The sequence below is a fragment of the Camellia sinensis genome, chromosome 6 (assembly GCF_055761805.1).
Source record: "Camellia sinensis isolate YWXY chromosome 6, ASM5576180v1, whole genome shotgun sequence".
Taxonomy (NCBI): Eukaryota; Viridiplantae; Streptophyta; class Magnoliopsida; order Ericales; family Theaceae; genus Camellia; species Camellia sinensis.
Window position 1 is genome coordinate 103,184,306 of NC_138966.1, and position 72,089 is coordinate 103,256,394.

The 72,089-nt window shown below is 35.2% G+C and overlaps 2 protein-coding genes and 2 long non-coding RNA genes across 8 annotated transcripts in view; all 4 read left to right on the forward strand.

Annotated features, from left to right (window-relative positions):
- Nucleotides 1-1,214: 1,214 nt before the first annotated feature.
- Nucleotides 1,215-5,435, forward strand: LOC145793460 (polyadenylate-binding protein 3-like). Its single transcript, XM_082876292.1, has 2 exons — nucleotides 1,215-1,265; nucleotides 4,749-5,435. Exons 1-2 carry the CDS (start codon nucleotides 1,215-1,217, stop codon nucleotides 5,433-5,435), a joined length of 738 nt encoding a protein of 245 aa, XP_082732418.1.
- Nucleotides 5,436-29,119: 23,684 nt separating this feature from the next.
- On the forward strand, nucleotides 29,120-29,822 carry LOC145792805 (uncharacterized). The gene is made up of 3 exons (XR_014332721.1): nucleotides 29,120-29,140; nucleotides 29,276-29,312; nucleotides 29,679-29,822. It is a non-coding gene; the product is annotated as an uncharacterized LOC145792805 (long non-coding RNA).
- Nucleotides 29,823-35,018: 5,196 nt separating this feature from the next.
- Nucleotides 35,019-36,541, forward strand: LOC145792346 (uncharacterized). Its single transcript, XR_014331732.1, has 3 exons — nucleotides 35,019-35,097; nucleotides 35,201-35,303; nucleotides 35,705-36,541. It is a non-coding gene; the product is annotated as an uncharacterized LOC145792346 (long non-coding RNA).
- A 32,422-nt stretch (nucleotides 36,542-68,963) lies between these two features.
- The window catches only part of LOC114306530 (eukaryotic peptide chain release factor subunit 1-3), a 4,165-nt gene continuing 1,039 nt past the window's right edge, over nucleotides 68,964-72,089 (forward strand). Inside the window, exons 1-2 of one of the 5 annotated variants that reach the window (XR_014332723.1) lie at nucleotides 68,964-69,283; nucleotides 71,105-72,089. The exon at nucleotides 71,105-72,089 is cut by the window's right edge and continues 501 nt beyond it. Coding sequence is in view for 1 of the 5 variants with exons in the window: in XM_082874350.1 (XP_082730476.1) it covers nucleotides 71,147-72,089 (943 nt within the window). In the remaining 4 variants the exon portion in view is untranslated. Of the gene's footprint in view, nucleotides 69,284-69,494; nucleotides 71,006-71,104 lie in introns of those variants that run through there. The other 4 variants (XR_014332724.1, XM_082874350.1, XR_014332726.1 and 1 more) reach the window with 4 other exon arrangements.

Below are 72,089 nucleotides of genomic sequence, written 5' to 3' on the forward strand. Positions count from 1 at the left end.
AATTATTTCATTTCTTATTTTGGGCTTGCTGTTGTGTGCCTAGATTGGTATGCTGCTGTGTGTATGCTATTGTTGAGTACTTAATAGTTAAAGTTGCCAATTATTTGTAGATTAATACAAATACTGACGAGTCAATAAAGAAGTTTATTTTGGCATCTGTTGGAAAAAGTTAAAAAAAATGAGATATATGCCATTCAACAATGAGTTGATAGGTTAACTCATCGACCCGAAAGAGTACATGAGCATCTATGGTGGAGCTTGGTCTATTATTGGGGCACTCGGAAGGCATAGGTATCATTTAATGTTGCTAGTTCAATGAATTGTTTGTATTAAATTGTATATTGAACTCTATTGTAATCTCATAAGATGAGTTTGTTAATTAATAAATTATCTTGTATTTGTGTTCATATGTAATAGAAAAAAAAGTGTGAAAAATAAAGAAATTTGGAAGAAGAAGACATTAAATCACATAACCTGTAGAAAACCATTCTCAGTTGTTCGAATAGAGGTATATAGTTTCTTTATATTTCAAATTGAAATTGTATATATTGATTTTGTTACTTAATTTTAATTATAATTGTCAGAAACAAATAAGAAAGATGGAGTTCCTGCAACTCCCTTAAAGGTGTGGATGGTTGGGTACTCGAAGGATAACAAACCAAGTGCTGACAGAGTTGTTGAGGTCATGGTATGTAGCTTGGTTGCTTCTCTCTCTCTCTCTCTCTCTCTGTTTGTCTCTCTCTCTCTCAGTTATGGCTCATTATCATATACTTTGCAGCACCATCATTATATACTTTGCAGCACTACCAAAAGAGGAATGCTTGGGCTTTTACGGCTGTGGCTGCAGTTGTGTTTGTTGCTGGTGCTTCAGCTGTTGTTGTAGCTGTGATTGTTGTGTTTTCATGACACTTGGACACACTTGGATACAAAGACTTGATACTCTTATTAGTTCTATAAATATAAATTTTATTAGTGGCTAATTAACTAATTAACAATTGCAGACACAAATGAAGAAGCTTGGAGCGCAATCCAATGCTACAGATGAAGAGATTATCACTTAGATTCTAGGGCATAAGCGACCTGGTCGTGTTCGAACATATGGATTGGGTCCTTTTCCAACAGATGTCTTTGGAGGTAAATATAGGCAATCACAAGAAAAAACTGGTCTCATCTAAACGCAAGTCCAATAGCAATTTAACCAATCTAAAGCACAAATGGAGATGCAAATGAAGGAGATGATGGATGTTATGCTTAACCAACAGAAAGTACAAATGGAGATGCAAAGCACAATCCAAGCTCAACAAGCACGAATAGAGTAGTTGGAGTCTCAATAGGCCATGAGATGACCTGTTGCACCAGCTGCTACACATATGCATTCACAACAACAATTCCATGCATACACCTCATCATCAAAAGTGAGTAAATAGTTAATTATGAAATTTTCAATATGACATTTTATTCATGTTATTTGTTCTCGTCAAATGCAGATTCAAATAGATAGGACAAACTCAATTAAAGAAGGCCTCTTTTTTGTTATAAGTTTTAGTCTTAAAATTAAAGTTGTTGTGGTGGAATATTATTGTAATTCATCATCTCTACTGTGGTGGTTTCTAAGAAATGTTAATTTATTACAGATTTTTGTTTAACAGGAAAACCGTTCATCTTCTAAAGCACTAGAAAATCCAATCAAAGTGTGTAAATATCCCTATCATATTTACCAAATAGAATTACCTTACTTTATTTTGAATTCAAGTCTGATGGAATTTAATTAGGAATGCATTTCACAAAGTGCCTAATCTTAAGTAGTCCCTAAAATCATGGTAAATGGTTTGGAGGAAATTCAAGGTATCAGAATGCTGAAACATCTGAGTTGATGTCATATTTTGGACAACATATTAAAATAGATGATCTAAAGGTTTATTCTAATTGATAATAGATTATAAGATGCAACAATGGTGGACCTGGATATGTTTATCATATATGCACTCTAATTATGTTTATCATATATGTTTATCACATACATGGTGATAGGATTTGCAAAAGTGAACCAACAATTCATGGATGGGCAACGAGACATTGAAATTGCAATAGGATGTCATTATGGTATGAGCATACTAGAGGAAAAGCTGAAAAACTATTCCAAGAGCCACATACCTTGTTATTTTCTGTGATTTCTTTGATCTTTTAATTTTTGGTGATAGCAGCTTCAAGAGTGTGGTTTAAGATTAAATTTTTTGTGATTTTTTTTGCCAAACCACAGATTGTACATACTATATTCAAGCTTTCTTCTTAGTTAAATTAGTTGGTCATATGTCATGCTATATTTCAAAATCAAGAAAGAGAGAGAGAGAGAGAGAGAGAGAGAGAGAGGGAAATGACATTTTTCAAAAAAACACCACTAAATGACATTATCATGACGTCATACGTTACTTTGTGACGGAAATAGTAATGGGCATCAAATCTTTCGTGGCGTTTTTTAAAACGTTGCCTAATGTTTTTAGTGACGTTTTTAAAATGTTGTAAAACTATTACGGCGGTGGTATCAGTGACAAAAAATATTAAACATCGCCATAACTTATGACGGCGTTTTTTAGGCTAAAAAATGCTGCTAAAAATAAATTTTCTTGTAGTGAAACAGTTACTTTAATCTGATAATCATAACATTTTTATTTTATCATATTTATTTCCTGAAAAATAGACGATAAATATATTTTTGAAAAATAAACATCCCTTTTTTAGAGACAAACAAGATAAAATAAAAATATTATGATTATTGGATCAACAAAACATTTTCATAGATGATATATATTAAGGCCCTTACGGTTTGAATTATCGAAACGGGATCTATAATAGACTCCATGGGCATCTCAAATTCTCTTATATTGAAATTTAAACATAAAAAAAGTCTAACCCTAAATTTAAAGTAATGATTTAAGCAAGTCACACGAATTAGAAATACAAAGTGGGAAGAACAAAAATGACCATACAATACTTTTTTTTCTCTCTACAATTTCAAAGAAAATAATTTATTTTGAATCTCGACACAAAACTTACAAATAAATAGAATACGTGATATTATTCAAAATCATATTTAATTAATTAATATACAAAATAATTAAATTAAAAAAAAAAGCCATGAAAATGAAAGGCAGGTATCATCTTATTTCAAATCTCAAAAAGTCAACAATCATCAAATCTAAGCTCAACAACGACTAAATGAGGAGAAATAAACAACACAAAAATTCAGCCCCTTAAACTTGCAACTTACGCATACATAGGAGTGATAAATGAGCCGAACAAGTCGAACAGTTAACTGTTCAAGCTTGGTTTGATTATTTTAATGAGTTTCAAAATTTGTTCTAATTTAGTTCGTTAAACTTTCGAGAGCCAAAATGAGCTTTTATTGAGCCGAGGTTAAGTAATTTGATATTTTATATAATTTAGGCTTATTGAACCAAGTTGAATGAGCAATTGACTATTTAAGCTTGGTTTAAAAATTTTAACGAGCTCTAAAATGTTTTTAAGTTTGAATTGTTTATTTAACAGACCAAGTTTGAATGAGCTTTTAATAAGCCGAATATGAGTCAAGCTCGAGTTGTGTGGTTAGTATATCACCCCCTACTCATATCACAAAGTGGTGCTACACAATCACTAAGTTAAAAACTCCAGTTATTGATAATGTTACGATTAAAAAAGATTTTGTGTAGATTAACATAAGATAATTTTACTTATAACTATAGACTAATGGGTGGATTTATATGCGAATTGACAAATTTACACTCCATTTGGATGGAGAGGTTTGGTGAAAAAAGAAAAAAAATGGTAAAAATGGGAAAGCCCTCACTTATTTGGATAGTTAAGTTGGGTGAGAAATTGGTTTCTCACCAAACCAAAGTTTCTCATAAAAAATAGTGAGATTTGGGGAGAAAAAAATTGGGTTTAATGAAACTTTTTTAATATACCAAAATTACCCTCATGAAAAAACATAAATTCCAATCTCTATCCTAGGGTTTAACATATAAATATTGCACACTTGCTATTGAAGACCATCCACCTTCTTACAAGACACTGCCGTGCGTTGTTTTTGGTTAGAACTTCCATCTACTCAAGTTTTCACCTTGAATTTCATGGGGTGATCCCATGTTCAGAATAGTATGTTTGTGTGGTTGATGTACTGTATTTGGAATATTTGTAGGACATTGATAATTTTTTAATTTTGTTTTTTGTTTTTTTAAAATCATGTTTGATGTTGTTGATCCTATGGTGAAGCTGAAAACATAACTTATTAATATGAAAAATTATTTCAGTAAAATAAAATAAAATACTTCCCCCCTTTACTTACTCTATATCCAAACAAGATAGGTGAGAAACCCATTCTCTTCTCTTTTATCCATTCAAACATGATTGTAAAAAAACATATATAATTATTTCCTTTTTTTTCTCACCTCCCCTCATGATCCAAACTGAATGTTACTGAGTCAATTTGACAAATTTATATTCAAATGCTATAGTTATTAATATCATTAAGATTAAAAAAAAAATGGGAGATTGTAATGTCATTTGAATATAAATTTGAGTATGGTATTAATATCATCAAATGCTATAGTCAATTTGACCATTGTGGTTTAAGTGGGAGATTGTAAAAAAAAATTGTAAGTGAACATATATATATATATATATCAAATAATTATATATTTTGTAATGCTGCTGGTTTGATTTGAATGGGGCAAGGAGTGCAAAAATGGTAGATTCCTGTGGTGAAGCAAAGGCAAAGCAGAGGAGCATGGGTCAAAAATCCAACGAAAGACTGGTTTACTGTGTTTGTGGACAATCTACCACACTCATTGGATCCTAAAGGTCTGTTCAAACTCTTCACTAAGTTTGGAATAGTTAAGGATGTGTTTATCCCACAAAAGAGGAGGAAGGCAACAAACACTAGGTTTGGCTTCGTGAGATTTGATTGCTCGGTTGTAGCAAGTATAGCAGTTCAAAAAGCAAATGGATTGTGGGTGGAGGATAAGGCACTTGAAGTCAAATATGCAGAGTATGTCAGAGAACAAAACAGGATTACATCTCATTCCAATTCCATCAAAAGAGATCCTTTAGATAAAGAAAGAGTTGGAGCAGCTCACATTCAACGTAATATAGGTAAGCCCATCAGTAAATCCTTTGCTGATGCACTCAAAACAGACGCAAATTCAACACAAGGTAAACCATGCATCACCATTAAAGTGAATGAAGATGGTCATGGGTGGCTGTATGAAAGTATAATCGCAAGACTCAAAAATGAGTACACTTTATCCAGCATTAAGCAAGTACTAAGAGATAAAGGGCTGGGCCATATTGTTGTTAGAAAAGGAGAAGGAAGGGATGCTATTCTAACATTCCAATCCAAAGAGGAGATGAAAACAAATTTCAGCTCAATAAATGAATGACTGAAGGAGTGGTGTGAATTTGTTACGGAATAGAAGCCAAACATGCATTTCGATTAGGATAGATGTTTATGGTTAAGGTGCTATGGTGTCCCACTAAATATGTGGAATAAAGATACATTTAACAAATTATGAGGCATTTGGGGAAAGGTCCTCCTCATTGATGGAGATATCAGTCAACCAGTATCATTTTGCTATGGTAGAGTTAGGATTGCAACTAAATGCATGGAATGGATTAATCAAGAAATCAATCTGGAGTGCAAGGGCAAAGTTGCTTCAATCTTGGTCTGTGAAGAACAGTTTAATGATGTGAGTGATCACAATTTATCCATTGATATAGAGGAAATTTGCAACTGCAATAAGGTTGTCAGAGAAGAACAAGAAGAACCTGCACTGCTCGAGAAAGAAGAAGGTGTAGTGGCAAAGAGATTGGAAATGGCTAAAGCTGAGCTGGCATCACATGATGATGTGGCCCTTGTTCAGAGGTTGAAACATATATGCGGCAGTGATGAGTTGGACAAGGCAGCTGGAAATTCAAAAGAAGACCATCATTGTGGTAGAGATGTAGTGGATACAGTAGCCGAAGAGACCAAAGAATGCATGGGGATCAGTTTTGAGGATGATGCACGCATGGAAAACTCAATAAAAGAAAATGCGACTAAACTCAGTCATGTTGTTACTAATGACAACCAGAGGTTAGTTGGCCATCTGTACACGCCTAGCTTTATTAAAAGCCTCAGCACATCTGTTGGGCTTAGGCTTGGCATAAATCTAGAGGTTGATTTGGGTAATATTCTCCATGAGCATGGCCCATCAAATATAAGTCTCAATAGAATTGTTCCTATTAGCTCTGCCAGTGATGGTTCAATTGTTGGGCCCATAAAAAACAAGTCAAATCCAGATTCATCCCATGTTAAAGGGGATCAACTTGAGACCAGTAAGTCCAAAACTAAAGTCAAATTGAAAGGGAACAAAAAGGCAAGTCTAAAGTCCTCTCTCAGATTGAAATCATCTCGAACTATGTCAGACTTCATAGGCATAAAGGAGCCTCCTCGAGTAAGCTTTCTCCAAAAAAGGTTATCTTCAGAGCAGCTGTTGCAGCTATGACACTTTTAGCTTCATCTGAGCATGGTGATAGGAAGGGAAGATATGTTTTTGTCACGACCCAAACCCGCCCTTATAGGTTTAGCATCGTAACCGGCCAGTAATCCTTGGATTACCGAAGGCCTCTGAACAGATAAGCATATAATAAGGGGCTAGCGGAAACAAATACATAAATATAGTTGTCCAATGAGCTGTGCTGATTTATATGAAACAGAATATTTAAAACTTTATATACATAGTCAAAAGTCAATCATACATTATACCCACACACATTAAAGTATCTAAAGCACAGCCTACAGAATTACATCAAGTCATATATATACACAGAACCAATAGGCACAATGGCTGGCTGACAACAGAACACAGATCCAGACAAAAAGTCTCCAGACTTGAACTCCAGAATGCTCACCTATACATATATGTATATATATATATATATATATATATATATATGTATACAAACAGTGAGCTAAAGCCCAATGAATAACATTATGGTAAAGAGGTTAGCGAACGAAATCCGAACATATCATAAGCGGAAAACAGATCATAGCATAATCATCCCCATATCAGAACATAATAATGGTACATCCCATAGAACACATCACAGAACGTCTTCCGACTAGAGTAATCGGTTCCAGATACCGATTAAACACATATCACCATAATGAAGTGGCTAACGAGATCTCGTAATTACTTGTATGTCACGGACCCGCATTTTCATGCCGTCCCCCATTACTTGGGACTATCTATGGAAGTCATAATAGATTTCAAACTTGGAATGTTCGTTCACGTAAACAGATATCATTTTAGAAATCATAGCTTATCACATTTCATTTGGAACATAATTTCATATAAACGTATCTTTACGATAATGTTACTCACAGTGTTTCTCGCAAACGGTTAATCAATCTTCATACGTCGACCTACAATCACAAAAGTACATAACACAACATATCTCATTATTACACATTCACGTGGCCAACACAGCTTAACTTTCATTATGTTGGTTCTTGTTCATTCTTAGCACATTGATTAAAACACACACACACTTGCAGTCTCGGAACTTGGTACATTCTTTTCTTAGTGTGTTTCTAATCCATAACCTCATTATCAAAGCTTAATTAAGGCTTAGGAAAGCCTAAGATGCAATGAGGAAGCCAAAACATGCCTTGGAACACTTAAGCAAAATTTCTGAAAATAAGGTCTACGCTCGAGCGTGGGTTTCCCCGCTCGAGCGGACATGCAGAAAATGAAGCTCCGCTTGAGCGTGACTTTCTCCCGCTTGAGCGGACTGTAAACTCAAAAAAGTACTGGATGCAATGTTTTCACGCTCGACGGGCACTTGACCCGCGCTCGAGCGTGGTGCATGAATTCAGGGTTCACGCACGAGCGTGGGTCAAATTTCTGGAAAATCCAGATTGACCTCCCCAGCTCAAAGCTCGAATTCAACTATCCAAAACATATCTCTTGGGCCCCAAAACTTGAGATAACATAGTAAACTTGTAAAACATGAAGAATTTAGGATCATTTCATAAAATCATGGCCTAAGGGTTTGTTAAAAACTCACAATTTCAACTTGAAAGTCAAGAAACAAAACATGCATGTAAAATATTTTCTTCAAATTTCATGAAACTAGTAGATTGAGCTCAAAGGCTCCATGCATGAGGGAAATCCTTTTCAAAACATGGATTTAAGCTTTAAAATATGATGAATTACACATGCATGTGCCAAATAACTCATGATAACAACATAGATGCCCAAAATCAAACTTAACATGTCAAAACTCCATGTATTCATGCATGCATGTGGATTTCTCTTCCAAATTCTCTTTCAAGACTTCAAAAACATGGGATTGACTTACAAGACTTGATGAAATATGCATGCATGTACCATTCAACCTCCATTTCCAACACAATTGATGTAATTCAAAGCTAACTTGGTAATTTAACACCTACACGAGCATGCATGTATGAATTGTAACTCAAATCTTCATCATAGGCTCAATATACACATTTAAACTCACAATCTACATGTTAATAACTTAGATTCATAAATTTAGGAGTTGAATTCATACCTATAGTCTTGAATTAGTCTAGCTCTTGCACAAAATTGATGAACTCAAGTAAAATCTTCAACTTCTTCTTTTAATCTCTCATTTCCTCTCTCTAGAATTGCACTCTCTCTCTCTCTAAGAAGAAATCTCAGATTTTTCCACTCAAGGGAAATGAAATGAAATGAGCTCAAAAGAGCTAAATGTGATGCATATATAGTTATGATGATATAATGCATTAATTGGGACATTAGGCTAACCAAACACGACCTAATTAATCGTTCTGAATCAATTTTTAATAAAATTTGCCAAAAGGTTCTAAAAATTCCAAATAACATATTGATGTAATCAATTTTTGTTTCGGATGTCGATAAGGCTTTCAATTTACATGTTAAAGCGGAAAATCCAAACAGATATTTCTACAGGCAACAGATAGAAAATCAAATATCATGCAAAATACAGAATAAACACATAATTTATTTTAATCCTCTCATTAGCATCATTAATTACGGATTAGTGGCTAATTACGGATCGGGGTTATTACAGTTCTAAACGAAGCTCAAGCTACAATGCAGATGGCGAAAATACTAGGGCTCACTTTCAATGGCAAGAAATCTGATACAATTAACAAAATTGTTGAACTAAAGCTCAAAGACAAGGAAAGAAATGGAGAGGGGAACGAAGAAGGCAGTAAACATATTCAATCAAGGTGAATTTTGGTGTTCAAACTCTATTGTCAATGAAACAACTGTCATGGAATATTAGAGGCTTAAGGAAAGCTAGGAAAAAAGGAAGGGTGAGGAAACTAATTAGGGAGAGGCAAGTAGAAATAGCATTTTTTCAAGAAACAAAAAAAACTTCAATCTCAGAGAATGAAGTTAGAGCCCTATGGTCAAGAAGAAGCATGGAGTATATGTAAGTTGATTCAGAAGGATCTGTTGGAGGCCTGCCGTGCATATGGGACCCAGAGATCTTCAAGCTTCATGGTTGCTGTAGTAATAGAAGATTCATTCTCCTATCAGGTACATTTCTAAATTCGTTTGATTGTGTATTGCTGAATGTATATGCTCCCAATGATGCTAATAGCAAGAACATATTATGGGGAAGCCTTGTTAAGTTAAAGAGTATTTTTTCTAATCCATGGTGTATATGAGGAGATTTTAATGAGATAAGAAATATTGTGGAAATAATTGGCTGCTCTAGAAGGGATAAAGGGATAAAAGAGTTTAATGAATTCATAGATAAATGTGAGTTAACTGATTCACCACTGCTTGGAAGAAAATACACTGGTGTAATGCACAAGAAAATGAGAAGTGGAGTAGGATTGATAGAATTATGCTCAGTCCTGAATGGTTATGTTCAAACTGAAGTTTTGGGGCTTGCCTAGAGTGCTTTCTGATCACTGCCCTCTCTTGGTAAGGGAGGATGAGAGGGATTGGGGTCCAAAGCCATTCAAGGTTATCAATGCTTGGACTCTTCACCCTAATTTTCCCTCCTTTGTGGAAAACACGTGGAAGGAAACTACTGTCAGGTGGTCCTGGGCAAGCTCTTTTGCAGAAACTAAAGCTGCTGAAATTACCTCTCAAGAAGTGGAATAGTGAAGTTTTTGGCAACATCTCAACTAATCTAAAAATAGCCGAGGCAGAATTACATGATCTTGACATATCTGTTGAAGAAAGGCCATTGCTTGCATCAGAAAGAGATAGAAGAAGGCTATGAAAAATGAAATCTAGAAGCTAAGCAAAATGATGGAATGGATGTGGCAGCAGAAATCTAGAGTTAATTGGACTCTGAATAGGGACAAAAACACTAGATTTTTCCATGTTATAGCCAGTTGTAGGCAAAATAGAAATGCCATTAACACTATCTCTGTCAATGGAGTAAACCATGAAGAACCTGATAAAATCAAGTAAGAGGCTTTTCTACACTTCAAGAAATAGTTCACAGAAGCCTGGACCAATAGGCCATCCTTGGGTGGTGTGTTCAAATCAGTGCAAGTGAGCAATTATTTCCAAGAACTAGAAGCAGAATTCTCTAAAGCTGAAATTAAGGCAACCATCAAGGAGTGCAATGGTAATAAAGCCCCAAGTCCAGATGGCTTCAACTTGCTTTATTTTCAGAAATATTGGAAGGATATGAAAAATGAGATTCTTATGTTCATGAAAGATTTTCACACTCATGGCAAGCTTGCATATGGGATTAATAGCTCCTTCATCACTCTTATCCCCAAAAATGAGAATCCTATGGGATTGGGGGACTACAGACCAATTAGTTTGGTGGGCTCCATTTATAAGATCCTTTCAAAAGTCCTAGCTCACAGGCTGAAAAAAGTTATACCCGAAGTAATTGGTGCTACTCAATCTACCTATCTTGGAGATAGGTATATTCTAGATGGTGTGCTCATTGCCAATGAAGTTGTGGATGGCTGGAAAAAATTTAAGAAGAAAGGTATCATCATCAAACTTGATTTCGAAAAAGCATTTGATTCAGTTAATTGGAATTTCCTTTTTTCATTACTCTCCAACTTTGGGTTTGGTTCAAAATGGATTTCTTGGATGAAAGAATGTATATCCTCAACAAGACTCTCTGTTCTAGTCAATGAATCTCCAACTGTAGAATTTTCTCCACATAGAGGTCTGAGGCAGGGTAACCCCCTCTCACCATTTCTGTTTTACCTAGTAGTGGAAGGGCTCAACATACTCATGACTAGAGCTTATGAGTTGAATTTCATTAAGGGTGTGAAAATTTGGAGGAAGGAAGTAGTCATTCCCACCTTCAATTCGCTAATGACTCAATTATCTTCTGTGACGCAGATAAGAAGCAAGTAGTGAACATCAAAAGAGTGTTAAGATGCTTCGAACTGCTATTTGGACTGAAGATAAATTACCACAAAAGTGTGTTATGTGGAATTGGTGTTGATGAAGGGATGCTTTCTTCCTTTGCTGATCTTCTCAATTGTAAAGTGCAAGGCCAACCATTAAAATTCTTAGGTCTACCTCTTGGTGCAAATCCTGGAAGCAAGTCCACGTGGAAACCTGTTTTAGACAAAGTCAGGTTAAGACTAGCAGGGTAGAAAAGAAGACTGCTTTCCTTTGCAGGTAGGTTTGCCTTAATCAAATCAGTGTTGTCTAATCTACCAATCTATTACTTGTCCCTTTTCAAAATGCCTGTGGGAGTGGCAAAAGAGATAGAAAAAATTAAAGCAAATTTCCTGTGGAGAGGTTCTGATCTAAAGAAGAAAATTCATATGGTAAAGTGGGCTGATGTCATAAAGAGCATGAGTCTTGGAGGATTAGGAATAAGAAGAATCACAGATGTTAATGCTAGTCTTTTGCTAAAATGGTGGTGGAAGTTTGGAAGTGATTACACTGCTCTATGGAGAAAGGTACTTTGTAGCAAATACTTGATTGATGAATTAAAGTGGCAACCAACTTTGAGGACTTCCTGCAATTACTTTAGGGTGTGGAGTGATATCATCTCTTTTGCCATTCACAGGCAACCCCTCTGCAATTTCTTTTTGGACAACTAAAAGAGTTAGGGTTTGGCTGGATAAATGGTGTGGAAACTTCTATCTAAAAGATGAATTTCCTAGTCTTTTTAGATTATCAACAAACAAGGAAGACACACTACCTATGTTCTGTGCAAGAAGATCAACTTCAAGGGATTGGAATTTACCTCTTAGAAGAGCTCCAAATGAATGGGAAGTGGAGGAGATTACTAGGTTGTCAAATGTATTATCCTCTGCACCCATACTAAGGAATGGGGTGACTGACAGCCCTGTTTGGCTGGGTTCAAACTCAGGTATTTTCAAAGCTACTAATGTGTATAAATTATGTTTTGCTTCTCTTGGTCCCAGGTTCCCAATTTGCAAATTCATTTGGAATAAATACCTTCCTTCCAAAATTCAATTCTTCAGCTAGTTGGCATGGAAAGACAGAATCAAATCAGCTGTTTTCCTTCAGAAAATCAGGATTCTTGGCATCAATGTTGCCACACTATGCACTTTCTGCAGATCAAAACTTGAATCAGCTGGTCATCTACTTCTATTTTGCCCATTTTCCTGGAACATTTGGACAGAAATGATGCAGTGGTAGTAGGGGTTTCAATGGGTGATACCTAGTTCGGTTGATAATCTTTTCCATTGGTAGAAGGGTGGCAAGTTTAAAAGATTAGAAAGGAGGATCTGGGATGTTCTACCTCTAATTGTTCTTTGGTCACTTTGGAAACAGAAGAATGAATGCATATACAATGAAGTGCAGCCTAATTGCTTTGAGTTGAGTGAGCTAATTAAGCTTAGGCTTGCATTTTGGATCAAGACCTTTGTAAAAGACATCCATTACTCTGTGACTGACTTAGTATTCAACCTTAATCATGTGAGGGTCTACCTTTGAGAGTGCTTTATTCTTGATTTCTGAAGATGTTGTATAGCATGGATCCTGTTTTGATGTTGTGCAGTTTGGTTTCTGTTCTGTTTGATCAGTAACATTCACCAATTGTTGGGGCTGTCTGTTGCTTCCTTGGGTGTGCATGTTGGGGGTTAATTATTTTTTGTTGGCATATTGATTATATGTTCTGTGGAATTAGCAGTTGTGGAAGGTTGCCCTTGTAAATTCCCTTCAACTTCTCTCCATCTTTTTGCTTTCTTCTTTGTCTCTAAGTTCTCTATCATAATTTTATAACTCCACCATAACTCCATAAGTAAAAAAGCTCCTTTCCTTTTTAGTTTTGTAATTGGTATCAGAGCTTGGTGAAGAGCTTTGAAAAGCAAGATCAAGCTATGTAAGTATTTCTATCTATGTATAAATTTTTGATATATATATAAGTTTGTATGGTGTGTTTTATGTTATAAAAAAAAAAAAAAATTTAAGTTAAAAATTCCGTCTAAGTTTTTTGTGTATCTTTTGTATTTTATATCTTCATAATTATTTGTTTCATTTATAGTTGTTGTAAAACCTATATGCTTAGTGTATGTCAAAGCCCATATACTCATTAAGATCTTTTGACTATTGGCCATAATTAAGTCTTTAAGATCATAAAAGAGAGGTTTTAGGCACCAGATAATATACTAGGAGGGTCTTAGGTACCAACAACAATCTAAAATGGCAATTATTTCTGATGATATAATATGCTTTGAAAATACAAAAAATAATGTTAATAATAAATATGATCATAGTCTGCATATTACTAAAGAATTTGCAAATATAAATAGTGTGTGTTGTAGTCTAAATAATATTACTGATATTATGTGTTCTTGGTTTTCTAAATTAGATAAAAATCAAAAAATAAATCAAAATTATCTAGAGACTAAAGTTGAGTCTATAGAATCTAAAATAGACAATTTGGGTTCTATAATAAATATTTAAATAAAGAAGCAAAAAACCAAATAAACAATTTGGTGACAAAATTAGAAACTATATCATTCATAAACAATGATGGAATGAATAGTCCAGGAGATAGTGACATCCCTAGGCTATTTTATGGTACAAAAGATATTATGGTACTCCAAACCAATACCTATAATAAAACTGAATATGAAAATATTGTTGAAATATTGGATTATTGGAGAAAATTATATAAAGACCCAGACTTAGGTATTGATGAAAGAAATAGGCTACTGGATCAGATAAGAGAAACTTATCTAGAAAATGAAGCCCTTTTACAACACTTTAATTATGATATTAATATGTCAACTAATGATGATGACAGCCAATCATCCTCATCTGAAGAATCAATAGATCAAGATATTTCATCAGAAATAAATAAAGGGAAAATAAAGGCAGACGAGCCAATTGATCCCGAATTATTTGGCACATGGGGAGATGGAGAAAATTTTGACTTTATTCAAACAAATGAAGTTAAAAATGATATTAACATTGGAAGTACCTCCAATCCTACACCTGAGCCAGTAATATCTAGAAAAGATAATAATCATAAGTATCCAATAGCTCAAAATGGTACTTATTTAGACTTGTCTCATGTTCCTTTTAAGGATCAACCACAAGCAATAGATGATTGGGCACAATCCTTGTCCATCATAATTACCAATTATAAAAATAGTTGGTCAAAGGAAAAATTCCTTGATTATATTGCAGCAACTCTTCGGGGAGATGTGTTGCAATGGTTAAGACAGTGGGAAAAATCTGAAATTGGGAAAAGTCAAAAAACGGCTTTGTTAACAAATTTTCTCACACTTGACACAAATTTAGCTGAGTTTGCAAAAATCATAAAAGAAAATTTATGTGGTTTTGCAGGAGGTACTAATTTGCAAGCAAATGCAAATTATATTTTGACTAAATTAGAATTATGTAATATTTGTCTTTTTGAAGATTATGTTCAAACTTTTAAAAAATATTATTATCTTATTGATCCACCAGCAAATCAACCCTGGTTAGATCAATTTTTTCATAAACTCCCTAATCCATGGGATGAGTTATGTATTAAAACATATCATGATTTTCTCAAAAAAATGGGGAAGGAAGAATATGATAATCTCGGTTTTCGCATTAATTATGTTCTAAGGCTGATAGTAGATCGGTGTCTAGAAGTAAAGGCGAAAAAACAAATAAAAGATCAAATTTCTAACTCACCATATGGTCAAAAATGTTGTGATAAAATTTTAAAAGAAAATTGGAAAATTGGTTGCAATACATTTCCTAAAAGAAAAGGATTTTCCAAAAAGCGTAGAAAATATAAATGGAAACCTTGGAAAAAGAACAAAACTTTTTCAAAAAGGAAAAAGTATATTCGAAAAAAGAAACCAACAAGTGTTTCAAAAAAGAAAACTTGTAAATGTTACATTTGTAACGAAGAAGGTCACTATGCACCCGAATGCCCAAAACGGGAAAAAAGTGCAAAGAAAATGATCAAAGTCCTTGAAGAACAAGATTTTGAAATAATATATGGAGAAGAAATTTCTGATGAAGAAGAAATCTTATATGAAATTTCTAGTGATGAAGAAAGTTCAGATGAAGAACTAATCTTCATGATGACTAATAATAGTCAAGAAATATCTCAAGAAGCAAATAGTATATCTCAAGAAGAATTGCAGGCAATTCGACTTGGAGATATAATCGGGGAAGAAAAAACTTTTACCGACGAAGAATTAGCAAAATTCGAAAAAATGCAAGAAGTTGCTGTTCCAGAAATTTACAAACTTTCAAAATTTAACTTCTTTTCAGCAAGAGTGTTTGAACAATACAGTGGTAACACTCAAGCAAAATGGTCAGAAGAAGGAAATATTGATCTTCCTTTTTTTAATAAGAAAAAGGTTGCAAGATGGAAAAAGAAATATTCTGAAATTCAATATATTCATATTGGATTAATTCAAGTAACCATAACAGCCTTATTTCGCCAAGGGATAAATACTCCTATTTTGGCAGTAATTTTTGACAAAAGATTTTCCGACCCAATGAAAGCAATCATTGGAGGAATTCAGTCTAATTTGGCTAATGGAGTAGTTTGGTTTAATGTTAGACCAAATTTCTTTATTTCCATAAATGATCCTAATCTTGAAGATATAGTCAGAATAAGAATTAAAACACAAGGATTAGGAATGAAATCAAATTCTCATGATTTGGCTATTCGTTGGAAAACAATTCACGAATTAACCAAATTTCCTGAAACAAAAACAAGATCAAACGATAATAAAATCGTTGAGATCTTTGAACCAAGACCATTTGACACGGTAATACAACCTCGTCTAATGAATTGGAGTGATTTAGAAGTCCCTCGACAATGGTTAATCCAAGACCTAGTGGGACAAGGAGAATTTTCTAAAATAAAAAAACCTGCACAATTACAAATGCAGACATCAGGAAAAAATTTATATATTGAAAATACAGTTCCAAAAATTAAAAGATCAACTTTTGTATTTGAAAAAGATTTTTCTAACAAATCATTTTCAAAGTTAAGCATTGGAGAATCAAGTAATAATTCTAATCAAGAATCTATTACTTCAAACAATGTTCAGATTCCTATTTTTCCAGGAACAAGAAAACTTGAACATATTAAGTCCGTATATATGTATCATTTTCAAACAAAAAATGATGATATTATTTTTTCTTCTAGCCAAGGAAAAAGAAGATATACATATGTATTGGGAACATTTAATTTTGCACGTTATAAACCCTATAGCCTCAGTGTTCTCATAGATACAGGAGCTACAGTCAGCTCATGTAAATGGAATGCCATACCAAAAGAAAAATGGACATTAATGAAACATCCAATTTTAGTTATCAGAATAGATGGCAACCATACTTCCATACAATTCAAGGCTAAAAATATAACTATTTGGTTAAATGATAGCAAATTCATTATACCAAAAATTTTATGTTTTCCGTATATGCATGGAGATTTCCTTCTTGGCAATAATTTTATATATAAATACCTTCTAATGCAAATACAGGAAAAGGCTATTTCATTAAGCATAAACAATGTCTTAATTCATATTCCCTTGTTAGAACAACATAAATACATTTGTGATAAAGAGTTTGCGCCCGTGCCGCGTGGTGATTTAACTCCCATCATCAAAACTATTGATGAATCACATTGGATTTATAAAATTTTAGAAGAAAATTTTAGTGAACATCCATTAAAACTATGGCAACGTAGTCCACGTTATTGTAGTTTAAAATTGAAAGACCCTAATGTTATCATTAGAGTACGACTGATGATCTATACTAGACAAGATATAGATGAATTTGATATTCAACTCCAGGAACTTTTAGACAAAAAGTTAATTGAAGAAACTAAAAGCCCTCACTCTAGTCCAGCTTTTATGGTAAGAAACCATGCTGAAATTAAAAGAGGAAAAGCCCGAATGGTAGTCAACTATAAACGGCTAAATGAAAATTTAGAATTTGATGGATATTTTATTCCACGAAAAGATGTTTTGATTAACTTAACCAAAGGATCAAAAATCTTTAGCAAATTTGATTGTAAAAGTAGATTTTGGCAAATTCAATTGACTGAAGAGTCAAAAAAATTGACAGCTTTCAGTACACCTAGAGGACATTACCACTAGAATGTTATGCCTTTTGGATTAAATATTGCACCACAGGTATTTCAGCGGTGGATGGATACAATTTTTAAGGATCTTAAAGATTGTTGTGTAGTTTATATTGATGATATACTTATCTTCTCTAAAACCAAGGAGGAGCATAAGAAACATTTAAAATTACTTTGTGAAAGATTCCAAAAACATGGAATTATTTTGTCTCCAAAAAAGATTGAATTAGAAAAAGAATCAATTGAATTTTTGGGAATAACTTTAGACCAAAAAGGTTTAAAATTACAAGAACATATTTTGTTCAAAGTACGAGATTTTCCTAATACTCTTGAAAATATAACACAATTACAGAGTCTATTAGGCATTTTAAATTATGGACAAAATTTTATTAAAAATCTTTCAAAAATAGAAATTCCTTGGTTAACCAAATTAAGGAAAAATGTTATTTTTGAATGGACAGCAGAAGATGTTGCTTTAATTAAACAAATTAAAGAAAATGTTAAAACTTTACCAGATGTTTATCTTCCTAAAACAGTTGATAAATTAATTTTAGAAACAGATGCCTCAGAAGCATGCTGGGGATGTGTTCTTAAAGCAATACCAAGTAATTTATGGTATGATAAAGAGATACCTTTATCAGAAAATGGGGTTAGACCAAGAAAAAAAATCCAATACCCATAAAATTACAAAAAGAAGAGTTAATTTGTGGATATAATTCTGGAACATTTAAACCAAATGAACAGAAATATATTATTTTCGAAAAAGAATTACTTGCAATAAAATTGGCAATAAAGAGTTTTCATATTTATTTAGCCCCAGAAAATTTTATTGTACGCACTGATAATAAGGCAGTAAGAGAATTACTATCAGTGTATATAATTGAAAATCTCTTCCTTGTTCAATAGGTTTTTTATTGATCAAGAAATCTTTTACAAATCTTTCTATCCATGAAAACTCTTTATTGCCAATTTTATTGCAAGTAATTCTTTTTCGAAAATAATATATTTATATTCATTTGGTTTAAATGTTCCAGAATTATATTCACAAATTAACTCTTCTTTTTATAATTTTATGGGTATTGGATTTTTTTCTTGGTCTAACCCCATTTTCTGATAAAGGTATCTCTTTATCATACCATAAATTACTTGGTATTGCTTTAAGAACACATCCCCAGCATGCTTCTGAGGCATCTGTTTCTAAAATTAATTTATCACCTGTTTTAGGAAGATAAACATATGGTAAAGTTTTAACATTTTCTTTAATTTGTTTTATTAAAGCAACATTTTCTGCTGTCCATTCAAAAATAAAATTTTTCCTTAATTTGGTTAACCAAGGAATTTCTATTTTTGAAAGATTTTTAATAAAATTTCGTCCATAATTTAAAATGCCTAATAGACTCTGTAATTGTGTTATATTTTCAAGAGTATTAGGAAAATCTCGTACTTTGGACAAAATATGTTCTTGTAATTTTAAACCTTTTTGGTCTAAAATTATTCCCAAAAATTCAATTGATTCTTTTTCTAATTCAATCTTTTTTGGAGACAAAATAATTCCATGTTTTTGGAATCTTTCACAAAGTAATTTTAAATGTTTCTTATGCTCCTCCTTGGTTTTAGAGAAGATAAGTATATCATCAATATAAACTACACAACAATCTTTAAGATCCTTAAAAATTGTATCCATCCACCGTTGAAATACCTGTGGTGCAATATTTAACCCAAAAGGCATAACATTCCAGTGGTAATGTCCTCTAGGTGTACTGAAAGCTGTCAATTTTTTTGACTCTTCAGTCAATTGAATTTGCCAAAATCCACTTTTACAATCAAATTTGCTAAAGATTTTTGATCCTTTGGTTAAGTTAATCAAAACATCTATTCGTGGAATAAAATATCCATCAAATTCTAAATTTTCATTTAGCCGTTTATAGTTGACTACCATTCGGGCTTTTCCTCTTTTAATTTCAGCATGGTTTCTTACCATAAAAGCTGGATTAGAGTGAGGGCTTTTAGTTTCTTCAATTAACTTTTTGTCTAAAAGTTCCTGGAGTTGAATATCAAATTCATCTATATCTTGTCTAGTATAGATCATCGGTCGTACTCTAATGATAACATTAGGTCTTTCAATTTTAAACTACAATAACGTGGACTACGTTGCCATAGTTTTAATGGATGTTCACTAAAATTTTCTTCTAAAATTTTATAAATCCAATGTGATTCATCAATAGTTTTGATGATGGGAGTTAAATCACCACGCGACATGGGCGCAAACTCTTTATCACAAATGTATTTATGTTGTTCTAACAAGGGAATATGAATTAAGACATTGTTTATGCTTAATGAAATAGCCTTTTCCTGTATTTGCATTGGAAGGTATTTATATATAAAATTATTGCCAAGAAGGAAATCTCCATGCATATACGGAAAACATAAAATTTTTAGTATAATGAATTTGCTATCATTTAACCAAATAGCTATATTTTTAGCCTTGAATTGTATGGAAGTATGGTTGCCATCTATTCCGGTAACTAAAATTGGATGTTTCATTAATATCCATTTTTCTTTTGGTATGGCATTCCATTTACATGAGCTGACTGTAGCTCCTGTATCTATGAGAACACTGAGGCTATAGGGTTTATAACGTGCAAAATTAAATGTTCCCAATAAATATGTATATCTTCTTTTTCCTTGGCTAGGAGAAAAAATAATATCATCATTTTTTGTTTGAAAATGATACATATATACGGACTTAATATGTTCAAGTTTTCTTGTTCCTGGAAAAATAGGAATCTGAACATTGTTTGAAGTAATAGATTCTTGATTAGAATTATTACTTGATTCTCCAATGCTTAACTTTGAAAATGATTTGTTAGAAAAATCTTTTTCAAATACAGAAGTTGATCTTTTAATTTTTGGAACTGTATTTTCAATATATAATTTTTTTCCTGATGCCTGCATTTGTAATTGTGCAGGTTTTTTTATTTTAGAAAATTCTCCTTGTCCCACTAGGTCTTGGATTAACCATTGTCGAGGGACTTCTAAATCGCTCCAATTCATTAGACGAGGTTGTATTACCGTGCCAAATGGTCTTGGTTCAAAGATCTCAACAATTTTATTATTGTTTGATCTTGTTTTTGTTTCAGGAAATTTGGTTAATTCGTGAATTGTTTTCCAACGAATAGCCAAATCATGAGAATTTGATTTCATTCCTAATCCTTGTGTTTTAATTCTTATTCTGACTGTATCTTCAAGATTAGGATCATTTATGGAAATAAAGAAATTTGGTCTAACATTAAACCAAACTACTCCATTAGCCAAATTAGATCGAATTCCTCAAATGATTGCTTTCATTGGGTCGGAAAATCTTTTGTCAAAAATTACTGCCAAAATAGGAGTATCTATCCCTTGGCGAAATAAGGTTGTTATAGTTACTTGAATTAATCCAATATGAATATATTAAATTTCAGGATATTTCTTTTTCCATCTTGCAACCTTTTTCTTATCAAAAAAAGGAAGATCAATATTTCCTTCTTCTGACCATTTTGCTTGAGTGTTACCACTGTATTGTTCAAACACTCTTGCTGAAAAGAAGTTAAATTTTGAAAGTTTGTAAATTTCTGGAACAGCAACTTCTTGCATTTTTTCGAATTTTGCTAATTCTTCGTCGGTAAAAGTTTTTTCTTCCCCGATTATATCTCCAAGTCGAATTGCCAGCAATTCTTCTTGAGATATACTATTTGCTTCTTGAGATATTTCTTGACTATTATTAGTCATCATGAAGATTAGTTCTTCATCTGAACTTTCTTCATCACTAGAAATTTCATATAAGATTTCTTCTTCATCAGAAATTTCTTCTCCATATATTATTTCAAAATCTTGTTCTTCAAGAACTTTGATCATTTTCTTTGCACTTGTTCCCCGTTTTGGGCATTCGGGTGCATAGTGACCTTCTTCGTTACAAATGTAACATTTACAAGTTTTCTTTTTTGAAACACTTGTTGGTTTCTTTTTTCGAATATACTTTTTCCTTTTTAAAAAAGTTTTGTTCTTTTTCCAAGGTTTCCATTTATATTTTCTACGCTTTTTGGAAAATCCTTTTCTTTTAGGAAATGTATTACAACCAATTTTCCAATTTTCTTTTAAAATTTTATCACAACATTTTTGACCATATGGTGAGTTAGAAATTTGATTTTTTATTTATTTTTTCGCCTTTACTTCTAGACACCGATCTGCTATCAGCCTTAGAACATAATTAATGCGAAAACCAAGATTATCATATTCTTCCTTCCCCATTTTTTTGAGAAAATCAGGATATGTTTTAATACATAACTCATCCCATGGATTAGGGAGTTTATGAAAAAATTGATCTAACCAGGGTTGATTTGCTGGTGGATCAATAAGACAATAATATTTTTTAAAAGTTTGAACATAATCTTCAAAAAGGCAAATATTACATAATTCTAATTTAGTCAAAATATAATTTGCATCTGCTTGCAAATTAGTATCTCCTGCAAAACCACATAAATTTTCTTTTATGATTTTTGCAAACTTAACTAAAATTGTGTCAAGTGTGAGAAAATTTGTTAACAAAGCCGTTTTTTGACTTTTCTCAATTTCAGATTTTTCCCATTGTCTTAACCATTGCAACACATCTCCCTGAAGAGTTGTTGCAATATAATCAAGGAATTTTTCCTTTGACCAACTATTTTTATAATTGGTAATTATGATGGACAAGGATTGTGCCCAATCATCTATTGCTTGTGGTTGATCCTTAAAAGGAACATGAGACAAGTCTAAATAAGTACCATTTTGAGCTATTGGATACTTATGATTATTATCTTTTCTAAATATTACTGACTCAGGTGTAGGATTGGAGGTACTTCCAATGTTAATATCATTTTTAACTTCATTTGTTTGAATAAAGTCAAAATTTTCTCCATCTCCCCATGTGCCAAATAATTCGGGATCAATTGGCTCGTCTGCCTTTCTTTTCCCTTTATTTATTTCTGATGAAATATCTTGATCTATTGATTCTTCAGATGAGGATGATTGGCTGTCATCATCATTAGTTGACATATTAATATCATAATTAAAGTGTTGTAAAAGGGTTTCATTTTCTAGATAAGTTTCTCTTATCTGATCCAGTAGCCTATTTCTTTCATCAATACCTAAGTCTGGGTCTTTATATAATTTTCTCCAATAATCCAATATTTCAACAATATTTTCATATTCAGTTTTATTATAGGTATTGGTTTGGAGTACCATAATATCTCCTGTACCATAAAATAGCCTAGGGATGTCACTATCTCCTGGACTATTCATTCCATCATTGTTTATGAAGGATATAGTTTCTAATTTTGTCACCAAATTATTTATTTGATTTTTTGCTTCTTTATTTAAATCAATATTTATTATAGAACCCAAATTGTCTATTTTAGATTCTATAGACTCAACTTTAGTCTCTAGATAATTTTAATTTATTTTTTGATTTTTATCTAATTTAGAAAACCAAGAACACATAATATCAGTAATATTATTTAGACTAGAACACACACTATTTATATTTGCAGATTCTTTAATAATATGCAGACTATGATCATATTTATTATTAACATTATTTTTTGTATTTCCAAAGCATATTATATTATCAGAATTAATTGCCATTTTAGATTGTTGTTGGTACCTAAGACCCTCCTAGTGTATTATTTGGTGCCTAAAACCTCTCTTTTATGATCTTAAAGACTTAATTATGGCCAATAGTCAAAAGATCTTAATGAGTATATGGGCTTTGACATACACTAAGCATATAGGTTTTACAACAACTATAAATATTTTGATCATATGTACTAAAAGAGTATGAGGCAAATCATGTGTTTGAAGAATAGTTTAAACCCATTTGTAATTCTATTATTCATGATGGGCTAGTGTAGAATTGAGGCTTTAAAAATATGTAGTTAAGCTTTCCACTCCAAGCATAGCCTCTATCTCATATTTTATCATCAACATGTGAGAGAGAATAAGAGTAGGGTTTTGGAGTAGAAAACAACAATTACCAAGAAGTCTATCGCTATTGAAATCCCACACATAGTAATTAGATTTTTCTTTTTTCTTTTCTTTTTTTTTTTTTTTTTTGTTAATTGTGTTAAATAAAAAAAATTTAGCAAGACTATTTATAATTTCCAATTTATCTTAACTTTTAGCAATAATAACACTTATCCAATCTACCAAATAAACATCGCCTTAACATAGAAGATGACTTCAAACTCAATGAGAGAAGTTGATCTTGTAATACTAATACAGATCACATCCTAATTATATTTACCTAATTTTGGCATATTTGAGGATAACCATTATCCATTTAATCTCATCATTAATTGATTATCTAATTTTCTTTTATATCTATTATAAGTAAATTCCCTGTGTAAATATAGATTCTTACATCTTCAAAAGCCACAAACAATCCAATCATAATATGTGAATCTCTTTCTCTCTTCCATGGTTTCTCTTCTTGATCATAACTCTTACTTATATACACCTCCATGTATAGAAACAACAATAACCCTCTTGTTTCTCTCACTAACTCCATTTCTTTCTCTCTCCAAAACCCTCATGCATTCCTTTTCATCATTCCAAACCCATAGATGGTTCTCAGATATGGGAGACCACATTGGGATGGAGAGTGGTGTTGACCTAATACCTCATTATGAAGAAGTGGTGATCGACGGTGGTGGTAGCGAAGAGAAGTATCAGCGACAGCATTGTGATCAACGATGGGAGAAGAGAAAGAAAGAGTACCCGCCACCGATACAGTTGCACATGCCGTGGGTGTTGAAGAGGTACTATACAAGTGACGGACGACTGATCATTAGGGAAGAGAAAGTCAGGCAACGCCAGTATTTTCAGGCGAAAAGGCTCGATGGTCGCCTCACTCTCCAACTCATTCATCTCGTTGAGGACGACAACGATGATGAGGATGAGAGAGAAGATAAAAATGGTGAATCCGAGCAATGCCATGAAGATGGTGGTGGTGATGACAAAAGTAAAAATCGGGTGGTTGAGGGAGAGTTTATAGTAAAGTTGTCGTCGGAGTCGAGAAGGATGGGGCGGGGGACAGCGGTGATGGGTAGTGGACGTGGGGGCAAAGTACCAGTATCAGTACCTGCATTTTGGCTATACGTATTTAGCAGCATTATGGCCATGTTGGATGTAGTTTATGAGGTTACTTATACGTGTTTGGTGCAATTTCTATTTGCAGTTTACAAGACAGAAATAATTTGACGTTGAAAATAAAAATTTGATTATCAAGAAGTAGAGAAGGTGGTACTTTTAATTTCTACATTCAAATTATTATTTTCCAGCTTGCAGAAAATTGTACCGAACAAGCCCGTGATTGTCTATCAATTTGGCTGTGCATATTTAGCAGCATAAAGCATTATATGATGGAAATGCTAAAATAGTCTTAAGAGCTGTTGTTAGTGATAAAAAAATGTATTCAATTATGTAAAAGTGTTTGGAATGTGTTAAAAATATGTTGATATTATAAATATTTTAACGACATATAGTTCTTATTAATAGCCCCTAGGCTGACATATGTATAACTGTCTATCGATGATTTTGGAAGATGTGTTTTTGTGGGTATGCAGGATTGGCATTGAGTTGCTAGAGCTTTTACGGTCATTAAATTAAAATAGCACAATTTAAATATTAGAATTAAATTAAAACAATTTTATGTATTAAAAATTAAATTAACACAATTTAATATTGGGAATAAAAATGACACTTGTATTTAGTATTTTGAAAACCAAAAACTTAAGGGCAAATTACACTAACAGTCCCTATAGTTTGGGACTCGTGTCACTTTGGTCATTGTCTTTTCAATTACGACACATTTGATCCTATATTTTGAATTTTGTTTCAAATAAGGACAATTGAAGATACTATTTGATAAAATATAAACTAATTTGACAATAATAAATGTCAAAAAAATATTTTTTAAATTTAAAATACTATTTGTACACACCAAAGATAAAATTATGTAAAATTGATAATTTTTTTGGATATTTATTTATTTTTACCAAATTAATTTTTATTATGTGTTTAGATGATGATTAGGTAATGGGTGATTGTTAAGATTTTAATGTGTAATCAATATATTTAATATATAAAATGTTTTTAATTTTGAATTTTTTTAATTTAATGGATTGATTTAATAACGATATCAATGTCATTGCCATCTTTGACTTTTGAAAATATAGAAACTAATTTAATGAAAATAAAGCAACCACCCATTACTTGATCATCATCCAAACATATAATAAAAATTAATTTGGTATGAAATAAATAAATGTCTAAAAGGCTTATTAATTTTACATAATTTCATCTTTAGTTGGTAGAAATAATTTTTTAAAATTCAATAATATTTTTTGGACATTTATTTTTGTCAAATTAGTTTATATTTTATCAAATTGACGATTTTGTTTTTGAAATTAAGCAATGATATTTTCAATTGTCCTTATTTGAAACAAGATTCAAAATTCAAGATCAAATATGTCATAATTGAAAAGTCAAGGACCAAAGTGACACAAGTCCCAAACTATAGGGACCGTTAGTGTAATTCGCCCAAAACTTAATTAACCCTATAGTAAACATGAAATATTAATAATATTCTAATGTTTTATATTATATTGTTTGGTACACATAAATTTAAACTAATTTTCTTATCATATATTTTATGTTTGAATTTGGGCAGCTCAACTTCTTTGAGTAAAACTCGAGCTCAGGCTTGACCTAGAATTGGACAAGAAGTTCAAAACAAAAGTTTGGCTTGGGTTCGAGTTAGATCCCTTCATATTTCGTGTTGAGTTTAGACAGCCGTTCAGCTAATCCAAATTTATATAAGATTCAGTGCTTAGTCTCAAGTGAATCAAAATGAACAATTCTAACTCAACCCAAATTGTGATCATTGGGTTTAGGCCTGAAAAAAACCTAGCTTTAAGTTTTGAGATATTTATGAGCTGATTCTATTAATTAAATTTATTTACCTATAAGTCATGTTCTTATTTTTACCTATCAATATTCCTAAAATACCTTTCATTCACCTTGCTCATCCCTACTATGACTCCTTTCCCGCCTGTAAGTGCCCACTTCCAACTCTTGTCTCTGGGTCTTAACAACCACCTCCGATGATAGTTTCCAACGATCACTCCAACGATGGATTCCGATGACATTTCCCCGGCCATTTTCTGACAAAAATAACATATTTACCAAGTCACTACTGCCAACACTTCCACCACTTAATCACTCACACTCACTCACTCACATTTACACACGCGCGGGTGCGCACACACACACACTCTTACTTGCTTACTCTCACATTCATTGTCATTTACTTATATATTTATTCATTCACAGAAACATAACTACACACAAATAGACACAGAGGAAGTAACAGCGATAGGTTTAATAAATTTATTAAAAACATATTTAGTGATAACAAATCACTTAAAAAAATCATTAATAATTTATCAGTGATAAATTTATTACTAATTGAATTGTAAAAAAATTACAAATGATAAATTTGATTCACTCACTCTTATCAATTTTGTTAAAAACAGATTTGTACAACTCAAGTTATGAGAATTTTAAAATTTTTAGCACAATTCATACAAGGGTGAATATGTCTAACAGAAAATGCAAGTTATTATGACCTTGTGAGTTTAACGCATGGAGGTATTGAGAAATAACTTTGAAATTTCAATTTATGGCAAGAGCTCCCAATTATAAATGGGTAGTGAATTCCATTTTAAGATATAATTACATCTTCCATAATCATTTAGCAATGGTAATATGTTATTGAATCATAATATTGTTGGATTTATTTTCTAGTGTGCCTCAATAGCCTACATATTTTTACATGTTTTATTTTATTTGGACTCCATAATTAGATAAAGTCAATATTATATATAAAGTTCAGTAATTAGAATTTTAATATAATCACTCTGGTAAGATAAGAAGGAAACCTTGATGGATTAGGAATTCTTCTAATAGAGTTTATTTGGCCCTCTTCTCTCCTCTATATAAGGATGGGTGACTCCCCCACTACAAGAATCTGCACTTTTCGCGACCACTTTTCGCGACCAATGTAAAAGTTGGTAGCTAAAAGTTATCTTTTGGCGACCAAATATTAATTAGTCGCAAATGATCATTATTTTTGGCGACCAAATATTATTGGTCGCCGAAGGTTATATTTTGGCGACCAAAAAATGACTTGGTTGCAGAAAGTGATATGTTTTTGTCGACCAACTACAAATTTGGTCGTGGAAAGTCACATATTTTTTGGCGACCAAAAATTTGGTCGCGAAAAACTTATTTTTAGCAACCAAAAAAATTAGTCGCCAAATTAATACTTTTAGCTACTAATATTTTAGTCGCCATTGATTGAGATTTGGCGACTAAAATATTTTGGTCGGCGAAGGTACCTTTTCTGCGACTAATATGGTCTTTTGGTCGCCAAAAGTTTGGGAGAGAAATTTGATTTTTAGTGGGGCGGGAATTGAAATTTTTTTGCGACAAATAAATTTGGTCGCCAATTTTAAAACGACATCGTTTTGTACCATGAAAGCAGAGAAAAAAAAAAAAAACCCTAATCACCATCGTCTCTATCTTGCTATGTCTCGGTCTACCTCTCCCTCTCTGTGTTCTTTCTCTCAATCGGTGCCCACTCTCTCTAGCTCACCGAAGTCCCTCGCCACCGTTGCTCACATCCGTCGCACATCGCCACCGCCGCAAATCGCCATCGCCATCGCCCTCTGTCTTTCTCTCACACAGAGGGAGCGATTGCTGGGTATTCGCTGCTGTGGTTGTTCACTACAACAAAAAGTATCTTTGGAGACGAAAACTAATGACGAAAATAAATTTTGTCACGAAAGACGTACCTTTTAGTGAAGAAAATAATTTTTCGTCTCCAAATGTACCAATTTTAGAGACAAAAATAAAATTTCGTTACCAATCTGCATATATAATAAAAAAATTAGGTGACGAAATTATTTTTCGTCATTATTTATATTTTTTTTGTCACTAAATATTTTTCCGCTAATTTTTCGGATGGTGCCAAAATTTTCAGACTTTTGGTGAGGAAAAAATTGGTCACTAATAATAAAATTATTAATGACGAATATATTTTCGTCACCAATAATTTTTTATAATTTAATATTATTTAATGAAAAAACTATTTTCGTGACTAATAATTTTATTTTTAGTGAGAAAATAATTCTGTCACCAAATAAATGATTTAAATGCTAAAGATTTTTAGAGGGAAATGAATATATTGGCGCCTTTAGATATATCTGTTCCTCTCACACACAGATTCCAAACCTCACCCTACATGACCTCACCTCCCCCTTTCTCTTCTCTCACGCCTCACGCCTCTGTGTCTCTTCTCTCTCACGCCTTACGCCTCACGCTGCCCTCCTCTCTGTTACTAGAGCATCACCGCAAGGGTTAGGTGAGCACACCGTAAGGGTTAACACCACCGTCGCTTTGTCTCGGGTAGGTATGTCCTCTATTTCGCCCTCTCTCTCTTTCTCTCTCTGTGCGTGTGTGTGTGTCTCTCTGTCTTCCTCTCTTTGTCTCCTTCGATTTGGGGCTAATTATTTTCTTCATTTTGCTCACTATTTGACATAAACAGGGGAATTTGGGGCTTTATTGGCATCAAACTGGAAAGGGTATGACCCTCTCCTAATTTCTTTTTCTCGTGTTTTTTCTATTACTTAAGGGGATTGAAAAGGCATTGGTAGCATTATGTAATGGGTTTTTATTGGACTAGGATATGATTTTGAATATTGGTATATTAATTTGGGATTTGATTCCACAGTTTCTTTCTCTTCTGATCTTTTGGTGCTACATCAAGTTTTTTTTTGACCTTGGATAATGATCCTTTTGATATGTTTCCTCATTCTCACATATATTGGGTTATCCACTGGTTCATTGGTCAAAATTTTGGTCAAATACTGTGGCAATTTGTTGAATTGATTAAGTTATTTTTTCTTTTTAGTTAATGAAATCTTAGTTTCAAATTCACACCAATTCAGGGTATTCGAATTCAAGGCTTGAGGGTTTTGATTAAGAATTGGATTGAAGGCTCGAACCAGGTTCTAAAATTAGAGCTAAAGCTCATTTACTGTGTCAACTTTTCCCCTTCCTCTTGTACCTTACCAAGAAGGGAAAAAAATCTAGAAAGAAAAGAGAATTGTTTTGTACTATGCCTTGTTACTCATGCCTTGTGTTTGTCTTTGTTTATATGTTTGGAAGAGAGAATTATTTCAAGATTTGGATCCACTGTTGTCGAACACTTTTGGCACTATCACTGCCCTCTTGCAGGTATGCTTTATATTGTTCATAATAATATTTTGTAATCAGTTTTTGGCCCCACAATTGATGTTTGCTGCAGTGTTCTACATTAATCACTGGCTAATCTGCCTCTCAAAGAACCTACCTTAATTTTCTTTTCCATTCATAATTTATTTTACTAGAAAATGCTGTTCGTCTTAGCTTTTCTTTTGTCTATCAGACATAGATTAGGTTCCTTTATAGAGCACAGCAAACAAGGGGTATATGTTCCACTCTGTCTTGTGGCAGCAAATCGATGGTTCGTGCTATCACAGCATTGATTATACTGGTGACCTATGCATTTATTGTTTATATATCTACTGCTGTGCACACGTTTTTGCATTGATCGTGCAAATTCTAAGTTCTACTTGTGTGTTACTTGATTATAAGATATGACTAAGAGATTGAAGTAGTATGTGAACTTGGTGGTGTTGATTTGGTGAAAATTGACGGCCTGATTCCTATAAAAAAAATTATTTTTTGGGGCTAATTATGATGATTTGGTAAGTATTTACTATTGCAAATTATGCTTATTTGGATATGTTTAATTTACAATTGGATGAATTTGCTTATTGAGCTAACAGAATTAAGTTGAAACATTTCTAACTTAGATGCACTATATGCACGTTGTTATGTATTTTTTTTAGTCGTGGAAATTATTAAATCATATTTTGTTTATAATCAATCATTGAATTTTGAAAGGAAAACAAAATCCTACAGAACAGGATGTTGTTTTGTTAGAGAATGCACTGAAGTAATGGAAAAAAAACATTGACTTGACTTCAAACTACTTTTTTCATAGATGACAACACACCACACAATGATAGGAGAATCCATGCCGATGCCCCCACAATATCTTGGTCCTCTTGGTTTCTCTTTGTAGCAAATAGGCAAGTTGACAATCTATTTTGTTGAAAAAAATTTGCTCGGAAAAAGTTACTTTTAACTATGAAGATAATTTATTTTAGTAATCCCCTCAAACCTAATTAAAGAAACATACTAATTTTTTTCTTCAAGGTGCAAGGAAATTTACTTGTATATATGAATGAAGTAGTGTTGTTAATTATGGCTTCATTTTTTGTAGGCTTCTTCAGAGATTATGGAGTAGATGGTTCTTGGACGGTTGAAAACTTATGGAGTTGGGTTGGTTTTGTTGCGTATTAGGGTGATATTTCTTTGATAACCAGCATCTCTAATTTGTGCTTTTCGACTTTGCTTGGATTGCTTTTCAATAGAATGCTATTTACATACATATTGACTGTCTTAATCTTGTTTTGCTGATGGGAGGAAAGAAAAAGTGAGCTTTGTTGATATCATCCCTTGCTTCATATTGCATTTTAGACTCCATTGACAACTTGATTTTGTGTAAAATATTTTTTGCGCCTAAAGAAGCTGTTAAGCTTTCCCGTCTCTCAAGAAGCTTTTGATTTTATCTTTGCAGCCTTATTCTAGTTTAATCGTGTTTATGATTAGTTGCATGTTACTTTATTAAAACTGAAGTTCTTTTATTTCTATATATATTTATGAATAGGATAGGATTTTTTATTTTTATTTTTATGATGCTATCTTTAGAAACGCCTAACCCTTGTGGGGGCATATAATCTGTTAGTACACTTCTCCATATCTAATTTTCTTGCAGCTCACATCTCACTTATCCCTTTTACAATCTTGTTGACATCAATTAAGAACATATCTATTTAGCTATACAGAGAAAAGATAGAAACACAGGATCACATAAACATGATGTGCACAACATCAAACTAGTTAGATCTTTTCTTCAAGAAATGTGCCTGCTTTTATAGAATGAATGTCTTTGGAGAGATTTGAAAGGGCTGGTACAATCTCAACCAAATTCATAGACACACATATCTCACCTCATCTGTCTTGTTGTCCCGAAATATTCATAGCAATTAGATCATGGCTTTCGGTCATCAAATGATCAAACGGTTGGGATTGTTTTGAGGTAGAACAACAAAGGGGTTCTTCGTCCATCAAAGGAGGGATATGATATGTGTGAAAAGGACTACAATTCAAGCAATGATGTATTTGTCTATCAATATGTAGGAAACAATAGAAAGAACCACATGAAGAAGATACATCAACTTGTGGTTGTGCACTAGGTCAAACTTGTTGGATCCTTCTTCAACAATGGTCTCCAATTTAGGAACATTGGATGAAGGTTTTTGGGGAGAGAAGAGAGGAGATGGAAACTCAGGAATGACTGTGTATTTAATAATGGGCAGCCTTCTTGTGTTGAGTTGGGTGAAGTAGTGAAGGTTAGGGTGGCTGTGTGATCTCATTAAAGTGAGAATGGCTATTTGGTATCCTTGTGTGTGATACAGATCAGCCACAGCAGCGAGCCATAGCCAAGGCCACAACAGTCAAGGCAATGAAAACTAGATAGCTGCAGCCAAGGCCACAGTGATAAGGCAGAGCAGTTAAGGCCACAGTCCAGCAACCAAGGCCACACCTTAGCAGCTAGCAGCCATAGCGAAGGCTGCAGCTCAGAACAGACAGAGCTGCTAATGCTACAGTAGCTGCAGCCTCAGCTGCAGCCCTCTCTCATCAGCTGACGTCTCTCTCTCATTTCAAGAACGTGCGAATTGCAAAGCAAGTGGCAAATTAGCTGTTAGTTTGTTAAAGGTTAACTATATGGTTTAGTTAGACAGTTATAGTCAAGTTAGGTAGTTATGGTTATGGTTCATTGTTTTTCCCTCAACAATTTTAGCTTCTTTTTTCTATTGACAAATTCGCAGCTAGGGTTCTTCTCTCTCTTTGCCCTATAAATTGCAATTTATGTGCATTAATTGATTTTTCCTTGCCAAATGCATTTTTGTTCTTTCCAGATTTCTATTTTAGTGTTAATTCCTCTATTAGTTTCATCCACTAGATCTGTCAATTCAGTTCTGGATTGAAAATCTGGAAAATATTTCAGAAATGAAATGACATTTTAAAAACTGCATTTTTTCACTTAAATTAATGAAACTAATAGAAGCCACTTTAGTTATGATTTTGTTAGCTTTCTGCAACAAATTAAGCATTCAATGATCATATTGAGAATTCTTAGCAATAAGAATTAGTCCCTTGAGGTAATGGACATTGCTTGTACCTGTCATCGTATTCTTGTTCCAAAAACCTTTACTGGTTTTTCTTTTGTGTCTCAAAAGGAAGAAGGAAAGAGAAAACTTTCACTACTCTTATCTATTTTTTGATGTTGAGCTTCTTGAGTTCTGAATCCTTGTATTTGTTTTGTTGCTACTAGTTTCATTGATGTCTTTTAATCTTGTACCTCTGTTGTGGTGTTGATGGAAGCAACAGACCTGGAAATGGTGAATTTTGTTAGAATTTTTGTGTTCTTGACTGACCTTTTTGCCCTTGTATTGCCAGCTAGTTTTTGTAGACTTAGTTTCAGCACTTCTAATAAAACATAAATTCTTCTTGATATGGATTGACTAAATTAAGGCCCTAAAATTTCATTTCATCGTGTAATATTTTTTAGCCGATCTTTCAAAGGTATCCACGGCCTGAGAAGGAGTACCAGTCCTCTCTTATATAGAATGACAGGTCACTAGATTTGGTAAGCATCTCATTTGACATATCCATTTCCTTATTAATTTTTAGTTGCTGCAATGATCTTCCTAAAATACCAATTCTGTTCTACTATTTTAGAGTAGTTTCCAAATAGATATATATTTTACTCTATTTGTAATTTGGTAAATGACTTTCATTCCAGATTTGTAAAGATAAAGATGAAGCTGAGCAATGGTTTATTTGTTTAAAAGCATTAATTTCGCGTGGTCATCAACGGAAGTGGAGAACAGAATCAAGGAGTGATGGTATTCCATCTGAAGCTAATAGTCCCTGAACATACACTCGAAGAAGTTCTCCTTTGAACTCTTCATTTGGTAGCGGTGATAGCTTGTAGAAGGTATAATTTCTAGTTTTGCACACATGCAGAAAGTTCACCTTGAGACACACATAGGCACCTTTATGTAAAAACAAATGCACATGGACATAGTTCTCCTTAAGAATGCTTAAATTGGTCTGCATTTTCCTATAAGTTTTACTTACTATTTTCCTTTTTGGTTTCATTGGTTAAAGCCATATGTTATTAAAGCTTGTGATTTCATTCAATTCAATTGAAAGATTGCTAGCTGTTGCTTTACACTTGGTCCTCATGTTAAAATTAAAGAAAATCAGAGAAGAACTTGAATGTATTTGCAATCTGATGTAATTGCTCTGTTGGACTGAGCTGTGGCTGCAACTGCTGCAACTGTTCTGTTGTTCTGAGCTGTGGCCATGGCTGCAGCTCTACCTTGACTTGTAATGCTTTAGCCAATTGCCCATGCTGTGGATATGTCTGCAGCCATGTAGCCCTTGTGTCCTTCAATTGTCTTGCTGATCTGACCTCCTAAACCTGCTGGTAGTTACATAAATATGGTTGACATTCAGATTTGGAATACCTTATCCTACCCTTAGGACCCATTTTTATTTAGCATTCAAGTTTGTATTTTGTCAGAATTCAAGTAATAACAATTTTATCATAATTAGTAAAAATTACCAAGAAAAAGGGTTAATCACATCCATTGATTTCTTGATGAATAAAAACTATGGAAAAACAATAACTTCACAAAGAGGGTAAAAAAAAGAGAGATTGAAATGGAAAAAGATAAGTAGATGTTGAGCTTAAAAATCACACACAACACCTTTTTCATTATTAATTATGCAGTTCTTTTACGTGCACAAAATCGGATCGGAGAAATTAACAAGGAGATTGGGATTTGCTTAATCTCTGTCATAAGCCAAATGAAAAGTGACTTTCACACTTAAGCTTGAAAATAGACCTTCGGGGGCCAAAATCGTGCAACAGGTATGGGATGGCCCGGGGAACACCTCAAACACCTCGAGAGGGACCAATGTAAGTTATGAAAACTTACGGAACTAACATGGGACTCCCGGTTTGAAAATTAAGTCAAAAAATGTACTTTTTTACACTTAAGCTTGAAAATAGGCAATCGGAGGCTAAAATCGTGGATCGAACTTTGTTAAGATTATTATTATTGTTCTGAAGAAGAAGTCATGACTATTACTGAAACAAGTGGATCTCCAACTAGGCTTCAGGTTTGTGGATCGAACTTTGTTAATTTCAATGGTTTACACTGCCAAGAGTTACATTTATTATAATTCAGAACATTGATTTTTGTTCTTATTTATGATATTTCAGGGGAAGTATGGTGCAATGGTAGTATGTTGGATTCTAGGACTTGGGTCTCGTCTCTTGGAACAGCATGTTGACAATAGGAGATTACTACTATAACCTGTTCCCGGTAAGTAGCCCCTTGTTAATATCCAAATTTCCACCCTTTTTCCATCATTAAATATCACTTTTATGATTGCTAATTACAAAGTTACTTAGTCTGATCTTTTTGTTTCTTCAAATCCTCTCTTGAGATCCTATGTTAATTTACTATTTGAGCTGATTAGGAGCAAGGTTTTAAAGGATTTTCTAAATTGACTTCGTTTAAGATTAAATTTCTATCTCCATTTTTAGAAGAAAATGCCTACTAGTAAGAATTGTGGGTTCATTCTTAGTAAAGTTTGGATTCGTCCAACTGTATGCAGATAAAGTTGATTGATTGGAGTCTATAACAATTGTACATATCTATTGCCATATATCTTTTTAGTAAAGTTTTCAGGTTATTTACAATTTAATTATTTTGATTTGTAGTTCTTGAAGAATTCTTCCATGTAAGACTTGAATTCTATGAGAAGAGAAAGGCAAGTTGTCTAATGTTGTTGTGTTTATCTTTTCTTCCCATTTTGAGCCTTTTCAGCTCATTGGTTTTCAAACAGAAAGTCTGCACCTCATTATAATCATCTTACTTCATTTTATTTTACAGCACTTCATTGCTGTCATTATCTGTCACAAGGAGGTTATTCAGTGGATGACTTTATGGAATGCATTCAAGGATGAATTTGAGAATGAAAAGAACATGCTTGGTAGTTCTTTAGGATGATCAAGCACAAGGCTGATGCTTGGTGAAAAGAACATGCTTGTTGTAGTGAAGTTTGTTGAGGTTTTATTATCTTTGTTCGGTAGTGCTGTTTCATAGTGACATAATTTTTCTTTGTTCCCAGAAACATTTGAAGTGGCTAAAACAATATCGATGGGGCCATCATTGAAAAGTGGATCAAAAGTTGGGAAAAGTGGATCAAAAGTTCACGAACCAGACGAGCACCCTCTCCAACATATTTCTTAACAAGTTCAAGAAGCTAAATTGTACAAGACTACTTGGCAGTATAAGCATTTTTGGGAGGATTAAATATTTTTGGATGGATGTGTATGGATAACAAATATTAGTAGTTTTATTTGTTGATAGCTGTGCATGGATAACAAATAGTTATGTTTCAAATTGTTATGCTAGATGGATGTGACTTGTGAATGAAAACTTAGAATAGTTGTATTGTGTCGAATGTTAATGAATTATGTATTGTGTCGAATGTTAATGATTCAGTTAATTTGAATGATGCTTTAAAATTATAGGTTTATTATGGATTGAATGAATTATTAGGAATTACAGGTGTATTGTTTTCCTGCTTTTGCGACCAATTTATTAGTCATGACATCCAAAATAAATTTTTTTCACAAAAAATGACAATTGCCGACCAAGAGTTTTGGTCGCAAAAAATACATATATTGCCGACCAAAACAGCTCTTGGTCGTGGAAACTCACTTTTGCCGACCAAAAGTTTTGGTCGCGAAAAGTAACAAATGGCGACCAAATTTTTTGGTCGTGGAATGTCACAATTGGCGACCAAACTTTTTGGTCGTTGAATGTGATAATTGGCGACCAAACTTGTTGGTCGCGAAATGTGTCAATTGGCGACTAAGATATTTGGTCGGGAAAATATCACTTTTCGCGACCAAAGTGTTTTAGCGACAAAATGAATTAGTCGCGGTAATTAAATATTTAGCGACCAAAAATTTAGTCGGCAAATCCAACTTTTGCTGACCAACTAAAATTTTGGTCGCGAATTACTTTTGCCGACCCTCAATTGGCGACCAAAATGGCGACCAAAAAAATTGGTCGCAGATAACTTTTGCCGACCAAAAATAGACTTTTAGCGACCAATTTTTTTGTTGCCAAAAGTGTTAATTCTTGTAGTGCCCTTTCATATCATGAGTATTTTTCCGTCACTTTAAGTTTTATAGTCATCCTAATTAAGAGAGACAGAGAGAAGAAGGTGAGCCAAGAATTCAAGGTTCAACTATTAGGGGTATTTTCTCAACTTTTCTAAGTCAATGGCTGACAAAGGTATGTTCATTTTATTCTTGAGTTGTATTGAATTCAAGATCCTGTTAAGTTTAATTCCGCATTATTATTATGGTTACATGTATTATTAATACTTATATGTGGTATCAGAGCTTTAGTTTTGTGAATCAATACACATTGGAATTATAATATATTTATGATACTGTTATTAATAAACGATACCTTTGTTTTATTAAAAGTATTGACTTTAAAATATTATCTCAATTTGTTTGTATTGATCAAAAGTATAATACACCTTTTTTATTTTTGTTATGCTATTAACATGCTCTCCATAACCCTTTACAATAAGCATATACATAGCCATGACTTTAAAGTTTGCATCATAATAGTCCACTTATCTGCCACATAGGTTGGTTGGTTAAATTTAAAGTTAAAACTGTAATAACCATCACCACCGTTTACTGATTAAGCTACTGATTACTGCTAAATTGAGACTGATCATGATAAGTAATTAAACTGACTGAAAAACTGAACTGATTGATTGAATGTGCTAGTTTCAATGCATATCTATCTATTGACTGTTAGACTATCTGTTCATGTTTTATGCTTTAAACTGCAAATTGAAGGCCGGCGGCTGAATCTGGAATTGATTGTTGATTTGTGTTAGTTAGAATTAATGGGATTTTATGGCATATTTATCTGAAATGTGATTCGGTACGATTAAATTAGGATAAATAATGTTAAATTGTAAAGTTGGCCTTATTCACAATTTTGCCACTCAAAGTGGCCACTGTCTAAACATTTTGAGCTTCATTATACATTAGACAACACATTTCTTCAGCCTTCTTGAGCTCCTAGCCGACCAAGAGAGAGAGAGTGGGAGAGAATTGAGTTCATCTTGTTGATTTGCTTGGAAATTGAAGGAATTGTAGGGTTGATTGTATAATTGAGCTTCTAGTCTTGCGATTGGAGACCTAAGGTAGAGAATTCAACCTCTCTTTGATGTATTTGTGTGTTGTCTTGCATGATCCTTGAGAAATTTAGTGAGTTAAAGTCTAGAATTGATTCTATATGTTGAATTGAAGCTCATCTCATGCATGCATGCGTATATTGATGAGTTTAAAGTTGTTTTCATGGAAAATTGTCACATGCATGTTCATATTTTTGCTAAAGACCATGAATTTATCTTGTTTTGAAAAGAATTGGCTCAGTTAAGCTAGCATTTGAAGCTTTGAAGTGTTTAAATTCTTGCATGTTCCATATTAGTCTTGTTCATGAAAATTGGTTTGAAATTGGATTTAATTGAACTACTTTTGGACTTTGATTTCTCAAATTGATCTTTGAAACATGTTATACTATGAGTTTTGAAGTGTTTTCCAGAAAATTAGCCCAAAATGATCGCATTTAGTACATTAAAACTTGTTTTTGAGCTTGAGGTTCGAATCTGGAATTTCTAGAATTTGGACTTCCGCTCGAGCGGGAAAATCGTGCTTCCAGCACTTTGCACTGTTTTACAATCCGCTCGAGCGGGGTATTGGACGCTCGAGCGGGAAGTTGAGTCACATGCTCGGGCGAGTTTCGAACGCCCAATTGAGCGTGATTTTCACACATCCAGTACTTTTACTGTAGCTTGCATTACGCTCGAGCGTATTTATTCACGCTCGAGCGGAGACCTTTGTTTGCATGTCCGCTCGAGCGGATATGTACACGCTCGAGCGGGACCCCTGTTTTCTGAAAATGTTTTCTAAGTGCATCTTTGCATCCTCATTTCATTCTAGGCATTCTTAGGCCTAGTTTAAGGCATCTTGATGAGGATATTGATGTAGCACCACACCGAGTCAAGATAGGGATTAAGTTACTATTTCCCCAACTGAGTAGCTTAGTGTGTGTTCACTCTGTAACTGTGTAGGGTTGGCATCCGGAGACACACTCTAGCTTATCTATAGCCCAGAACTCTGTGAGTAACAATGTTGTAAAGATATGTTTGAAAATGAATATTTTCTGAATGATCAATTGAACTGTTTTCTAAACTGTTTACCGTTAACTGAATGAATGTTTGTCCTCTATTCTGAACTGTATTGTGGCATCCTTAGCAACTACTGTTACTGTTACTGTTATTGCTACTGTTACAGAGATCTCTGTCGGTTCCCATGTTTGGAACCATTACTGATGGCCATCATTGACTGTTCGGTCTTCCAAGACCTATTGTTTACTGTACTGTTCTGCTATTGGATGTACCACATATGACTGTTATGACTGAATGACTGATCAATTGACTGTTTTCAACATTGAAGGGACATTCATTCTTAACCTTTTTACGCATTATGTTATTCACTGGACTTTAGCTCACTGCTCATATATATATGTAGGTGTTCAGGCACCGGACCGTTGCTAGAAGCGTCAGGGTAAACTTCAGTTTTGTCAAGCCAACCCTTGTGCCTCACTTCGAGGTTCCGAGCCTGTCAAGCTGAGGCTGCTTGGGGAGTTTTAGATTTCTCCTTTTTGTTTATAATCTGTATAAACTGAATGTTACTGTACTGTACTGTTCTAATAGGGATTAAGTCCCTGTCTTGAATGATTGTATATATTGTACATACTGTTTTGTTTTTGAATGTGAATCTATATGAAAATTCTTTTTGTATACAGACTGTTATAGCTCATTGGACATTGTCTATTTACTGTTTTGGCTTCCGCCATGCCCTTGTACTCTGTATTATTGTTTGACTGTTATGACTGTTAAGCAGGCCTTCGGTAATCACGGATTACTGGCCGGTTACGGTGCTAAACCCATAGGGGCGGGTTTGGGTCGTGACAGAGTGGTATCAGATTGATACTTAAACCACGAGTTATACCGCACACACGTGTCCAAATGAGGTATAGGATGTCCTAGAAAAGTGATTAGGGCATTACATGAGCATGATAAGTGTGTGTTGCTAAGACATGAATATAACTGTTAATGTGATAATCTGTCTAAGTATGCAACTGCCTATGTTTATAATTGTTATAACTGCCTATAGTGAGATGGACAACGCAAGAAATGTTGATGAAACTGAATCCTCTGAGGCAAGAATGACGAGGTTGGAGAGAATGGTGGAACTACTAACTCAGAGACTAGAGCAACAACAGAACCAACAGCCCCCCACCTCCTCCAGTACAACCCAAGCTACCTATGAATGATGATATCATAGCTCTGACATAGAAATTTAGTAAGATGAAACTGCCATCCTTTCAGGGAGGCCTTGAACCCTTAAAGGCTGAAGCTTGGGTTCTTGAAACAGAAAAATTGTTTGAAGTGTTTCCGTGCTCTGAAGCACATAAAGTGTTGCTAACTACCTTCACCTTACAAGAAGAAACTAGAAGGTGGTGGATGCTGGTCCGTGACACCAATACTGCTATGGACTGGGCTCAGTTTAAGGGAGCCTTCTTCGAAAAGTACTTCCCACGGTGTGTCAGGGACAAAAAAGTGACTAAATTTGAACAACTGAAACAGGGTACCATGTCAGTAGTTGAGTATGAATCTAAATTTACCGGACTTGCTAGATATGCACCACACATGGTGGAAACCGACTACAAGAAGGCCAGGAAGTTTTAAGGTGGCCTCAATGTAGAAATACTGGACAGAATCAATGTGCTAAAGTTACTGAAATATGTGGATGTTCTTGACCGAGCCATTATGGCCGAAGCAAATATTGAAGCACTGAAACAGACTGAAACACCCGCAACTGAGTGGCACGGGAAGAAAAGGGGTTTTAAATTCAAGAAAGGCAGAACAAAAAGCAAAACTCAGGGTCAACAACCAGTTCCAGTCAGGGAAGTGGTTCCATACCGCTCTGTTCTAATTGTGGTAAGAAACACAAAGGGGTTGGTTATAAATTATCTGGTGCTTGTTACAGATGTGGCAAGGTGGGCCACATCGTAAAAGATTGCCCTTCTGCTCCTCAGGGCAATAGTAAAGCTGCAGCCAGCGGCGTAGCATCAACTGCTCTACCAAAACCCAACCCCAAAGCTACTGGAAAAGAGCCTATGAGGCAAGGCCGAGTGTTCGCACTCGTACTGGGAGACGTACAAAATACCGAGACCGTTGTGTCAGGTATCCTCTCTAATTGTACTCAAAATGCTTATATATTGATTGATTCGGGGTCTACACATTCATATGTATCGCATGCTTTTTCGCAAAAATTGAATAGACCATTAGAACCCATGAACTACCTGTTAGCTATATCTTCACCTGTTGGGGGATCTGTGACTTGTGCTTATATGTACCCTGCACGTGAAATTATTATTGGGGATATGTATCTGTATATTGATTTACTGCCTCTGAATATAGATCATTTTGATGTGATATTGGGAATGGACTGGTTAACAAAATATCATGCTACTATAGACTGTGTGACGAAACAAGTTGTTTTCCGTCCACCTGGTTTGCCTGAATTTGTGTTTAATGGAGTTGGAGTAGTACCTCCCCCGTATCTGATTTCCTCCATGAAAGCCTTTAAATTGATTAGAAAGGGGTGTAAAGGGTATTTCTGTTCTATATTGACTGTACCTACTAATGATAATATTGATGTGAACAATGTCCCTATAGTCAGAGAATTCCCGGATGTTTTTCCAGATGATCTGCCAGGGGATTTGATTGACAGGGAGATTGAGTTCACCGTTGATGTGATTCGGGGTACACAGCCAGTATCTAAAGCTCCTTACCGAATGGCTCCGACTGAACTGAAAGAATTGAAAGTGCAACTGCAAGAACTGTTAGATAAGAAGTTCATCAGGCCCAGTACTTCGCCATGGGGCGCACCTGTCTTATTTGTGAAGAAGAAAGACGGCTCACTGAGACTTTGTATTGACTACCGCGAACTGAACAAGGTAACTATGAAAAATAAATATCCATTGCCTCGTATTGATGACTTATTTGATCAGTTACAGGGTGCTCAAGTGTTCTCTAAGATTGATCTCAGATCCGGTTATCATCAACTGAAAGTTAAACCAGAGGACATTGACAAAACTGTTTTTCGAACGAGGTATGGACATTACGAATTCCTAGTTATGCCTTTCGGAGTTACCAATGCACCTACTGCATTTATGGACCTTATGAACAGAATTTTTAAACCATTCCTCGATAACTTTATTGTTGTATTTATAGACGACATTCTGATTTATTCTAAAAGTAGAGAAGAACATGAACGTCATTTGAGACTTGCCTTACAGACCTTAAGAGAACAGAAACTGTATGCTAAACTGTCTAAATGTGAATTTTGACTTGATCATGTTATGTTTTTGGGACATGTTATTAGTAGAGATGGCATTTCAGTTGACCCACAGAAAGTTGAAGCCGTGGTAAATTGGCCTAGACCAACAAATGTTACAGAAGTCTGAAGCTTTTTGGGGTTAGCCGGGTATTACAAAAGATTTGTCAAAGACTTCTCCAAAATTGCCTTACCATTGACACAGTTGACTCAGAAGGGGATATCATTTGACTGGACTAACCAAAGGGAATCAGCATTCCAAGAGTTGAAAACACGACTTGTGACTGCACCGGTTCTTACCCTACCTTCAGGTACGGATGGTTTTACCATTTTTAGTGATGCTTCTCATAAGGGTTTGGGATGTGTTTTAATGCAGAATGAGAGAGTTATTGCCTATGCTTCCCGACAACTGAGACCGCATGAAAAGAACTACCCGACCCATGATTTAGAACTTGCTGCAGTAGTGTTTACACTGAAAATCTGGCGTCACTACCTTTATGGGACGACATGTGAGGTGTATACAGACCACAAGAGTTTGAAATACTTCTTCACACAGAAAGAACTGAATATGAGGCAGCGGAAGTGGTTAGAACTAATAAAAGATTATGACCTGCAAATTTTGTACCATCCGGGGAAAGCTAACACCGTTGCCGATGCACTGAGTCGGAAAGCGATCGGAAACTTAGCCTGTTTGCTCACCAGACAGAAAGAGTTGCTTTGTGACCTTGAGAAATCTGAAATTGAGATTGTTTTGCGAGAACAAGGTGGAACAATAGCTGCTATTTCTGCTCAACCGGCACTGATAGAAGAGATTAAAGAGAAACAACAACAGGATGACTTTTTGAAGAAGATCATCGATGAACGGGAATCCAAACCAAGGTCGGATTTCCAATTTGAGAACAATGTGTTGAAATTCCAGGGAAGATTATGTGTACCGAATGATTCTGAACTAAAAAGAAGAGTTCTGCAATAGGGCCACAATTCAAAATTGTCTATCCATCTAAAGAATACGAAAATGTACCAAGACTTGAAATTAAATTTCTGGTGGCCAAGAATGAAGAAAGAAATTGCTGATTTTGTATCAAAATGTCTTCATTGCCAACAAGTTAAAGCCGAACATCAACGACCCCGCAGGCTTACTGCAACCCTTACCGATACCGGAGTAGAAATTGGAACATATTACCATGGATTTATTGTTGGTTTACCTCGCTCCAGTAAAGGCATGGACTCAATTTGGGTTATTGTTGATAGACTGACTAAATCTGCTCACTTCTTACCTGTCAAAACAATTTATAATGCGGACAAATTGGCTGTAATCTATATTGATGAAATTGTTAGACTACATGGAGTGCCTGTGTCCATTGTTTCTGATAGGGACTCGAAGTTTACATCGAGATTCTGGCAAAGCTTACAGACATCATTGGGTACTAAACTGAGATTGAGTAGTGCATACCATCCTCAGACAGATGGTTAGTCAGAAAGAACCATCCAGACTCTGGAGGATTTACTGCGGATGTGTGTTCTTGATTTCCAGGGAAATTGGGAAAGTCATTTACCGTTAGCTGAATTTGCCTACAACAACAGCTTCCATTCAAGTATTGGTATGGCGCCTTTCGAGGCATTGTACGGCAGCAAATGTAGATCTCCGATTTGCTGGGCAGAAGTTGGAGATGGGCCTTTGCTTGGGCCCGAGATTGTCTATGAAACTATAGAAAAAGTGAAACTGATACAACAGAGACTGAAAACTGCACAGAGCAGACAGAAAAGTTATGCGGATGTCAGAAGGCGGGACAGAGAGTATGAAGTAGGCGATCACGTTTTTGTGAAAGTGACACCAATGAAAGGCCAGACTCGTTTCGGAGTCAAGGGTAAGTCAGCGCCGAGATATGTCGGACCGTATGAGATTATTGAGAAAATCAATCCGGTGGCGTATCAAGTAGCGCTTCCTCCTGAAATTGAGCATATGCACAACGTGTTCCATATTTCAATGTTGAGGGAATACCTTCGGGATCCCTTCCACGTGATTGAGCCTACCCGTGTAGTGCTAGGTGATGACTACACTTATGAAGAACGGCCCATTCAGATTGTGAACAGACGGATCAAGAAGTTGAGAAACAAAGAGATTCCGTTAGTGAAAGTTCACTGGAAGAACCATGGTGGTGTGTATGCCACTTGGGAAAGGGAAGATGACATGGCCAAGAGATATCCTGAATTGTTCCCACTGAATCCTGTTTTCTTCCAGAATGAAGGTAATTCGAGTTTGGAGGACCAAACTCTTTATAAGGAGGAGAGACTGTAATAACCCTCACCACTGTTTACTAATTAAGCTACTGATTACTGCTAAACTGAGACTGATCATGATAAGTAATTGAACAGACTGAAAAACTGAACTGATTGATTGAATGTGCTAGTTTAAATGCATATCTATTTGTCGACTGTTAGACCATCTGTTCATATTTTATGCTTTAAACTGCAAATTGAAGACCTTATCGGCGGCTGAATCTGAAATTGATTGTTGATTTGTGTTAGTTAGAATTAATGGAATTTTATGGCATATTTATCTAAAATGTGATTCGGTACGATTAAATTAGGATAAATAATGTTAAATTACAAAGTTAGCCTTATTCATAATTTTGCCACTCAAAGTGGCCACTATCTAAACATTTTGAGCTTCATTATACATTAGACAACACATTTCTTCAGCCTTCTTGAGCTCCTAGCCGACCAAGAGAGAGAGAGTGAGAGAGAATTGAGTTCATCTTGTTGATTTGCTTGGAAATTGAAGGAATTGTAGGGTTGATTGCATAATTGAGCTTCTAGTCTTGTGATTGGAGACCTAAGGTAGAGAATTCAACCTCTCTTTGATGTATTTGTGTGTTGTCTTGCATGATCCTTGAGAAATTTAGTGAGTTAAAGTCTAGAATTGATTCTATATGTTGAATTGAAGCTCATTTCATGCATGCATGCGTATATTGATGAGTTTAAAGTTGTTTTCATGGAAAATTGTCACATGCATATTCATATTTTTGCTAAGGACCATGAATTTATCTTGTTTTGAAAAGAATTGGCTCAGTTAAGCTAGCATTTGAAGCTTTGAAGTGTTTAAATTCTTGCATGTTCCTTATTAGTCTTGTTCATGAAAATTGGTTTGAAATTGGATTTAATTAAACTACCTTTGGGCTTTGATTTCTCAAATTGATCTTTGAAACATGTTATACTATGAGTTTTGAAGTGTTTTTCAGAAAATTAGCCCAAAATGATCAAATTTAGTACATTAAAACTTGTTTTTGAGCTTGAGGTTCGAATCTAGAATTTCCAGAATTTGGACTTCAGCTCGAGCGGGGTTACTGGCGCTCGAGCGGGAAAATTGTGCTTCCAGCACTTTGCACTGTTTTACAGTCCGCTCAAGCAGGGTATTGGATGCTCGAGCGGGAGTTGCGTCACACGCTCGGGTGAGTATCGAACGCCCAATCGAGTGTGATTTTCACACATCCAGTACTTTTACTGTAGCTTGCATTACGCTCGAGCATATTTATTCACGCTCGAGCAGAGACCTTTGTCTGCATGTCCGCTCGAGCGGATATGTACACGCTCGAGTGGGACCCCTATTTTTTGAAAATATTTTCTAAGTGCATCTTTGCATCCTCATTTCATTCTAGGCATTCTTAGGCCTAGTTTAAGGTATCTTGATGAGGATATTGATGTAGAACCACACCGAGTCAAGATAAGGATTAAGTTACTATTTTCCCAACTGAGTAACTTAGTGTGTGTTCACTTTGTAACTGTGTAGGGTTGGCATTCGAAGACGTGCTCTACCTTATCTATAGCCTAGAACTCTGTGAGTAACAATATTGTAAAGATATGTTCGAAAATGAATATTTTCTGAATGATCAATTGAACTGTTTTTTGAACTGTTTATTGTTAACTGAATGAATGTTTGTCCTCTATTCTGAACTGTATTGTGGCATCCTTAGCAACTACTGTTACTGTTACTGTTACTGTTATTGCTACTGTTACAGAGATCTCTGTCGGTTCCCATGTTTGGAACCATTACTGATGGCCATCATTGACTGTTCGGTCTTCCAAGACCTACTGTTTACTGTACTGTTCTGCTATTGGATGTACCACATATGACTGTTATGACTGAATGACTGATCAATTGACTGTTTTCAACATTGAAGGGACATTCATTCTTAACCTTTTTACGCATTATGTTATTCACTGGACTTTAGCTCACTGCTCATATATATATATGTAGGTGTTCAGGCACCGGACCGTTGCTAGAAGCGTCAGGGTAAACTTCAGTTTTGTCAAGCCAACCCTTGTGCCTCACTTCGAGGTTTCGAGCCTGTCAAGCTGAGGCTGCTTGGGGAGTTTTAGATTTCCCCTTTTTGCTTATAATCTGTATAGACTGAATGTTACTGTACTGTACTGTTCTGATAGGGATTAAGTCCCTGTCTTGAATGATTGTATATATTGTACATACTGTTATGTTTCTGAATGTGAATCTATATGAAAATTCTTTTTGCATACAGACTGTCACAGCTCATTGGACATTGTCTATTTACTGTTTTGACTTCCGCTATGCCCTTTTACTCTGTATTATTGTTTGACTGTTAAGCAGGCCTTCGATACTCACGGATTACTGGCCGGTTACGGTGCTAAACCCATAGGGGCGGGTTTGGGTCGTGGCAAAAACCTTGCCTTCTTATTAGAGAATTGGACAAGTTTTTTTTAAAAACAAGCCACGATCAAAAATTTGACTCAGGCCGTTAGTTAGTCATTGCACTATCCAACTGATTTTGCTACCAATTTTGGTTGACTTAGTACATCAAAAATTGATTACAAATTATCGGATTAAAAGTGATTTTAGAATTCGTTAAATCATTCAATCTATTAAATAAATATTTGATTGTATTACGTCAAAGAATTATGGTTTTATCTTGTCTGATTATATACACTTTATTGTTAATATTTATATATTTTCATGATCTAAAATTGCTATCATGATATAATTTTATGACATTGACTATTAAATATTGAAGTGGTTAATTCATATTAGGTGTAATTCTTATTGACCATTATATGAGATATCATGATTGTCATATTATTTATATATATATATATATATATATATATATATTCATGTTTGTCTAGAGTTATCATTATTATCATATTGGTAATTGCAATCACATAAAAGAAATTCTAGAAATCATTAAATAGTTATTGAATTAATGATAATTAAATAACTCAAATTAATGAATAGAGAATAATTAGGATAATATAACATTAAGGTTGATAATATTCTCAATTGCAGTTATAATTAGGAGATTGAGACTAGCCCAAAGGAGAGTCACTTTCAAATAATTATAAACTGGGTAGGATAATATAACTTATGTAATTTGACAGATTAGAATTGAATACCCAAAGGTAACATGACTAGCTGAAAAAATGCATAAATTACTTTAGACCTACATAAGTGATTCTTGACGAGTGGACAATAGATATACCTAAGTTTTGCCCAAAGGAAAGACTTTATGTGATATCAATAGTTCATCATAATTCTCAAAGCTTTAATATGTATATTGCTTATGCCTTTTTCCGTGTTACTTACGAGATCTTGTGTTAATACCTCTTAAGATCTGTCAAAAAGATAGTTTGCTATCTAGGGTGGTTGGACTCAGAAGGGAGGCTATATTGACTCCTCCGACCTTCCTGGGATCTTACTTGGTTATTGACCAAATACTACAAAAAAATTATTTTTTTGCGACCGCAAAACGCCGTCGTAAATACCCCAAAAGCCGTCTCAAAAGGTTTTTTGCGACGGTAAGTGGCATATTGCGACGGCAAGTGGGGGGTCGCAACAAAGGGAGCTACAAAAGGGTTTTAGCGACAGCATAACGCCGTCGCCTTTTGTTTGCGACGACAAAATGCCTTTTTTGCGACGGAAAAATTATGTCGCAAATAACGCGTGAAAATCTAGGTTTTTTTTAGACGACACTATGTTGCCGTCGCTAAAAGGGTTTTTTGCGATGGCAAAAATACCGTCGCTAAAAGTTTATTTGAGACAGCACATTCTACCGTCACTAAAGGACTATTGGCGACGGCAATAACACCGTCGCTAAAGACCCGACTTTTCAACCAAATCCCCTATCTTTTGCGACAGTAAAGCTGCCGTCGCAAAAAACCCTAGTTCAATTTTCTTTTTGAGACGGTGTGTGCTACGTCTCAAAAAAAAAAAAAACTGTATTAAAGTTATTAAAAATATGAAAATAACCTGTATTAAATGAAAAATAACTAAAAAAAAAATCAATAATTACATAATAATATAAATAGATACATAAACAAAAGTTGGCACATAATGAAAATTCATAATGTTATTTCATTCATAACAATACATAAATAAAAATTCATAACAATAAAAATTATCCCACTACTTAATATCGCATAATACATACATAATGTTGTTCACAAATCTAAATAACGTAAATCAAAACCAAAATTTTTCATCATGATTCTTCCGTGGGTTACAAAAACAAAAGTTGGTCATAACCTTTACACGCCCGCATTCCACAAGAAGCAAACTGCTACTCAGGAAATATCTGAAAACAAGAAAATAAAAATAATTAATGACAATATAATGGTGTTAATATTTTAATTACAGAAAAACATAAAAAACTAACTACTATATAATTACAAAGATAGTTTAGTAAATAATTTTGGCTAGACAGAAATCCGGCCTTAACTCCCAAATCGGAAACCCGATTGGAGTCCCGTCTTCTCCCACAACTCTCTCGTGCCTAGGCGGTTGTGTGTGCCAAGTTTCATGCTAAATTGACGTCGTTTGGTGATTTTGGGGGTCAACACCTCGAATTCAAGTTTCTTAAGGAACTAGTTTGTCTAGACCGAAATTCGGCTCTAACTCCCAAACCGGGAACCCGATTGGAGTCCCGTCTTCTCCCACAAGTCTCTCGTGCCTAGTCGGTCGTGTGTGCCAAGTTTCGTGCTAAACCGACGCCGTTTGGTGATTTTGGGGCATCAACACTTCGAATTCAAGTTTCTTAAGGAACTAGTTTGCCTAGACCGAAATCCGACTCTAACTCCCAAATCGGGAGCCTGATTCGAGTCCCGTCTTCTCCCAAAAGCCTCTCATGCCTAGGCGGTCATGTATGCCAAGTTTCGTGCTAAACTGACACCGTTTGGTGATTTTGGGGCGTTAACACCTCAAATTTAAGTTTCTTAAGGAACTAGTTTGCCTAGACCAAAATCCGACTCTAACTCCCAAACCGAAAACCCAATTCGAGCCCCGTCCTCTCCCACAAGTCTCTCGTGCCTAGGCGGTCGTGTGTGCCAATTTTTGTGCTAAACCGACGCCGTTTGGTGATTTTGGGGCGTTAACACCTCGAATTTAAGTTTCTTAAGGAAAGTTTGCCTAAAGTGAAATCCGGCTCTAACTCCCAAACCGGGAACCCGATTGGAGTCCCGTCTTCTCCCATAAGTCTCTCATGCCTAGACGGTTGTGTGTACCAATTTTCGTGCTAAACCGACGCTATTTGGTGATTTTAGGGCGTCAACACCTCGAATTCAAATTTCTTAAGGAACTAGTTTGCCTAGACCGAAATCCGGCTCTAACTCCCAATCCGGGAACCTGATTCGAGTCCCGTCTTCTCCCACAAGTCTCTCGTGCATAAGCAGTTGTGTGTGCCAAGTTTCGTGCTAAACTGACGTCGTTTGGTGATTTTGGGGCGTTAACACCTCGAATTCAAGTTTCTTAAGGAACTAGTTTGCCTAAAATGAAATCCGGCTCTAACTCCCAAATCGGGAACTCGATTGGAGTCCCGTCTTCTCCCATAAGTCTCTCGTGCCTAGGCGGTCGTGTGTGCCAAGTTTTGTACTAAACCGACGCCGTTTGGTGATTTTGGAGCGCCAACACCTCGAATTCAATTTTCTTAAGGAACTGGTTTGCCTAAACCGAAATCAGACTCTAACTCCAAAACCGGGAACCTGATTCTGGCCCCGTCTTCTTCCACAAGTCTCTCGTGCCTAGGCGGTTGTGTGTGCCAAGTTTCGTGCTAAACCGACGCCGTTTGGTGATTTTTGGGCGTTAACACTTTGAATTCAAGTTTCTTAAGGAACTAGTTTGCCTAAAGTGAAATCTGGCTCTAACTCCCAAACCGGGAACCCAATTCGAGTCCTGTCTTCTCCCATAAGTGTCTCATGCCTAGGTGGTCATGTGTGCCAAGTTTCGTGCTAAACCAACGTCGTTTGGTGATTTTGGGGCGTTAACACCTCGAATTCAAGTTTCTTAAGGAACTAGTTTACCTAAAGTGAAATTTGGCTCTAACTCCTAAACCGGGAACCCAATTCGAGTCCCGTCTTCTCCCACAAGTCTCTCATACCTAGGCGGTCGTGTGTGCCAAGTTTCGTGCTAAATTCAACTCTGACTCCCAATTTGGAAACCCGATTTGAGTCCCGTCTTCTCCCACAAGTCTCTTAACTTAGAATGTAAAGAATGCAAAGATATATTTTAGCTTAGAATGCAAAGATACATTTTATACCTGATCTTCTGGTGGTGGTGGTGTATATGGATTCTCGTCTTCTGCAGATTCCCCAAATGCCCGGTGGCCACTCGATGCATCAGGAACCTATGATAGTCAATGCATAATGTGTTAATCATATTCGAATTTTATACATAATGTTGTGTGAAAATTGAACTATCAAACAATTTAATTTATATCGAACCTATCTGTTGGGATCCACACTCGCCCCCTGTGACACAAAGGCCATCATCTCAGCTCTCATCTGTTGTAAATATGTAGAGAACTCTGCTCGCAGCTCCTCTCTCAACTTATCCCTTAGTTCTGCACGAACCTGTTGGGTGATCTGAACAATAGTCGATGGCTGGGGTGTTGACTGTGATGGCCCAACACCATCTTTATACACCGCTCTCCGAGGCACAGTTCTCCCGTATGTGCGACAATATCCATGTCCGTTATGACCTATCAACTCTTGGAAAATGGCATTCCTGGCCTCCAAAGCCCAATAATCCTCAAGTAGCATAGAGAGTTGACGATTAAACTCATCCTGTATTGAATAAGACATATAAGTATATGCCAAATTAAGATGGTTGACACATAAAAAATAAAAAATAAACTTTAAATAGAATCAAAGGTGTTTGGACACTACCAAGGTCTGGATAACCTCTGGGTCATCTACTCTACATGTCATAAGCCAAACATTTATCTTATCAGTAGACTCCCCTTTATTGGTCATCTACATTTTTTTAGAAATATGAAAATTAGAATCCAAATAATTTGCAAATATACAATGTTTATTTATATATAAAAATAAAATAATAAAATATAAACCTCATGCCGTATCTGAGTGAAAGTAGTACGCCCCGTGGTATGAGCTATGCCGTGAGCTCGCCAATTTTTAGCGTTCCTAGTTGCAATTTTCTAGAACAGGTTCAACAAATGTAAGTATATAAATATGATTTGTATGTTTACATATCATACATATAACTTATTTGTATACCTCAGCATCGGAAGTACGCCAATACTCCACAAGTTCTTCCTACTAGCTTGGCACAATGTGCAAAGGAACATCATCCTTCAAATTAGGATCAGAACTTCTAGGCTTAAAATACTTAGCCTTAATCTTGTTCTTGTGATCCTTCCATATGCTGTTGTAGTTTTTCATGCAGATTGACTTATACTCCTCTGGACATATATTCAAATTGTCCTATAAAACACAATTTCAAAGTTTAAATAATAATAACACAATTTTGGAATTCGAATTTTTGGACAAAAATATACTTTTACCTTCACATCCTTCCAGATAGCATCAACAATATCATCAGGCACATTGTTCCAATCAAGAAAAGTAAAAGGAACAATGTTACCATTCCGCACAATAATCCAAGTTGAGTAGTTAACTTAGGCACGTTATCCCCTATTAGGCAGTAATTTTTATCAAATTGTATGTCCAGCTTTGTACCAGTACCCCACCTCCTAATGCCCTTGGCACATCCTCTACCATGCCTAGTCGAGGTTGATGAAGAACTAACATGACCTGCGAGATATAATAACAATAAACAATAAGCAATGATAATAAACAAATGTAAATTTAAATAATGTGAATACAAACCAGATTCTTATACCTGAGGTGGGCTGTGAAGAAGTCGAAGGGTCTGCAAAATACAATGAGAATAAACAAGTTATATATAATGAGAATAAATAAATGTATGTTTAAATAATTTTCATACAAATCAAAGCAAATTTATATACCTGCGGATGGCTTATAAGCTGATGACACTAGTCGGGATGATAGCTGCTGTGGTGCCACTAATGGTGGATGCACCGATGGTAGGTGTGGAGGCTGAGTACATGGTAGCTGTTGTAGTGCCACTGACAGTGGTCGATGTGGTGGTACTAATGGCCCCTCTGATTGTGGTCGTTGGGATGCCTTCTCTAATGGTGGCGCCAGTAATAGTGGTCACTGCGATGGCTGGTCAGATGGTGGTGGCACTAATGGCCCCTCCGATGGTGGCCGATGTGATGCCTCCTCTGATGGTGGTGCTACTGATGTCTTGTTATGTAGCACATCAGACATCATGCGCTGGGGATGATCAGGCTTCCTCTTCCTTTCCATAATAATCGGCAAGCAATATAACATTAATTGACATTAGAAACATAGACAATGGTTTGTTATCAACTATAATATGACTTTAATTGAACTAATACAATTACAAAGACAAAGTAAATTAAGAAACTGATGATTAACTACAACCTTGGCCTTAATTGAATTACTGATGTTGATTAAATATCAGCCTATTTGAAGATCAACTGTTTCCCCTTTGGCGGCTTCCCTCACCCAACTAACTTCTTCATCACGAAGCATTATATTTTATTCCAATTGTTGGCTCATATATGGCTCGATTTGTGGATCAGTCGAACTCATATCAAATAAACCTCTTTGAGACATCTTCACCACCACTTGCCAGTCTGGTTGTAACGAGTCTGCAACATACCAAACTTGCTCTGTTTGGGACGCCAAGATGAAAGGTTCATTGGTAATTCGATCATCTCGGTACAACAAATAATTGAAGTTCACCAACATGAAATTGAAGACATCTTCTTTCTTTCCGTGAATGTTGTCAATCCAATCACACTTAAACAACACATGTTTATTCTCATTGGAATATCGAATCTCAACAATATCTGTCAATTGTCCATAATAGTACACAGACCCCACACGAGGATTCTTGTCTTTCCGACTAGCATAACTTATGGTATCTGCCTTCAAAGCTACACCACAATTTTGTGTGGCTCGACGATCATTCATGGCCTTTACTCGATACCAAAACCCATTCAGTATATACCCGTTGAACCTCATTGCCAGGTTATAAGGACCATTTGCCAATAAAATAATCTCTTCAGAAAATATGACATCAGTAGTCCTTCGCAAAGTTTGGACCTATTTAAAACAAAAATGTAAAATTTAAAATGTAGTTCGACTTCAGTAACTAGAATCTATAGACTTAAATACATACATGTTCCTTGAACCAAATGTGAAAAGTTTTAAAATGTTCACGCTGAAGCTGATGATCGTCGACACGAGGCATTTTGAGCTTAAGTACTTCAAGGTGTTTGTTGTGTAGATTGAAATTTTATCAATACAAAAAATTTGGTTGAAAATTTAATAAAACATAATAAAATATTGAGTGAGTGACTTAACCTACTTTATGAATGGTTGAACCGCGCTTGTATTGAATAAGATGTATTGATGAGCTTGTACCCAAGAAGTATTATCAAGATAAAAGCTTGTGTTTTCACCAATAGCATGACCTAGATTATCAGCACCACTATAGTTCCTCACGGGTTGACTAGATTTGGTTTCCATATCATTGAGATATTGTGCACAAAAATTCATGCATTCTTCCATAAGATATCCTTTAGCAATTGATCCTTCAGGATGAGCTCTATTACGCACGTATTGCTTCAAAGTAAGAAGATACCTCTCAATTGGATACATCCATCGAAACTGAATCGCTCCACCCAATAATGCTTCATCAGCTAGATGTATAGGCAAGTGCTCCATTATATCAAAAAAACTCGGAGGAAATATTTTCTCTAGATGACAAGGTGTTACAGCGATACGATCTTGAATATATTGCAAATCCGTTGCACGATTCACTTTGGAACACAATTGTCTAAAGAAATTGCTCAATTCAATCAAAGGTTCAATTACATTCTTTGGTAACGATCTTCGAATAACCAATGGAATAAGTTGTTGCATCAGAATATGACTATCGTGGCTCTTAGGACCCCCAATACTTCTATCATGTGAGCATACACGACGTGATATATTGGATGAATACCCGTCGGGAACTCTTAATTCCTTCAACACTTTCAAGAACAAATCTTTCTCATCCTTGGTCATCGTGAATTGTGCTGGTGGTAAATAGGCTTTATTCGACCCTCTTAACTGCAAATGTAGGGGTTTTCTAATATTCATATCTTGTAAATCACGTCGAGCATTAACACCATCCTTCGATTTTCCTGCAACCCCTAATATTGTCCACAACACATTGTCACAAACATTCTTCTCTATATGCATCACATCGAGGTTGTGTCTTATTAGTTTGTGCTCCCAATATGGCAGTTCATAAAAGATACTCTTTTTCTTCCAGCTATGGGTGTGATGTCCAGCTTTTTCCTTCTCTACCTGTCTCTTTTGCCTCTCCTTAAGGTCATCCCTCTTGTATTGGGTTAAAATACCCTCAGATTCTAATTGTAGCAACATTTCAATTCTAGACAACAATTGTGGCTTGAGTCTGACTTCCCGACTACCATCAAATGATACTTTATCCTTTTGAATTTATGGCCAGTAGGTAAAAATCTGTGATGACCCAAGTATGATTGTTTCCTACTATGCTTCAACCAACACGATGTAGTTTCCTTATTGCAACAAGGATATGCATATTCGCCTTTAGTGCTCCATCCTGACAAGTTTGCGTATGCAGGAAAATCACTAATTGTCCACAGTAAAACTGCATACATTTGAAACATTTGATTTGTTGATGCATCAAATGTTGACACACCCTCATTCCATAGTTATTTCAACTCCTCAATCAACGGTTGCATATACACATCAATCTTGTCACCAGGTCCTTTCAGGCCGTCAATAAGCACGGATAAAATTAGAAATGGTTGCTTCATGCACATCCATGGCTGCAAGTTGTATGGAATGAGCACAACAGGCCAAGTGCTATGAACTATGTTCATTGTCCTGAATGGGTTAAAATCATCATACGCTAAGCCAAGCCTTACACTTCAACAATCATTACTAAAGTCAATATTCCGACGGACAAAATCTTTCTATGCAAGGGAGTCAGTAGGATGCCTAAAGACACCATCATCAGTTCGTTCCTCTGCATGCCATCTCATTAACTTGGCCGTCTTGGATAACGTAAACAACCTCTGCAACCTTGGCTTTAAAGGAAAATACCTCATCTGTTTTGCAGCTATTCGTTTGCCACCTTTGTTAGGACCATTTGAACCACCATCACCATTTGATTTCCATCTAGAACTGTTGCATATGACACATTTATCAAGATTGGCGTCCTTGTTTCGAAACAACATGCAACTGTTAGGACATGCATCCCACGTCTCATACGTGAAGCCCAAATCTGTTGTGACCTTTTGAGCTTTATAATATGAGTCCGGGAGTTTCACACCCAACGGGAACGCCTCATTCAATAACTCAAGCAACATGTCAACAGACTTGTCTGTCCACTAATTAAGCACCTTCAAATGTAGAAGTCGAACAATGAATGACAAAGATGTGAACTTCTGACAACTCGGATACAATTCACTTTGAGCATCTTGAAGAAGTTTGAAATACTTTGCAGTCTTTACATTTGGACCGAACTAGGGTTTAGATGCATGGGGATCAGGCCCCTGTGGTTCATTACCCTCAACACTTGTACCGGCATGTGGATTTCCCATAGCCCCTTGTATCATTCCAATCATATCATCCTTAATGTCTAAATTAGCTAATGTTTCATTCTCTCGATTACCATGCAGAGATATGTAAGATTCCCCATGATTAATCCAATGTTTGTATTTTTTAAAAAAACCATTCAAAATCAGATGCTCCCGTACATCCTCTCGTACAAGATGGTATCGATTCTCACACTTCCTACATGGATAACTGATCATCGAACCTTCAACCCTATTGGTATAGGCAAACAAAAGGAATTCATCAATCACATTAATGTATTCGCTCGACATCCTATTTGGCAAATCAATCCAACTCTTATCCATCATCTGTACACATCCACAAAAATATCTCATCAAAGTAACTCTAAATATAATACCTACGTATTCATGTACCATGATATCTATCTGTCCAATTTCTCTCAAATAGGTAGGTGGTCTTATCCTAGTTAGTTATTTACCGATTTGATGGGAGAACGTAAAAAATGAAATACTTATACAACAACACATGAGATCAATTAATTGAAGAAAAAAATGATATAATTTCATACTTTCTGAGTCATAACTAAAAAAATAAATAAATCATAACCAAACACCACATGAGGCACAACCAAAGATCTTATAAGTCTAACTAAAATAATATCGTAATTAACGAAGATAATTCATCATAACTAAAGAAAAAAAATGACATAACTAATGATGCATATGATAAATGGATGTGTATGGTAGAATTCTCCAAATTATTAGTATTCCATAATACTATGCGGCATTATTTATAAACTTGATAGATAAATTATACAAAAACACACTAATCATATATTGTCTCAAAAATTATTTAATAAAGATGGATCATTATTGTCTATATTATTATTTTGAACACCACATAGATAATCTTATGTAATATTTCAAAATTATTAAATGATCACATTTTTGTCTCAATAAACTATTATTAATTATTATATCTCAAAATTTGTTTAAAGTTTTTGAATGATTACCACAAGACAAGAAGCATGATCATTTTTCAACCTATGATGCTATATGCAGTAATTGATATATCAATTAGTGTAACTTATTCACAGTTATAAGTTATAATCTGATAAGTTATAAACTATAATCTACAATCACTTTTTCACAGCTCTACCAAATGGGACCAACGCATTCTTTCTCTCTACCTGAAAGTGCAGTTTTAAGAGAAGAATGGATCGTCATGGAAAGAGGGCCCCACTGCTTCTCTCACGGCTAGATTTCAATTAATTAGATAGAAGCCAGACTTGAACTAGAACTCTAAATCTTCTCCAAACAGTTAATAAATAAATAAAAAAATGGTTGTTCATGGTAAAGAACCTGAGTTTTCCTTTTTCAAGTAAGTTCAAAGTAACAAACACAAAGATATATAGAACTTCTGTAAAGAAGAAAAAATTATGATTAGAGATCATAAAAAACTTTTGAGCTACTCAAAGTAGCTGATCCAAGCTCATATCATCGGCTCAGGTGTCTCCTGTTGTGAAATTACAATTAAACACCAACATGATTTGTTTCCAAAACAAGCCATTTAAACTTCAGCTCAATCATACAAAAAAGATTAAAAAATAAAAAAATAAAATAATAATAATAATAAAAAAAAAAAAAATTAAAATAAAGGTGGAAAAGTAGGGACCAATAAAAATGAATATATAGATGGTACATTCAGATTGAAACAAGCCATGCAGAGAGAAAACTAGTCCAGATTTTCACAAGCGAGAGAACTAAAGATTCTCCTTCTAATTCCTTTGCTTGTTTCATTCTAATTATAATCAATTTATTTTCTCATAAATGCTAAAGAATATCTTAGTACATTGTTTGGTATTGACATTAAATGAAAAATGTTTTTAAAAGTAACTCAAAAACTTAAGAAGAGTTCTGAAATCAGAAATGTTAACTCAAAAATGTTTATCAATATACATTCATCTATATATATATATATATATATATACAGAGAGAGAGAGAGAGAGAAAGCATACGCTGAGTAGCTGTCGTCGTTGCCGCACCACCGTACCACTGCTAGCATGCTCGCCGTTCGTCGCTCGTCGTCGCCGCACCACTGCTAGCCTGCTCGCCATTCATCACTCGTCCAGAGAGAGCCGTTCGCCATTCGTCGCTCGTTTGGGGATTTTGGGGGAAAAAAATTTGTTTCAAACATTTAGGGATTTCGATCCAAATGATCGAGCGGCAAGATGAAAGGGAAGAGCGGGGTAATTTTTTTTTTTAACTTTTTGTGACGGTACGTTTTACACTGTCCTTTTTTTGCGACGGACATTTGTCGTCGCAAATTGTCCACTATTTGCGATAGCAAACTTATGTCGTCTCAAAACAAATTTTTTTTGCGACGGTACAAAATGCCATCGCTAATACTTCCGCATTTATTACACTACTCGTGTAGTTTTATTACCGACGGTCAAACGTCGTTGCTAAAACTCTTTATTTGCGACGGTTTAATTTGCCGTCACAAAAGACCATTTTTTGAGACGGGGAACGCGCCGTCACAAAAGCTTCTGTGTTTTTTACTCCATTTTCTTGTAGTGAAAGGACTTTTTAGTGACGTTACCCTAATGCTTAAAGTAAAATTTGGTTAAAGGCTGTTGAAGATTAACAAGCCACTTGCTGGCACTATTATGGTTGAATTAACAGCAATGAAACATAATGGCCACCGAGAAGTTTAGGATCACATCCTCAATATGGAGACAAAGTTGCAAAACTTAAAACTTTAGGGATGCAGGTTGATGAAACTTTCCTTGTGCAGTTTATTCTCAACTCACTTCCATCACAGTTCGGTGCATTCAAAATTCACTATAACACCAATAAAGATAAGTGGAGTTTGAATGAGCTGACTAATATGTGTGTTCAAGAGGAAGTGAGGTTGACAGAGGAAGGACGTCAAACTGCATTGGCTGTAACTCATAGAGTTATAAAGAAAAAGATGGGTAAGTTTGTAAAATCAAAGAAAAATCCACCAAAGAAAAAGAATGAACCTAGGGAAGAAAATTACGCTCAGAATGGTTTCACTGTCAAGTGCTACTTTTGTGGCAAGAAGGGACATGTGAAGAAAGACTGCAGCAAGCGAAAGGCTTGGTTCGAAAAGAAATGTAAGAAATTTTCTTTTGTTTGTTATGAATCAAATCTTGCTGAAATATCTTCTAATACTTGGTGGATTGACTCTGGGGCCACGATCCACATTACAAATGACATTCAGGGATACCTCTTAACCAGGAAACTGAAGGAAAGTGAAAGATTTGTCTATATGGGGAACCGTCTCAAAGCTGAAGTCGTAGCTGTAGGAACCTACCGACTGATCTTAGAGACGAGTTCATCAGGTGGATCTAGAAGACACTTTTTATGTTCCTTCAATTTCTAGGAATTTAGTTTCATTATCCAAATTAGATCGTGTTGGATATTCAGTTTTATTTAGTTGTGGAAAACTCAATTTAATGTTTAATTCAATAATAATTGGTTCCGGTAATTTATGTGATGGTTTATATAAAATTACCTTGAATCATCAGTTTGCACAATCATTAGTAACTCTGCATTCGAATATTGGTTTAAAACGTGATCTAATTAATGAAAAATCCTCAATCTTGTAGCATAAACGGTTGGGGCATATCTCTAGAAATAGAATTGAAAAATTGGTGAAGAATGGGATTTTGGAAAACCTAGACTTCACTGATTTTGAGATATGTGTGGATTACATTAAAGGAAAGTAAATCAAACACACCAAGAAATGTGCCACAAGAAGTAATGAGCTTCTTGAGATAATTCATACAGATATTTGCGGGCCACTCAACATCCCATGTCTTAGTGGTGAAAAATATTTTATCACATTTATAGATGACTTCTCACGTTATGGATATATATATCTTATTCATGAAAAGTCTCAGGCTATTGACATCCTTGAGGTGTACATAACTGAAGTCGAGAGACAATTAGATAGAAAGGTTAAAATAGTGAGATCAGACAGGGATGGTGAGTATTATGGTAAATATGATGAGTTAGGCCAAAATCCTGGCCTATTTACCAAATTCTTAGAAAAGAAAGGCATTTGTGCTCAATATACAATGCCTGGTACGCCACAACAAAATGGAGTTGCTATAAAGCGTAATCATACACTTAAAGATATGGTTAGGAGTATGTTAAGTTACTCAATTGTACCTATTTCAATGTGGGGTGAAGCTTTAAAGAATGCAATGTATATCTTAAATAGGGTTCCTAGTAAGGCGATCCCAACAACTCCTTTTGAGTTGTGGACTGGTAGGAAACCTAGTTTGAGACATTTACATATTTGGGGTTGTCCAGCAGAGGCAAGAATCTTCAACCCACAAGAGAAAAAGTTGGACTCAAGAACAATATCTGGATATTTCATTGGTTATCCAGACAAGTCTAAAGGGTACAAATTCGATTGTCCTAATCACAGTATGAGGATAGTGGAGACTGGTAATGCTAGATTCCTAGAGAATGGTGAAATTAGTGGGAGTGAGAAAACACGAGTGGTGAATTTCAAGGAAATTATGGTGGATGTCCCAACATTTGACCCTTATAAAAAAATTGTTGTACCTCAGACTTTTTCACAAGCTGAGGGAATCGAACAACATAATGAAAATCCTTCACCACCTCATGTTTCACCACTTCATGATGATACCACCACTGAAAATATTGTAGAACCACAACAACCGGCAGTTCTGAGAAGATCTCAGAGGGAAAGAAAGCTTGCCATTCCAGATGATTGCATGGTGTATCTACAGGAATCTAATTTTGATATTGGGATTAACAAAGACCTAGTCTCATTTTCACAAGCCATGAATAGTGATGATTCTTCTAAATAGGTCAATGCTATAAATAAAGAGTTAAAATCCATGGAACAGAATAGTGTTTGGGATCTCGTCGAATTGCCTAATAACTGCCAAAAGGTCTGGTGTAAATGGGCCTTCAAGACCAAGCGTGACGCAAAAGGCAATATCGAACGATTTAAAGCTAGACTTGTTGCCAAGGGTTTTACTCAAAAAGAAGACATAGACTATATAGAGACATTCTCTCCAGTATCTAAGAAGGACTCGCTTAGAATCATCCTAGCATTGGTAGCTCATTATGACTTAGAGTTGCATCAAATGGATGTGAAAATTGTCTTTTTAAATGGGAATTTGGATGAAGAAATTTATATGGAGCAGCCAGAAGGATTTGCAAAGAAAGGTAAAGAACATTTAGCTTGCAAATTAAAGAAATTCATATATGGCCTTAAATAAGCTTCCAAGTAATGGTATTTAAGGTTTAATGATACCATTATCTCTTTCGGATTTAAGGAAAATGCAGTTGATCAGTGCATATATCTGAAGGTTAGTGGAAGCAAGTTCATTATTTTGGTGCTATATGTGGATGACATTTTGTTAGCTAGTAATGACCTTGGCTTATTGCATGAAACCAAAGAATATCTCTCCAAGAACTTTAAAATGGTCGATATGGGTAAGGCAAACTATGTTATTGGCATAGAGATTTTTAGGGATCGATCTCGAAAATTGCTAGGACTATCTCAAAAAGGATATATTGATCGTGTTTTGGAGAGATTCAATATGCAGTTTTGTTCAGCCGGTGATGCACCCATCACGAAGGATGATAAATTAAGTGAAAAACAGTGTCCAAGGAATGACTTAGAAAGAAAACAAATAAAAGACATTCCATATGCTTTGAGGCTGCAAATCATGCTTTATGGTTGCGAAATTTCATCTCAGGACTTGGTGTTGTTGACTCAATTGCCAGGCCGCTGAAGATATATTGTGACAATACCGCAGTAGTTTTCTTCTCTAAGAATGGAAAGTACTCTAGTGGTTCCAAACACATGGAAGTAAAGCACTTAGTCGTTAGAGAAAGAGTCCAGAAATAACAAGTGTTAATTGAAAACTTAAGCACCTCTCTTATAATTGCTGATCCATTCACAAAGGAATTGCCACCAAAGACATACAAAGAGCACGTTATCAGGATGGGTCTTTTAAGCAACCCTTGATGTGTATGGTTAATCGTGAGTGCTTATTTTTATTTGACACTATTTGCGCAATAATAGTTTTGTTTCTATTTTTCCTGTTTCTAAAAGTGTGTGTACGCATTAATTTGAATATGGATAAACATGGAATGTCTTAACAAGACAAATTACAGGGGCCTTTCAAGAAAATAATTATATATCCCGATAAAGAACTGGGTTGGTGAAGGTTATCAATAGTGTAGTGCATAGAAGGAAATATGACATAAATGTTATATAACCGCTATGACTCTCATTCGTGATCTGAAGTAATCACAGTATTATAGTTTCTAATATATCTGAACTTATTGGCTATTTTTAAAATTCGTGATCACGTGTCAAAGTTTTTAGTGTGGAATCCAATGAGTCAAAATTTTTTATAAGTTGCATATTTTTTGGAAAAACTCATAATTGCATCATAATCGGCTTAATGGGTCAAGTGGGAGAATGTTGGATTTATTTTCTAGTGTGGCCCAATAAGCTACATATTTTTACATGTTTTATTTTATTTGGACTCCACAATTAGGTAAAGCTAATATTATATATAAAGTTCAGTAATTAGAATTTTAATATAATCACTCTTCTAAGATAAGAAGAAAACCTTGATGGATTAGGAATTCTTCTGATAGAGTTTATTTGGCCATCTTCTCTCCTCTATATAAGGATGGGCGACTCCCCTTTCATATCATGAGTATTTTTCCATCACTTTAAGTTTTATAGTCATCCTAATTAAGAGAGACAAAGAGAAGAAGGTGAGCCAAGAATTCAATGTTCAATTATTAGGGGTATTTTCTCAACTTCTCTAATTCAATGGCTGACAAAGGTATGCTCGTTTTATTCTTGAGTTGTATTGAATTTAAGATCCTGTTAAGTTTAATTCCGCATTATTATTATAATTACATGTATTATCATTGCTAGGTACATAAAAAAGCATATAAGAAGTGTGGCATGGTTGAGATCTATTATAAGTGTGACTCACACCATACTTCAGATAAATTTGAGGCACCAAATATATAGGGCCTGTTTGGTAACACTTACGTTTTCAGTTTATATTTACAAAAATTTAATAAATTGGTTTTTATTTATTTTTTGAAAAACATAAACTACAAACGCGTTTGATTTGGACAAAATGTTTGAAAATTTTAAAAAATATAAACTAAAAGAGTGAAAAATGGCGAGTGGTGGCGTGGCGGGTGGTGGATGGTGACGAGTGGTGGCAGCGGAAGACGATGGTGGTGAGTGGGTGGCGACGGAAGACGGTAGTGGTGGGTGGTGGCGAGTGGTGGTGACGGAAGATGATGATGGAAAATGGCAGGTGATGGGTAATAGCGGTAGGTGGTGGGTGGTAGCGGCAGAAGACAGTGATGGAGGGTGGTGGCGGAAGACGGTGGTGGAAAGTGGTAGCAGGTGGTGGTGGCGGAAGACAATGGTGGAAGGTGGTAGCAGGTGGTGGCAGCGGAAAACGGTGGTGAAAAGTGGTGGTAGATGGTGGTGGGTGGTGCTGGCGGAAGACGGTGGTGGAAAGTGGTGGCAGTGACAGGTGGAGTCGGTGGGAGACGGTAGTGAAAAGTGGTGGCGAGTGGTGGCAACGGAAGACAGTGGTGGCAGGTAGCGGGTGGTGGCGGCGAAAGACGGTGGTGGAAAGTGGTGGTATGTGGCAGGTGGTGGCAGCGGAAGAAGGTGGTGGAAAGTGGTGGTGGGTGGTAGTGGCAGAAGATGGTGGTGGCGAGTGGTGGCAGCGGAAGACGATGGTGGAAAGTGGTGGCAGGTGGCAGGTAGCAGGTGGTGGCGGCGAAAGACGGTGGTAGAGACAGGTGGCAGGTGGTGGGGGCGGAAGATGGTGGTGGAAAGTGATGACGGGTGGTAGTGGCAAAAAATGGTGGTGGCGGTGGCAAAAAATGGTGGTGGCGGGTGGTGGCGGCGGAAGACGGTGGTCGAAAGTGGTGGTAGGTGGCGGGTGGCGGCGAAAGACGGTGGTGGAAAGTGGTGGTAGCAGAAGAAGGCGGTGGAAAGTGGTGGTGAGTGGTAGTGGCGGAAGATGGTGGTGACGGGTGGTGGTGGTGGTGGTGGCGGTGGCAAAAGACGGTGGTGGAAAATGGTGGTAGGTGGTGGCGAGTGGTGGGTGGTCAAAAAAAAAAAAAACTGAAAATTAAAAACGTAAATTCATTTTTTGAGTTTACAAATTTTGACCAAATTTATAAACTGAGACTACTGATTTATAAACTAAAATATTTACCAAATAAATTTTTATGACAATTTTTTAAATTTTTATAAATATAAAAAGAAAATTAAAAATGTAAACGCTACCATAGCTTTTACATTCTTTTGTATTTTCTTTAATTTAATAGTCAACCTAGAGAGTCCAACATGTTGTAATGATGTGTTTAGCAAATTGAAAATGTTATACATACAATTTTTATTTTTTAATTTTTTTTAATAAAACCTTGTTTTTTACAAATTCATGTGGCAACATAGTATTAGTAACTAATTGATTGAAAATAAATGATAGAAATAACTCAATTGTCATATTAATTTGTAAATTAAGTTTATAATATATATATATATATATATATTATTTTTATAACATTACGCTTAGTAAATTGCCAAGTCTAGAGATTCTCCATTAACCATGCACCAAAACCAAACGAAAAAAAAGAAAAAAGAAAAAAAAAAATTCCTCTAACCGTTGGGTTGGACCTTACATATTGAGGATTTTGGAGGCATGGACTTTTTTCTTTTTAAAAATATATATATGCATATATATATATATATATATATATATATTTTAAAGGAAATAATGCTGCCAAGAATTCTAAAATATTTCTCATTCATAAGGGTGCAGAAAAATCAAAATATCTTTATAAAAATCACAACATATAAGAGTTTTAGAAATCAAATATTTTGGTCTCTTAAAAGTAAAAATTTTGTTACAAAAGACATTTAGAGACCAATTTTCATCATCATAAGGTTAGTCCCTAAAAGGTCGTTTCGAAAAGTAAAACATAAGGCATTTAGCAACAAAATTTTGAAATTATCACTAATAAATAGATTTTTAAAACAAAATAATTTGGTCTCAAAATGGTTTATTTTTTGAGACAAAAAATTTGGTTCCAAAAGGATAATAATTCATCACTAATGTCCAATTTTTTTACTAAAAATATAATGACGACACTTTTCGAAACAAAATTATCTGGTTCTTAAAAAATAATTTTATCCCTAAATTTTGGTCTCTAAAACCTTAATTTTTTACAGTGATATTAATTTTTTGGTGTGTGGCATTAATAACATTTAGTTTTTCAAAAAAATTAGAAAAAATTGCATTTTAGTGGTATATACAATAACAAAAAAAAAAAAAAAAAACAAAAACAAATAATGATGAGATGTTTCCCAAAATTGCAAAATAATTGGAAGTTCACAAAATAATTACAAATTATTATTTAGGACAAAACTACTCAGATTCTCTTGAATTCTCATCTTCCCTTCTTCTTCTTCTATCTTTATTTTCCCTTTACAACTCGAATTTGGATCCTCGGCCGCCCTTTTGGGCGGCAGTTCCCAACAGCCCCCCCAAAACGACGTCGTTTTGGGGGGTTTTTCGTTTTTTTTTTCGCAGAACCAGAGCAGAGCAGAGCAGAGGGGAGAGGAGGGGAGGCCGCCGGAGGGGAGGGGAGGGGAGGGGAAGGGAGCTCGCCGGATTTTGGGGTCCGCAGGTCGTCGAGCTCGCCGTCGCAGGTCGTCGAGCTCGCCAGCCGTCGAGCTCGCCAGCCGTCGATCGTCGCCCGATCTGCCGTCGCCTCCACGTCCGGCCCGCCTCCGCCTCCTCCTCCTCCTCCCCCGGTGATTTAGGCCCCCTCCAGTCCGGTGCTCCCTCTTCTTCTCCCTTCCTCTCTCTCTCCTTCCCCTCCCCTCCCTCTCTCTCTCTCTCTCCCCTCCCCTCCCTCTGGTTCTGTTTTGCAACGAAGAAGAAGAAAGAAAAAAAAAAAAATCAAAAAAACCCCCCAAAACGACGTCGTTTTGGGGGGCTGATGGAACGGCCGCCGGAAAGGGCGGCCGAGAATCCGGACTCTTACAACTCTGGTAGTCGAATACTCACTACTGGCCACCACTCCCATGCCCTTTCCCACCATTCCCAATCCTTTACTATCATTTTCATTGTCATTACAACCATTTTCGTCGTCTTCAACGCCTCACCCTCACCCTCACCCTTGTTGCTTTCTAGCCACTACCAATCTTTCCCACTTACCCAACAACCACTTCACCCAAAAACTTGGCACCATAGCCACCACAAGCCTCTTTAAGTTCTCTTGTTGCGGCCCAAAACCCCCAATCCCATTGTTGTAATCAGAGTTTGGAACAAGAATACTTGGTGCAAGTGAAAAATGTGCACGAATGCAAGTGCAACATGTGTTTGGTGTAAATACAATATATGTTGCAGCACTTGTACTAATGCACATAGAGCATTCTAGGAGTACCCTTATATCATCTCCTTACTCAAAATAAAGAATTTTACTATCAAAAAACATTCCCATCAGATCTCTTAACCAAGTGTTGTAAAGTGCATGCCCACCAGTTTACCTAAATTTTATTCTAAAATATTATTAAAAAATTTATTCCCTATTTTTAGGAATCACTTTTTCATTTACTTCCTCCAACAAACTCCTTATTTTTTTTCTATTCTATTAAAATAATATTTTTCACTACTTTTAAATTTAAATATTTTTTTAATAATAAAATAATAAAAACAAAAGCAAAAGCACAACATGCAAGATAGCTTCTACAGCGAAAGAAAAGAAATAGGGCGGTCGATCGGGCAGTCGACCGACAGGATGATCGGGCGGTCAACCGGTGGAATGTCCGGGCGTGCCTTCAAAACGAAATAAAATAAGAATTTACCCTAAAATATTATTAAAATTTTCATTTCCTATTTTAGGAATATTTTTTCATCTATTTCTCCCAATAAATTTCCTATTCTTTCTCTATTCTAATAAAATACTATTTTTTAATTATTTTATATTTTATATTTTTGGGGATGGAGATGCTCAAGGTTGAATAAAAAATAATTTTATATTTTTGGGGGATGAATAGTCGGTTCTTACATTTGGGGAGCAACTGCAGCAATACTTTTATTTGAGGGGTGAGTTAGAGGACCTGATGGGAGTGTTTTTTGACAACAAAATCCCTTATTTTGAGTAAGGAGGTGATATAAGAGTACTCCTGGAGATGCTCTAATAAAACTCTTATATCCCCTCATTATCTATTTTAAGGGGTTTGATGGCCCCTATACACTTCCAACAGCTCCCTTAAACACTCCCCCTAAAATAGGAATTGCTACAGTGACTCCCTATTTGTAGAGAGTCACTGTAGCTCCTTTATAAATATATATATATATATATATATATTTTGCTTTGTTTTGTTTAGGGATTGCAATACACATTTATGATTTTTTTAAAAAAATTTATAATTAAAAATTATATTTTAATAAAATAGAGAAAAAATAGGGAGTTTGTTAATAGAATAGGGAAATAATAGGGAGTCTGTTGGGAGAAATAAATGAAAGAGTAATTCTTAAAATAGGAAATAAATTTTTTAATAATATTTTAAGATAAAATTGAAGTAATATGATAGAGATGCTCTTACACCCAATTATAAATAGATGTACCATTAATGCATGAATAGTTGTACGTGCTCTTGCTATAAAATTGAATGGTTTTGTAAACATTTTTTTAATAATACAAAACAATTTTTATGTTTTAAATAAATAAAAAAATTCCATATGTGTGGATTACGTGACAGACTTGAAAATTGAATTCTTCATTATACTTAGATTTGAAATGATCAAATTAAGTTTGATATAAAGTTGAATTAAAATTGAACAAACACAAAATCCCTTAGGCCATGTTTATTACAACGATCTACATTAGATGAGATTAGAATGCATAGGACTATTAGTCCTAGAGGATTATCAATCCACGAGGATTGTATACCCTAACTTATTTTTAGATTATGAATTGATAAAATCTTATCAATTTTGTAATTTAACTAAGTAATCTTAAATTTTCATTAATCTCGCTTTTTGTATCACCCCTTCCCCCCTTTTGGGATTCATTAGTAGCCTAAATGGAAGATACCATGTTTGAATGGATGACTATTAGTTCGGATTGCAATTTTACTTACCAAACATTGAATTATGCATTTTGTGAAATTATTAGGTCAATTCCAAGATAATGTCCGCTAAAACAAGTAACAAAAACTTGACTCCAAACCAACGGGGATGATGATTCTAATCAAGAGAAGCAATAATAGAGCAAGTTCCCATTTTATTATAGAATATTCTATTCATATATAAAATTTATACAAAAATATCACACGAATGATGTACCGGTGACATTATTATAAATATAAGTGATCTTCATGAATATTTTGTTTTAAAGTAAAAAATTCTATATTATGCCACATTATTATTCTGTATAAATTTTATATTGGTATATGTCACTACTCTTCCTTTATATGCCTGTAATTGTGACACAACACCAAGGGTAGAATAGTAATAAAGCGTCAAGACAGTTTTATGTAACCATGGTTAGTTCTTCTCAATGTTTCATATCTAACCATGGTCAGTTGGTGGTAGTGTGTGGTAAAGGTTTAGGGCCCTAGGGTTTCGACAGCCTCCCAAGTGTCGAGACTTCTTCCTCTCAAAATTCTCGCTTCCTTCTCAGCGCCGAACATCTCATCTCCATCGGTTCCCAGGTGACTCAACAATTCTTCGTTTCAATCCAATCATTCCTGTGAATTTTAATGTATATATGTGTGTATATCTGTTGTTAATGTATGTGCCTTAATTTTGAACTCTTTATGCTATATGATCTGCTTCTGTTTTGTTAATCCTTTTGTTTCTATTAATTTGATTTGATCTATTGGTTTTGTGCAATTTTGAACTGATTTGCATAAAACTTCCTGTGTTTGCAGATTTGCTGGGTACGTTTGATTTTTATTGGCATTTTATTTTATTTTTTCATGTGTTATATTGTTCTAATTCTGATTTTTTGATGTGACTTCGTTGGATTTTTTTTTTTTTTTTTTTTACAGATTAAAAGATTTAAAAAGAAAAAAGAAAAAGAAAAAAAAAAGTAAATGGGCTTTTTTGTTTGGTTTGCAATAATTGACAGCTATCTGAAGTGTAGAATCGTGATTGCCCATAATTTTGGTTTGGTACTGTTCTGGGATTTCAGTGCCTGGATTGTAAAAAAGTGTAGAATCATTGTAGCCCTTAATAGTTTTTGGGTATTTTCTATGGGGATTACTTGATAAAATCTGGTACTGATTCAACACATTGAATTTAACTTCTGGTAATTTTAAATCTAATCTATACCTTCAATTATAGCTTTAAGGCTTAGGAGGATATATACACATAAATACACATGTATATATATTTGAAATTGTATATGCGGACACCCTTGTGCATAGAGGGGATGGGCCAAACTCTCATGTCTCAACCAAATTACCAATCAAAATTTACCTATGGATTTATTCAATTTGAGCTATTCAGCACGGCTACTCAGAAAATGTTGTGCAAGGACCAGGTACTTACGGATTGCGGGTATGCATACTGGGTCCACCAAATACGGACCGTTTACATTTTTTACATTCTTTGAACATTGGATATGCTCCCGCAGGGGTACGGGATGGGTACGCCGGGGAAAAAAATTATTATTCACAAAAATTTAAGGGTGCCGGAGCAATTAGTTTGTTCAGATTTTGGAAAACTTAAAAAATTTAGGGTGTTTGGTAATAATGGAAAACATTAATCGCACTTTTTTTTTTCGTATGCCGCTAGCTACCTCTCTGTCCGACTGCTGACTCTCATTCGAAGATGAAGACGGCAACGCTTGAACTTTCCAGTCCTAAACTAAAGCTAAATTTCAAAAGCATGAAGTTTATGCTTCTAAAAAATGCTTTCACAATAAAACTTCATGTACTGAAGTCAGAGGACTATTTTTTCATAGTCCTACGGTTGAACCCTCCTAGTGCCATCTTTCTTTTTCTGATCAGTTGATTGTAATCCTCTATCCCTTTTCTGCTTCGTTTTGAAACCTGTACGCAGGTGTCCATTGGAAGAGGAAAACATGTGTTCATTGACATTCTGAGTTGTTTTACTTTACGCAGTTCACAGTAATAGAATGAATATTGCTCGGTGTCTTGAACAGAGTGCCCATTCCTGGCATATATCCAATGCACTCAAATGTGTTATCTGGAACTTGCCTCTTCTTCTAGGGGGAATTACAGCATAGTGGGACACAGAAAAAAATATTACAAAGACATGTAGGGTGCAAGTCATTTTTTAGTGCAAGTGAAAAGCTGTGGGGGGTGCAAGTGTCACTTGCACCATGTTTGTGTACAAATTTTTTTTTTTAATCCCACCGGGATGTAATTCCCCCTTTCTTCTATTGTAACTTAGTGTTCGACTTCCATGTATGTAACTTTCCTTCTCTAGTTTTTTTTTTTTTTTTTTGATAAATAACTTTTTTTCTTCTTTTCAAAAGTTGAGTTAGTTTCATGTTATTTTTGCAGGCACTTGTATTACTGTTTGGGAACTTTTTTTTGTACTTCACAATGTCAGATGGTCATGAAACTGATAAGAACATTGAGATATGGAAGATCAAGAAGTTGATTAAGGCACTGGAAGCTGCTAGAGGCAATGGCACCAGCATGATTTCTCTTATTATGCCTCCACGTGATCAAATATCTCGGGTTACTAAGATGCTGGGGGATGAATTTGGAACCGCTTCAAACATCAAAAGCAGGGTTAATCGTCAGTCTGTTCTAGGAGCAATCACATCTGCTCAGCAGAGACTTAAGCTTTACAATAAAGTTCCTCCCAATGGTCTTGTGCTGTACACTGGGACAATTGTAACTGATGATGGAAAAGAGAAGAAGGTAACAATTGACTTTGAACCTTTCAGGCCCATAAATGCATCACTGTATCTTTGTGACAACAAGTTCCATACAGAAGCTCTGAATGAACTTTTAGAATCAGATGACAAGTTTGGTTTTATTGTTATGGATGGAAATGGAACCCTATTTGGTACATTAAGTGGCAACACAAGAGAGGTGCTTCACAAATTTTCTGTTGACCTCCCAAAGAAACACGGAAGAGGAGGGCAGTCAGCTCTCCGTTTTGCTCGTCTTCGAATGGAGAAGCGCCACAACTATGTTAGAAAGACAGCAGAGCTGGCTACACAATTTTTTATTAACCCTGCCACCAGCCAGCCCAATGTTTCAGGATTGATTCTTGCTGGATCAGCAGACTTCAAGACTGAGCTGAGTCAGTCTGATATGTTTGACCCCCGTCTTCAGGCAAAAATTCTGAACGTAGTGGATGTTTCTTATGGAGGGGAAAATGGTTTCAATCAGGCAATTGAATTGTCCTCGGAGATCCTCTCAAATGTCAAGTTTATACAGGAGAAGCGCTTGATAGGTAAGTACTTTGAGGAAATCAGTCAGGATACTGGGAAGTATGTTTTTGGTGTGGATGATACATTGAAAGCGCTGGAGA

Excerpts from the sequence above, each read along its gene's own strand:
- LOC145793460 (XM_082876292.1), top strand. The coding sequence starts at position 1,215 with ATGGAGATGCAAATGAAGGAGATGATGGATGTTATGCTTAACCAACAG. Across the intron at positions 1,266-4,748 it reads TTATGCTTAACCAACAGAAA|ATTCCTGTGGTGAAGCAAAG; the intron begins GTACAAATGGAG and ends CAAAAATGGTAG.